This window comes from Neospora caninum, chromosome XI, assembly GCF_000208865.1.
Source record: "Neospora caninum Liverpool complete genome, chromosome XI".
Taxonomy (NCBI): domain Eukaryota; phylum Apicomplexa; class Conoidasida; order Eucoccidiorida; family Sarcocystidae; genus Neospora; species Neospora caninum.
Genome location: NC_018397.1, coordinates 2,864,010 through 2,932,953, shown reverse-complemented (window position 1 = coordinate 2,932,953; position 68,944 = coordinate 2,864,010). Strand labels below are relative to the sequence as shown.

The following is a 68,944-nucleotide window of genomic DNA, read 5'->3' as shown; positions in this document are numbered from 1 at the left end:
ATCTTTGTGCTGGAAAGAACTGGATTCTGATTCCCCAGGTCTTTTCAATTTACACAACTGCAGACGAGACGTCCCTGCAACTTGGTCTGAAGTTAAAAGGGAAAACTGTTCGTGAAAGGCAGCTTGTTGCCTGAGAAAGTTGAGTAACGTCAAACGTTCCAGGAGTCTTTAGCTACAACCGTCTTCCGAATGCCCGACTGCTACCTCATGCAAACTCTCCCTGTTTGTTCACTCGAACAAAGCTTGCTTCATAAACTATATGTGTACCCTCGCGATTTCAGATATGTTTAACATGCTTGAACAGTTCTGTGCCTACGACGACAATGACTCCCCTCCTGTTGCTACTGACGTAGTGTTGTCGAAACATACGTCACACGGAGCCAAATCGTTGCTGCCATCCCGAAAGAGCCAGAAAATCTACGGTACCACCTCGTTTTGCTGGAATGAAACCTTGAGGCATTCGGGATTTGTTGTCCCGTATTTGTGTTTTACACAATGTCAGTTCACTTAGCCAGCAATCTCTCATACAGTGTTCGAACTCTTCTTCTACAAGCAGGCCGCCTAGCCTACCACGAGTTGCAGGAAAACTCACCCGATACTGGATGCATGCGGTTGAGAAACAAACATTAAAAAGGTGCATCTGCAAGATTATTTGGAACACGTTTAGGAGAGTTTCGAATGTTGAATGGGAACTGTGCGGTCACTCGCATGCATTGTAGGGGCAGATTGACAGGGCCGAACTTCAAATTCTGACTACCTGGATGAGAAACTAGCTTTCTTTGATACAATGACGAGTTTTCTATGTTGCCTCGTCGCGCGAGCTTGGCAACAGAGGAAAAGCGTGGACGAGTGGTGTTATCTGAAAGCTGATGGAGTCTTATTGCCGTGGACACAGCCCACCATGCCGCAGTGCCTGCTAGCAATGCCCAATCTGCAGAATCTTTTGTTTATAATCGTCTCTTGTCACTATCTCCTCTGGCACTCGCCACACACCCTCTTTTAGACACACAGCTTGCTCCAGTTTGTACTTACCTGTCTCCACAAAAAAACAGTGTTGCAAAAACCACATGGATACTCAGGGCATGAACTGCACGGTGACAAACCGTGAACAGGGGGACATTATGAGCTGGACAGCGACGGCATCCTTTGTTGACCACATCCCTTCTCGAGATGGTTTTACGGCTGCCCTCGAAAGAAACATCAAAGAGATCCAGACAATAGCGAGACCTTTTGTGATAGCAATGATCCTGCTGCTGTAGAGTGATGTGACTCCGCTTCAGAACTGCACGTTTCACATGATGGAACGCTACGACAGTGGCACCAGACGCTGTTGCTTCGACTCGGCTCCCCTCACGAGTCTACACATTGTAGTAGCAAATCCCATCGCCTCTCGTTTCCGCTGTTGGGAGGATCGAATGTGGGCGGGGTTCTTCGCCACCAACTTGAAGATGTAGCGCAGAATACTCCTCTGACGACTATAGTGACGGCGTATTTGGCTTTCAGATGAGTGAGTTGGAAAGATTGCTTTCGGGATGTGGTACTCATGATTCGAGGCGTGGCACTCACACCTGTAACACCGGTGCTATATCTATAGTTTCGTGGTGTTTGTCACACAAGGCGCTGCTACTCAGCAGCTGCTGCACAACCACCTTCTCAGGCAATCTCTGGTGCGCTGATGGAAAGCCTAGCGCTCGTGTGGTTTTGAAATGCATTTGGCTTCTCCAGTACTGTGGTGGTCCCACTGTCACCACCTTACAAAGCTCGTGGAGACAGGCAGACAGAAGTCTGTGGGCTCAGCCTTCGTCACCGCCGTCGGCCACGGAGTGCTTTGCCATGCGAATGGGGGCACGCTCACCCAATTTATGCAGATGCAAAGAGATCGCTATGAAACATCTTCCTTCCAGTGTTTTGCGGATGTGTGGAAAAGAACTGTCTCTCTATTGCACAACATAGCAACTGTCTGACTTTCACGTGACCTTGCCTGCCGCGCGCTCGCCTCGCAGCAGAAACTATGCGCCTGATGCAGAAAGAGAGCGTGCGCAGAAGTATTCGTCTTCGGGAGGTGGCCGCCTTCTGGGGGGAGGGGGAGAGACAAGCACCGCAGGCCTCTGAACCTATAAACTCCCACCCCGGGGTTCTTTTCTCCCCTCTGTGTCCCTATTTTTCTGCTGCGTTTGTGTAGCTGGGAGCGCGGAAGGGGAAGACGTTTTTGAGCACAAGAGACTTCTCTCTTTTCACCCGGTAAGGGAAGATCTTTGCTCTCGAGTGGCGGTTGTTGCCCGGTAGCAGGAACTGTGTGGATGTGGCCATTTGCTCGACAGCTTTTCCGCTGCCGTCGCCTTTTTTTGCGAGACTGCGTGGTAGCGTCTTTCCTCCCACCTCGTCGGGATGCCCTCTGCTCGCTTCGTTCCCACTGTTTTTCAGACGTCCGTTCTCTCCCTTTCGTCCAGACGCCCCTTGTTCGTTTTTCACCCGTCATTTTCCCGTAGTTCTTCTCCCTCTTAAGGGTCACGAGCCGCCTGCGGCTCTCCCCACACCTCGTTTTCCTTGTCGTTTTCAACCGAACCAGTTTTGTTTCCGTCCATTTCTTGTCGTCTCGCCACCGTATCTTACCCTCTTTTTTCTGTCGTCCCTTTTGCTCCAGGTCTATTTGTCCCATTCTTCCGTCTTTCTCCCTTGTCCGCCACAAGTCTTCCGTTCGCGTCCCTGCGCTGCGCCGCGTTTCTCTGGTGTATTCCTGCACACTGCCCCCATTTTGTCCTGTTTGCCCCCGCCCCGCCGCCGCGTTTGCTCTCTTCCGTAGAGAGACAAGAGCGTTCAAACCCCAATTTTGTTCCCGTCATGGAGGCAAGAGACGGCGTGGCGTCGTCCCAAGCGGGGGCGGCCGGCGCGGCAGTTCCGAAGGCCGACTTGGGAGACTGCAGATTTTATGAGGAGCGTTTTCCCGATGTCGAAGATTTAGTTATGGTAAAGGTCAACCGCATTGCCGACCTCGGCGCCTACGTCAGCCTTCTCGAGTACAACAACATGGAAGGCATGATTCTCATGAGTGAACTGAGCAAGCGTCGATTTCGCAGTGTCAACAAATTGATTCGCGTCGGACGTCATGAGGTCGTCATGGTGCTTCGCGTGGACCCCAAGAAGGGATATATCGATTTGAGCAAGAGGCGGTAAGGAGAAGGAGGAAGGATTCGAAATTATCAAACTGCTTTTCACGCTGGCAAACTAGACAGAAGGACACAGCAGAGTATCCACACAGTGCCTGGAGGGGAAACGAAAATGTGGTGTCGATCTCCCGGTGTTCGACTGATATCCGACGGGAGAGAGACTCCCTTTTCCCCTTTGTGGCGTATATCCGTATTTAAATGGAGAGGTCCATATGAATAGGGGAAGCCTCGCTTTACATGCGCATGTGTATGGGCGCTCCGGGATATGTCGCCAGGCAGTATTTCCTACGTGCCGTTTATCGTTTTAGTTGGCATCCTTTGCAAGAGCTGAACATTCACAATGAGCAGAATCAGTTCACGAATCGTTCCAGCCAGACGGGAGGCAGACACTACAGATTTGTCGCGAACTCCTTCGAGGAATGGTTTGAGTGCACCTCTAGAAATGAAGTCCCAGAGTTTTCAGTTGCGTTATTGATGTTTCTTTTTAATGAACGTGTAGATACCTGTAGATATATATATCTGCGTATATCTATATATTGGTTACTAGGCAGAACATGCTAAGTCGCCCCCGCAGTTTATACAGTATATAGGATAGTATTCTCGCTTGAACTTCGGTCGCGTGGCGCACCCGAATCTGTTCGCAAAACTGGAAGTCTCTCTTTGATGTGGTGCCTATTTGGGTACCGTCCGTGTGTGTCACCAGAACGTACCTTTTCCATGTCAAAGTTTCGTTTCGTGAGTGCGAAAAAAGCTGCCAGTATGCGGCTTCATTCTGTGCGCGCATGTTTGTGCGTGGCGTCTCCGCAGCGTTAGCCCCGAGGATATCGTGAAATGTGAAGAGAAATTTAGCAAGTCAAAGAAGGTCCACCAGACAGTTCGCCACGCTGCGCAGAAACACGGCATGAAGGTCGACGATTTGAATCGCTCCGTTATTTGGCCTCTGTACCGGAAATACGGACATGCTCTCGACGCCTTGAAGGTGAGCAAAGAAAAGGCACTTCGTGTTGTGCACGGGATAAACAGAAGGCGAGGACGGGAACTCTGAAGAAAACGCAATCAGGATGACCTCAAAACACGCTAGCACAATTTCGTCTTGTTATATCGGCTGTTTTGTGTCTTGGCCTATACGTAAACCAAGGACTCTCCCCTCCGTGTTTCCTCACTGCCTTTGATTCGCATGCCTGCGCGCTTGCTCGCGGGGTGTACATACACCTCGCGGCGGCTGTGCTGCTGCGTCCGTAGGTTGAGAGGGTCAATGAGGGGACATATTGATCAGGAGGGGCGTTGCCTCTCCTCACGCTTCTTCGTTTTTCTCAAAATGGAGAGCGCTGCAATGGATCGAATGTCTGGCGACTCGGCAAGCGACCGAAAAGTCGCGTTGTGCTCGGAGCCGCCCTGAACGGTCTGTACACACTCATTCTCGATTTCGTTGGCGGCGGGTCTCGTAACTCTGGTCACTATCTCGGCTTTCCTCAGAGTTTCTCTGTGCCGCTTTCCTGTGAGTTGCTTCGTTGCGTCTCCTTCTCGTTTCCCGGCGGCACAGCGGCTCTTTTTGCCACGCGATGCGCGAGATGTTCCCGTCCTTTCCCCTGTTTATTAGGCGCTCTTGGAACGCGTTTGGACATATCCTCAGCCAAGAGTTTGCGCCCCTCTTTTTCGTGTCTCGACAATCGAGATGTCTGTACACTTCGTGACGAGGCCGTCTTGGTGAGCTGCTTCGCATGCCGCCACGTTTCTGTGGCGCAGGGCGCCGCGATTGCTGACTGGTGTCGTTTTTGTTTCTAAGCGTTGGAGAACTGGACAAAAAAAAACGGCCGAGAGACTTTTCGTGTTTGCGGTTCTTAGGAAGCGGCGATGCGCCCCGATGAAGTCTTCGCGGGTCTGGAAGTCGATGAGGAAGTGCGGAAATCGCTCATTCAAGACATCCAACTTCGCCTGGCTCCTCAGGTTCTGAAGCTGCGGTAAGATGAGGAGAGGCACAGGGGCGTACATATTTGTATGTAAACGCACGCATGTGGGGGAGGCAGCGATTGGAAGAGGTCGGTGATTGTTCGCTTGTGGTGGATCCGCGGTGCGCCTGTGAAACGTGCAGACGTCTACTGGGGCAAACGACATGGACGGGCATTGCTGAGATGTGTCTGGGTCTCGATACGTTTCCAGTCCTGCGTGATGAGAGTGTGACTTGGAGGACGCCCGCGTTTTTGCCTGACGAAATTCCGGGCGTGTTTGCCGTGTCACTTTATCCTCAGAGCACGCGTCGACGTGTGGTGCTTCGGCAAGGAGGGAATCGACGCTGTCAAGGCAGCGCTTCAAGCTGGGCAGGAAGTGGGGGACTCCGAGGTGAGCAAGCGGAAGCTTTGTCGTTCGCAGCCGTCAGTTTGCTGATGAGAGGAGGACGGATCTGCGTTGTTGTTCGTCTTCTCGCTCGTGCTTGCGGGTTGAGGGGTATCGCCCTTGTTTCTCGTACTTGCCTGCGATGCACAGCCCGCCTTCCCGTGTGATTTAGACGGCCTTTTGTTGTGGAAGCACGGTCACGTTGTGGGTGGATGCATGCTACGGCGCTATGCTATTTCTTTGCCCTGACTTCCAGGTTACCATCAACATCAAACTCATTGCTCCGCCCCAGTATGTCGTAGTCACCTCGTGCTATGACAAGGATCTAGGCATGAGAAAGATCGAGGAGGTAGGTTTTCCTTCGCTCGCGTTTCTGCGTCAGACGGAACACAGGCCATGTGCTTCGTTCATGCCCAAGTGTGAGACGCCGTCTCGTATCTTGACGATGTGCGTGATTTTGATGTGTTTATCACATTAAAAAAGGGGCATGTGTACGTGCCAATCTCATAAAAACGTGTGAACATACATTGCGTCCCCGTATATAGCAGACGTGTAACTGTATTTTTCTTCAACATGCATGTGGAGATCTATCTTCTTATGTGATTTGCATTGAATGATGCGAGACCTTTCTGCACACTGAACGACCGCCTGCTTTTCTTTGTATTCAGGCAATGAAAGCAATCAGCGATAAAATCAAGAGCTTCAGTGGAGGAGACTTCAAGCAACAAGGCGAGGTACGACCCCAGATGTGTACTCATACATGGTTTCGCAAACAGTAAAGGCGTGCGCATATGTTTAAATGCAAGTTGACGTAGTTACATACCTATTTTTTTCTTTGCTTGCAAGCTCGTCTTCACCGTCGCAACTCCGCGTAGTTTTTTAGGGCGTTCCTCACTGGCGATGAGCTTGGCGTGGAAGGGGTTTTGTGACGCCTCGAGGCAACGCCTGCGTCGTCGTCTCCATCCAGTCCACTGGGGGCGGTAGGCCTGTCAGGTCGCCTGTGTGACTGAAAAGGAATGGATTTTTGTGTGTGCGTTTTTTTTTGCAGATTGTTGTTATGGGCGGCGACGAGGAGAGACGGTTGGAGGAACTGCTGGAGGAGGTGAGTGAATCAAAATTCAAATCCGTGAACTCCAAAGTGGTTTGGGAAGTCTAATGAACACCTTCGTGTCTGAATTGTTTCTAGGCCGCAAACGTTTCCTTTATATCCTCTCGGGACGGTTTTTCCCCGTGACGTTCCCTCGTTTGACCCTCCACGTGTGTCACCCATTCATCTTTAGAACGCTCCGCTTCACACAGGCCTAAATCGATCAAAATAACACGCGTACGTATGTGTATGTACTGTGTGTGTGTGTGCATCTTTGATTTCCTGTTCTTTTCAATCCAGGCTGGCGAGGACGACAGCAGCGACGACGAAGAGGAGGAAGAAGACGAGGGTATGGGCCGTGTGGAAGGCGACATTCCCGAAGACGAAGTCGAAGATGATGAAGACGAAGCCGAAGACAACGAAGACGCAAAGGCGTGAAACCGGGAAAGGATGAAACCGTCAAGTCTCCTTTTGCGTTCTTTTTTCGAGGAAAGGAGAAGACCGGAAAGGAGCTGCCGAAAGGGGGAACACGACCGGCTGAACTCTGATCCCTCAGCGAGACAGAGAAGCAGAAAAAGTGATACATCACCTGGTAGGAGAACATGGTGTGCCCGGAGGGCCACCACTGTGGAGGCGTCCTCAAAATGTGGGCAGCAGAAGACAGAGGCGCTTGGACAGAAGATTCCAAACCTCTCGCGTCTTGTACAGAGTTTCAGCGACTCTCTCGGCCGAACAAATGTGGAGGGTGAAGAAACGTGTGGAGCCAGAGTGAGAGCGGGAGAGAAATCACTTGGGGCGTTCTGCGTCTCTCGTCTTTTTTACGGGAGTCCTGTTTGCACACTTTCGAAGGAAATGGGAACGGCGACGAAGACCCAGCGAGAACCGGAGAGGCGTACTTGAAGCGGGGGAGATATGGAGTGCAGGCCGTTCCGGACAGCGGTTTACTCTTTTTGTTTCGCATAAAAATCCTCTGTTGTGTGCATGCATTTGAAGACATTGAGATCTGGGGCAGCCATCACATGAGGGTGTCTCTGCTGCGCATGTATCGTTTTTTCCATGCTTTCTTGTCTCTGTAGAGTTTTTTTAAGTCCCGGTTCTCTTTTCTCTGCCGTCCTCTCTCGAGAACGCCCTCTGGCACTGCGCCTTTCCCTCTCGTTTGCGGCTTCTCGTGGCGATCTGCGCGATTTGTCATCCGTCGCCACTCGTGCGGCAGAGAGGGCCTTGAGTCGCGAGAGTGTCTCCCTGCCTGTTCTCGTTCGCGCCGGGCAGTGGTGGCGCTGCCAATCGAAGCTGTCGGCGCCCTCTGGTGACGCGTCCGATGCGAAGCTTCATTGAAACATCCGTACACACACATATATATACTTCAGTGTGTATATATAGGGATGTATATGTACCTCTTTTTTATGCGTCGACCTCTGTTTATACACGTGCTGTTACATGGACATGCCTCTAAAATCTTCATTTCTCGCACGCGTCCCGTTGGAGGGAGACCGATTCTCGGGGCGGCTGTCCCCACCGGCCGCCTCCGCGGCGATGTGCTCAGAGGAAGCTCAGAACTTGACGCTTTACCGTCACACACACACACACACACATGCGGCCGCGCTGCTCCCAACCTCGCAGTCGAGCGTGTTTTCCGAGAAACGAGGTCCAACGCGTTGCATGCGTGTCTTTACGCCGCAGCTAGCTGCACACCTAGCCCCCTTTCCAGCTCGTCGCTTCCCACGAAAGACAGGCACACAGTTGACTGAGAGCGTTGCGGCGATCGGAACTCTGTGGCTATCGGGGGGGGGGGGGGCGACAGTCGAGGTGACCTACGATATGGAATTGTCGTTCTGTAAGTCTTGTATCAAGGTCTGGAAACACATTTATGCGACTCAAGAGCCCGCCTAAACACAGGGTGTGGACCCAGACCTCGCCACACAATGCGGACATTTATGTCTGTATCTTCCCTGTAGAGGATACAGGCAAATCGCTCTCTTCAAAGCTGCGTGAAGAGGCACGTGCAGACACTGACTAGAAGAAACCCGACAAAAAGGGGACGCTTTGTGCCCGTGCCACTCAAACGCAGGACAGACTGTCTCCTTCGGAGCTCAGTTTTGTACACCTTTCCTCTTGCATGTACTCGCGTCTTCAGCACAGAACCGAAGGTTCGAGAGGCACGGGAAAGGACACTGCGGAAATGTGCATTCTGTGAGGAACGCAAGGTGAGAGCCGTGGATCCCCGAGTAGCGTCCCCATTCCCGGAGGAAACAGACAAGGACGGCGTCCGCCCCAGACATCGGAAATGCAAGTATTTGTAGACACTGGTACCAAGTGGAGGTATCTCCGCCTACGCAAAATATATGTAGCTCTCTACAGCGAGCGAGAGGCCGATCTGCGCATGTGCAGCAACGTGAGGAGACCTTTCTCTGTACACGCACATGATATGAGCACACTGTCCGCAGCCCTACAGCTGCGTACACTAGTTACATGTATGGCTGTCGCTGAAGAAGCAGAGATTCGAGAAGCACTTTTGTTGCTCTTCTCTGCCCGGGTTCACGTTCCGAAAAGGGTGTCGCGGGTTTTCGCGCATGTATCTCTCTCAGAGCCCCTCGAATCTCGTCCAGCTCCGGCGCTGGAAGGGCTAACGGAGGCAGCATGGGTTGCACTCTCCTTTTTTCTTTTCCATCACGCGTGTTTCCGTCCCCAGGATTCGCGTTCGACTCTTCGGCTTTTCCTGAATTCCTGGCGAGCATCTGTTCATCTGCTTGCTGGCGTCTCTCTTGTTTCGGCTCACCGAAGCTGCGTGTGTCCCCTTCCTCGACGCTTTCACCGTGCTCACCGGTGCGTTCGGCTTCTGCGTCTTGGACTTTTTTGTCGGTGTCTCTCTCTTCGTTTCTGTCTTCGGATGCACTCCTCTGCACCGCTGTCTCTGTCTCTGTGCCGCCTTCTCCCTCAGATGTTCCCTTCTCACTTCCCTCTTCCTCGTCGAGTTCAAGGAACGGAGGTAAATCTTCGTAGCTGTCGACTCGCTGCAAGCCGAGGCTGAGAGAGCCTGGCAGGCCTGGCCAGTCTTGTTTCTGGTCTTCGAAGGCGGAAAGATCACCCCTGTCAGTAAAGGCCTCTTCAATCTCTCTCCTCTGGTCTTCTGACTGGCGTAAATCGCATTCCAAAGCCCTCATCAGATCGCGCTCCTGATCGTCCTCCGTTCTCTGGTCGCCCGGCTCGTCGGGAGAGGCTCCACTGTCTGCGTCTGCATGCGCGGGCGCCGCGGCTTCTTTTTGTCGAACCTGGAGTGCGTGTACCCCTTCTTCTTTCTGCCGCCTGCTTTCACCCTCTATGTCTGGCTCCTTCGTCTCCGCTTCTTCCTCTCTTTCTTCCGGCGATTCTCCCGTTCCGTGTCGCCCTCCGCGTTCGCCTTTCTCTCCGGCAGTGCCTGCTGAAGGCACAGACATCCCCGTGGACCAGAGTGCACAAGACTCAGGGCCGGAACAAGAGGCGCAGCAGGAAGAACAGCAGCAAGAAGACGACCTGCCCCCAGGTGTCTCCAAAGACGCCTCCGAAGCGCGACAAGGTAGAGGGACAGCATCACTCTCTGTCTGTGGCGTCCCCTGCGCATCGGACGGCTTCTCGTGCATCCCGGTAGAGGTGCGGCACGGGAACGAAGCGGAGGAAGAGGAAGGAAACGCAGAGGGAGCAGGCTGGTCGCACAGCGTTGAGGCAGAAGGCATGCCATCAAGCGCCGGTGGAGTATCGTGAAAGGGCTGCGATGCGAGCGGGAAAGAGAGATCGGCCTCGTGTGGTCCTTCGGCATCGGCGGGAAAGGCAGCATTTCCTAGTGGAGACAAGAGAGAACCGGGACGGGCAGAACAAGGCGACGTTTCTCCGGGGGGCTCTGGCGAGAGACTCTGTGGTGTGGAGGCATCCACAGACGGAGACACGTGACCCCAAGATGCTTTCTCCGACGCCTGTGCCGGTGGAAAAGCGGGAGAAAAGCTCGCCTGGCTGGTCGGATCCAGACGTGTCGACTGTTCACACAAATACAGACCTGAGTCCGCTGCTCTGTAGGTCCCTTTGAGTTCTGTCCCGGGATCTTTGAGGAAGAAGGAACGCGAAACCGGTGGAGAGGCACAGGAAGGTAACGAAGAAGACCGTCTTTCTGGACGACACTCGCCATGGCGTGGGGGCGTCGTAAGGATATGCGTGACAAGGTTTCGCAACGGCTCAGTATCTGCATCTGTGAGGAGTTGGAACTTGTGGGCGAAAAAGAGAAAAAACTTGAAGCAGCGATTCACGTGTGCGAGGACATCATACGTGTAGAGCAAATCCAAGTGGTAGTGGTAAATGTGAGCGTAGCACCGGAAGACGCGGCGACACATGCGGCGAGAAATCTCTTTAAAACGTCTTTCTTCTCCATTGTGGTTTGCTGCTCGTTCGCACTCGCCGGAAAACTGGACGCCTCTCGAAGGCCAGCAACTGCCTCCTTGCCTCGCATTTGTCTCTCGTGCGGTGTCTCGGTCCACAGGTCCCCCGCGGGTCCACCCCGGGAAGAGACGACCGTCGATTTCCCCAACTGTCTCGCTGCGCTTTCCCTTCGCATCTACCCCACTCCCTCCCGCGGTTCGGGACTGCTCTTCGCCTGCCTCCAGAACGCCAGTCGCAGTTCCCGCCGGGGTCTCTGGCGTTGCTCCGGAGCGCGGGTGCGCTGGATGTGAAACGGAGTGCGCAGGAGGTTTTCGATTCTCCGCGGCAAGTGCAGTGGCGAGTTCAGAAGGAAGGATCGAAAACCCACGGGGTCGAGCAGCCGCCTGCGGGGGACGCCTCAGCAACTCCCCGTAGTGCACCTGAGCTACACACCAAGCCAGAACTGTCTCCATGTACTCTCTCGCAGGCTGGATGCGCAGAGGACGAGAAGAACGGGGCCTGACCGGGAATTCGGAAGTGAAAAGGTTCGTGTGCGAGGGGTTTCCCCCTGTTCCGTGCTCCACCGGAAATGGGCGCCGCGGCTGACCTAGAACGTTGCGCTCTTCTGCATTCGGATACACGGCGAGTGTGATGTGACCCTCGGCATCTGTAGCTTTCTGTAGCCGCCTCTCAGGTGACGCGTTCCACCGCGTAGGCAGGCCTCGGTCACTGCTTCTGTGGGAAGGAGTGAGAGCTGAAGAGAGATCCTCCTCGAGGCGCCTCGTGTGCCTTCCCTCCTGTTCTCTCTGTTTCTCCACACGCTTCTTTCTCTCTGCGTCGTTAGTCTTACTGCCTGGTCTACGCCAGCGGCCAGACTCTCCGAGCCGATAGTCGTTGCCACGTGTAAGGAAGAAACCTGCGTCCAAGTGTGTGTCTCGGAAGGTCGGTTTCAACAACTCAAAACGCGACACTTTTCTTGTGACCAATCCGCCCTCTAGCGAGGGCGGGAAGTCGGAGACGAGACACTGCGTGGCGCTCCCGAGGAGACTTTGTGGGCCTGGCCGGCGGGCCAAGCGGCTGGGTCGCTGTTCACGCCAGGGGTCACCGGGAAGAGGGGTCTGCGAAGGCGAGGCAGATTTGAGAACCAAGAAAAAGATAGACCCCGCGGCCATAACTGGGCAAGTACAGGCGTCCCAGACGCAGGACAGCAGCAACTGAAGGTCAGCTACGCACCTGGCTAGCTGACTCGCTATCCACTCGTTCTCATCTACCAGCAGAGGCGCCGCCACTTCTACGCTCAGGTGGCGGTTGCGGAGAGTCGCCTCCAAAACGCGACGGGTGATTTCCAGACAAGAAGGAGGCAAGCGCAGAGACTCCGGAAGAAACGAGGGCGTCGACGGAGGAAGGCGGGAAGAAGGACGAAGAGAGGATGAAGCAGAAAGGACAGCAGCAGGGGGGCATACAGCATCACACATGAGAGAGAGTCGACTTCCTCGTGGACGGCTCGTAGGCGAAGAAGCATGCCTTCCTGGCGCCTGTATCGAACAGGAACTTGCGGGGTCTAGTGAATTCCCCTCCTGGCGAGACTCCGGTATGTTTCCTTTAGAAGGGGAAGGAGACAGAGAAAGCCTGCACGGAGAGCCACGCGCCTCTGCACAGGGGCGAATGCGGGTCTGAGGGGAGTACGACACACATGGATCACGATCGTCCGAACGGATAGGGTTTGCTCCTGCCAGAGGCGGCTTCTCCTGCTCCCCCTTGTCCGTTGGCAGTTGCGCAGCGGAGAAGAGAGGAGGCGAGACAGACGACGAAGAAGACAGAGCGTTTTGCGAAGCAAAGTCAGCGGACCAGGAAGCACTCTCAAGAGGGACCGCGCTTCCATCGGGTTCCGACAATCCTGTGAATGAGGAAGGATTCGAAAGACAAGACGAACGGTGGAGGGTCGAGAGCGGGGTGGATGAGGAGTTTGCAGGGGAGTCTCCGGCCGGGGAAGAAGATGACGCTTGGAAAGGAGAAGAAAACGCAGACGCAAAAGACTTGCTTCTGTCTTCTTCAGGTCCACCAACGAGGCTCGCGCTGGAGATGCGGAAGTGTTCTGTTCGTTCAGCCCCGTTTTCGTCCTGGTGTGACTTGTGCTCTGCTGGCCAAAAACCTACGTCCGGAGACAGTTGACACGGCGCAGGCACAGGAGCGCAGTACAGTGAAGACGCAGGGGAACCAGGAGAATGGGTCGGCACTAAACCCACAGGACCATTTCGACGAAGACGGGGTTGAGACACCGACGAGTAGAGTGGCATCGATTTCCTCCTTGAACCGCGACGTTCTCGAGGAAGGCTCAGTGCCTCGGAAAGACACATGACTGGAGACATTTCATCGTTCTTGTTTTTTCCCGGGGCGTGTCCAACGAGACTCTCCCTTCCTTGGAACATGCTGTTCGTTCTTGAAAATGCCTTTCCGTTTCCTCCTCTCCTTCGGGGAACTGTCTCACTTACCAGCAGCCCCACCGTATCCTTACGTGTGTGGGCGCTCCCAAAGAAAAATCCATTTGTACCTGGATTTCTATTTGAAGGAACTACGGCTCTTGTCCTCGCTGAAAGACCAGACGGCGGGGGCGATTCTGAATCCCGAACTAGCAAACGAGCTGCAGGAAATCTGTAAGCACGTGCTGGCGTTGCAATAAGGGGGGACACGGCATTCGGAGTCGCGGCGGGTCTTCCTAGATGCTGTGAGTGACGTGAGGTGCACTCAGCGAGTTCCGCTGGTGTCGTTTGCGCCCCCGCGCGTACTCGTCGTGGACAGGAGGAATCATCCATTTTTACTACGTCAGAAAAAGCCAAGTGAAGAACGAGAGGGAAGACCGCCCCGTTGACGGACCGATACATCGAGACGCAACGAAACGGCGTGCTGATTAGTGGACACAGAGCGGCGAAGGCAAGCGATGCCCTACATCACTCTACCAAGAAACGAGAAACTTGTTCGTTTCACACCTTCATGCGCTCTTGCCACTGATAGAACACTCTCATGGGAGAAACTGAACAAGAAACGCAGGTGGGTAGTTATTTGACAAAACAACGTAGCTTGCCTCTTTCTTCAATATGGGTATGTTCGCTGTTCTTGCACATCACTTCATTCACGATTCAGCTGCGCAGAAGCTGCTGGGATTTCAGCTTTTCTAATAGAAACAACGGTAAAGACGTACACCAACTGGTCATGGCGTGGGCGTGGGTGACCTTGCAACTCACAAAGGCCACACGGAAAACAAGCGGAAAGCCTGAAGACACGTGAGTTGCCCCTTGTTTTACATGATACGGAAGACGGGGAATCAGCGTCACGGACAAAGGAAACCGCCCCGGAATCCCTGTCGTGGATGGCAACAGAAAATATAAGAACGTTTTCGTTTCTCTGAAACCAGAACGCCAGTGTACGCCTTTGATCATCAGAATCAGGTGTGAGCAACGTTGCCAAAAACAAAACACGCACAGCATTGCTGTTAGCGGGAAGTTCTGGGGAGGGTGCTTTCGAACTCCAGCGTCTGCGCCGGCAAACGTGGTGCCACAAAACTTCGCGTTGTCCTTAACTCAGAGAGGAAGAGATGGATATTTCAGTTTCTTAGGAACCAACAGCTAAAACGACAAGGTTGCTTGCACAGTCGGTACGACAACATAGACCAATAGAGCTGACATACACGATCGGGAATGATGCTCTGTTAGAAGCCCAGTGATCAGCAGTGTTTCGCTTTGAGAAGGGATGTAGTTGTGCAGGACGTGTTTGGCAAACCGTAGTAACGGTAGTTGCGGGTCTACATAATTGCGGATGTATTTAATAGCTGACTTCCCACTCTCATTAGTAGGACAAATACGAGGAAGGGAGCAGGAATTTCGTGTAGCTCTGTTCCTTTGTGGTGAGCCAAATTGCTTGCTGATCTCGTGTTGTCCTTTTGTCACGTATAATCTACCCTTTCGTCTTTCACCCCGTTGATAGAACAATTCGCCAGGCACAAACCAAGCTTTACAAGTGTAGAATCACGCGGGCCCTGTTCTTTACGCGGAAGTTGAGTGGATGGCGGGACTGAACATTTCCTTGCGGGTCCGCTGCCGGATGTCTGGTCTTCTGAGAGGTGGCCGAGACTATGTAACTGCCTTCCAGTTCAGAGCAAACGGGAAACGGTCCGGGACACGGTTAGACGCAGCTGGTAGACGGAGTTCACATCTGACTCTTCGTCTCAAACAGATATACGTATTGTTCGTCACACTCGAGTGCATCATTATTTTCTGGTGACCATGACAGAGGCTTCCATTCGCGATTGGTCCGCTCTGCGGTGATGAATTTCGAAAACGAATGGCCCTAAGGTACCTACGAAATTCAGGGAGAGTTTTCTGCTTGGCTTCTTTATCCCTCACGGCGAAATGACGCTACAACAAAAACTGCACCGGAGTCGCGTTAGCGCAGTTACGTTCTACCGCCTTTCCGGGTCGATGGTTTGAGGGGAAAGGTCTGCGTAAGATCATCAGCTTTAGTGCCTCGGCTTCTAATCTGAGTGTCGACAGTTTTTCAATGTGCGATAGTGCTTTCGGGATCAGACACTCGGCGGCTTCGTTTGCAATTCTGGTGGGCAGATGCCGGTGGAGAGTGCGTCATATGAACCTAACTGTGTTTTCGAGGGATGAATGTGTTAGGAAAAGTTATTAACTACTCGTGCTTGCCTGTTGTCTCCCTGTCTCATCTTTATTTCCGCTCCACACATGGACACTCGGTGACATATACTTGTGGCCGCATGAAGCATGCGCATTGATTTTCGGGAACTGAATCTTTGGTTGCTCTTAAAGTGTTTCTCGAAGAGAATGCGCGCCCTGATAACCTTTCAAACTTTCCTGCGTTATGGATTCGTACGGTGCTTCACTTCATCGGTACACGCTGTCTGAAAGAAATCAATGTGTTTTTGGTCATGTATCGCAGAAAGAATCGACACTTACTACTGCCGAAACGCGCACCAGAGAATTGCAAATTCCCCAGATAACGTGGGCGCTTGTAGGCTCTTGCTTCTTGAGTTGAGATACAGATTGAATCCTTCTTATTGATAGCGTTTCATGATCACAGCCGGACGCTGCTGGACACGAAAAGAACTCACGCGCTCCGAATTACCACCACAAACACCTACCCGCGCTCGGACATGAATATCCGTCATCCCCCCCTAATTCGGGAGTGAAATGCAAGTGTCCGTATAGAAATTCTGTTCAAAGAATAGACAATAGATTGGTGCCTTTCCTCGAGAGGCCTGGTGTTTTTTCGTTTAGGTGTGAGTTCCACACCTTGGCAATGAGGTGTGCAGTGAGTCACTTACTGCGTGAATAGTAGACTAAACCGACAGAATGCGGTAAAAAGCTTTCATATAGAATGAGGCGGAAAAAAATACAATAGAGGACCTGTCCAAATGCCCCTCTCTCGTGAGATCCCAGGAACAGGTCGCTTCATCGCAACCGCTGCTACGAACCACGGGTGCCAATATATAACACGATATGAACGAGGTTCACCTCAAGGAAACTCACTCCTCAATCGTTGACCTGAACAGAACTCAAACGACACACCGAGCCCCCTGAACGGCGTAGTCATTGTGTCTGTTCGTGAAACGGCTTTCTTCCGTGCTTTTCTCCTGTTCACACTGCCCCATAATCTGCGGGGCCGCTCACCCCGGAAGCGTTGAAGTGTTATTCACTACGTCGCCCATCGGAGCCAGCGTCGAAGGGCCTCGTAAGATAATTTTTCGGGTTTGTCTGCCATCGGTTTGCTGTCGAAGGGTTCTATGGACGGTCAACTGACGCGTCTCACTAATCGTTGGACGTTCTGTGGCGCTTTACTCCTTGCCACTTCCGTAGTTTGAAATCGTCAACCTTAAGCATGCGTGTGCCAACACATCAGTGGCGGGCGCCGACAGTTGCCCATGCTTCAAAGAAACGTAATCAAAACCGGAGCAGAGAAACGGAAAACAGGACTCCTTATCATAATGCGATCGCAGATTGTTTGGCTCGAGTCTTCCAGCCCAAGACATATCCTTCACTTTTCGAATAAAGCTTGGGTGCTTGAGATACCAAGGCCTTCGGTGACGCAAACACCCCCGGTTGCCTACGGGAGTGTGTAGCCCATGGAATGTAATCGACAGTGTCGTCATGAGGGAGGCATATTCCCACCCCCCCCCCCCCCCCAAAGCAAGGAGTTCTTGCAGCAGATGTGTATCAGAATCCGATCAGAAGCTGTTTTATTTTCATGGTCGTCCCCTTAAGGCACGGTACATAACGACGCAAGCACATCGACAACCGTTGTGAATACATATATGTGTCTTCAAATATGAGGTACTCAACTATTACATGCTGATACAGGCAAATGCAAAAACACACATGTAAAAAATATGTGCCGCTGGATACAAACGACATCCCCGCTAAAACGGACCACTTTTTTCTTAGATGCCTAGGTTGTCTACAGCAGACAAGAAAGAAGCGGGATGCGAAAAGAGAAAGCTTTCTCTCCAAGCGTTGACGTGACGCAGATACTGGGTCCCCGAGTCTTGTGCAGGGTGCCTAAGGTGTGCACGTTAGCAGCGCTAGGTTCACTTTTGGAGGAAGGTATCAACCACAAACTGCAACGCCAACTAACGGCAACCGTTACCGGCTATCTACAGAGAGATACGAAACATCCATGAAAACGCACGTGGATATACAGACAGACGCATACACTCGTGGATGCGCCTACATGCAAAACAATTGTTTATTGGAACATCGTGCAGAGGTGCCATTCTTGCTGCGTCACAATCTGTGTGTTTGGTCATCAGCATTATGCGGCTGGCCTCCAGTGATTCAAGATGATAATCAGTAGATCTACAAGGTATTTGTTTCTCTACAAGGGAGTTTGTCCCCCGTTACGGGGTCCACAAATCTTCCCCTAGACGTGCGACGGCACCGTGTACAACAGACGCAATTGTCGGTTTCTCTCTTTTCCCTGTATTCCTCCAAAAGATGAATGCAAACCGTCGCTCATATGTCGTCTAACCCTCGGCGTTCCACCGCCCGTTTTTTCAACCAGCTCTGCAACCTTCCCGCGAGCATTCTAAACGCAGTGTATGTACATCGCGCGCGATGGCAGGTTCGATCGGTGTTGAACCGCGAGATCCTGTTTCTCCGCTTACGGCGGCGGCAAACACATTGCCCGCCTGGTGCTTGCCACAGCTAGATCGGGTTCGTTCTCTCCTGCAGAAAGGCAGGCCTCGGCGAGAACGGAGCAGAGAACACATGCTGCTCTATGACCGCACGCCTACAATCTGGAGGAGTCAGCCCATGTCTCGTCGCTATGTGGAACTGCCCCCGTCAGCTGGTAAAGATCCCATAGAGACCTACTCGACAGCTGCTCGTGAGACGCACGACCCAGAAGGGAAGCCCCGCGCCATGCAACAACTCAAGGGAAGCTCGGGTGTACACACCAACGACTGCCGGGGAAACCAAGGGTTCGCCGCGAGGGAGGGAAGTCGCCGGAAGCCAGAAAGAGAGCCCAGCGAGAAATGCGATAGTATTTCACTGCTCCCCCTCCGTTACCACCATCTGCACGAGCATCCCGCCGGATTCACTGGGACAGTGGGGACGGGCTGGGGGCACGAGACCCGGTTCGGGCCAAAAAACCCCCTCCCCGTTGCGTCACAGCCGCTGTGGAGGCGATTCAAAGAGCGACACGAGAAATGGCGAGGTCTGCCAGATTCGGGGATCTTCCGAAAGGGCTCGGGATATGGAAAGGGATCTGAGAAGGGGGCACACCACCGGGAAAAAGCGACAGACGCCTGCTTCTTTCCGCCGCGCTTTTCGTTCGCTGATTTCTTTCCACAAACTGAAGACGCGACGTCCTCCGCACTGAGCAGCAGCAGCCCGAGCATCGCATTGTCAGAGGAGAGTGAACTAGAAAGAAAGACGAGAGGCAGTGTGAAAAGAGAGAGTTCACGAAAGAAGAGCAAGATACGGAACCTTCTTGGCGGCTCAGGAGGCCGCGGAAGACGGCGAAACAGCAGGGAGTCTTCGCCGTTACGGGCAAAAAGGAGTAAAAACGATTCTCGACGAAGAAGGCGGAAAGGAAACGGCAAGTCGCCCCACTACCTACAGCCCCTTCGAACGGGAGAAACGCCTGCACCCAGCCCTCTAACACGCGCAGCCATCCTCCTGGGCAACCCCGCGGCTCTTCTTCGTACGCCGTCTTCTCCCACGTTTTTCACTCTGGCTCCTCGGCAAAAAGAAGGGAAGAAAGAAGCGCAGTGTGCTAAGCGGCCTTCTGCTTCGTCATTTTTTTCCCCAGACCCTGAAGCCAGGCCGGAAAAAATGAAAACACGAGACATCGCACTGAAGAACTCGACATCAGGGGAGGGGCTGCGGAGCATGAGAAGGCACAAGAAGGAGAAGAAAACGCAAGACGAACGACATGCGCAAACTCAAGGGACACTCACCCCGGAGGTTGGGAAGAGTGTGAAGAAGAGGGATGTGGACAAGAAAGACAAAGAGAAGCACTCGAAAACGGGAGGCGCCCGAGGGTCAAAGGCGCTCAAAGAAGCCTCGGAGGGAGGCCGGCCTTCTCCGTCGCCTACGCGCCGTTCACTGAGCAGCTGTCGAGCCACTCAGCGCTTCCCGGCACACGAGCGAGCGCCGACAAAGGCAGAAAGAGCGAAATCCAAAGAGCCGAAAGGCGATAACCAAGCTCCCCAGACGAACGCATGTTCCCCGCCAGGGAGATCCGACAACGGCGACAGAGAACCGCCACGACTCAAACCGTCACCATCTGTTTCTTTCTCTGCTTTCTCATTTTCGTCCCCTTCGAATCCGCGCCCTGCGGGGACACCACGCGAGAAGGGCGAAGACGAAAACACCGCGTCGCAGGCGACGCCTCCCCAGCCTGCAGAAAACGGCGGTGGAGAGCACGCACGGATGAAAACGAAGGAGACAAGAGAGGGAGAAGAGGACGAGTCGACAAAGCGACAGGGAGCCAAGGATGTGGCAGACGAAGAAACACCAAAGCGGCCGGGAAAGAGAAGAACTTCTTCAGAAAAGACAAAGAGAGGGTCGGAGCAGCTGAAGGTGCCTGGCTCCGGCGAGAGGGCATGGATGCGGGAAGAGAAGGAATGCAGCTCTCCGCTCTATCCTGGTGCTTCTTCCCCTCCTCAAACGCGTTGTTATCCTTCTCGCTTGCACCACGCAGGGCGGGCGTCTTCTCGCCTTTTGTCTTCTCCCCGTCTCTCTCCACCTTCGTCCGCTGCTCCCGCTTTCGAGGGCTCCTGCGCTTCGCTTCTTCCGCGGCCGTCTTCGTTCGTCGGAACTTCAACTGGCGCCACGCAGACAGCCGAGGCGCGAGCGGCGGCGTCTCCCGCCGCTCGAGATCGGCGGGTGTCTGTAGGCCGCCGAAGAAGCGGCGAAAAAGAGCGAGACGAAAGACGAGTGGACAAGAGACACGGCGGAAAACAGGAGAGATCGCATGCGCCTCGCGGACGGACTGGAAGGCCGAGTCAACCGCCAGTGGAAACGGCGAGAGAAACTGAGCGACAGAGACGCGCCGAAACGGTCGGCAGGCCCCACCCTGGCGACGCACCACGGAGCGAGGGACCGCGCGCCCACGAAGACGCACAAGAGAGCAAAAGGAGGCTGGAGACAGGAGAACGCGCGAGAGAAGAAAACAGTAAATCGGACGAAAATCAAAAGAGGAAACGCCTCCGAGAGAAGGTGGAAGAAACACGCAGCCTAGACAGAGGCGCCACCTCCGCGTCCCATATTCTTTCTTCGACCGGCAATCACCCTGACACAACAGGGGAGGTGCTGGAGAGAAAAAGAAACACAAACGCACCCGCCGAGGCTCCGCACGCACACGTTCCTCAGGACCGTTTGTCGAGTTTTTCTTGTTCTCCCTCCTCTGCCTGTGCACGCCAAGACAAGAAAGACGCAGCAGACTCCTGTGGCCAACCGAGTGACGAAAGGAACTGCGCCACGGACAGAAACGAGCGCGCTGACCACGCCTCTTCAACGGCCGGGTCTGAGGCCGCACAGTTGGATCCCACACGCACTTTTGTTCCCTCAGAAAAAAACTCCGTTGTCGAGCGTTCCGAACGCCTCTCACACGTGTCTGCCTCTCCCTGTCACTCGCCAAGGCGGCAAGGGGCTCAGTCCGCTTCCGCCAGCGGCAGCCGTTCGGGTGTCCTTCCTTCGGTGCGCAGCGCATGTGGCTATTGCGGAACAGCCTCACATCGACTTCAGCCACGACCTTCCTGCGCTTCCTCTCCTGCTTCGGCTGCGTCTGCCTCTCGGTCGTTTGGCGTGGGCCCTGTGGGGCAGAAGGCATCGCACCACGCATCGGTTTCCTTGCGTCAGAGAGATTCCACATGCAGACCGCGGGTCTCGCGCATGTCGCCTAAGGCCCTGGTTGCGACGGCAGGACCGAAACGTGTCTCCTGCAGCTCCGAGTCTGCTTTAGCGTCTTGTCCACGCTCCAAGTCTTGCTCCTCATCTTGTGCACCCGGTTCGCGCTCGACCGTGCCTCTACCTTCTTCGCTGCCTGCCGGCAGTGCGTCCTGTTTTCCTCCCGTGAAACATCCACTCCCGGAAGGCCTCGAAGAGACAGCCGGTGCGGGCTTTGCCCCTCTCGCGCAACGAAAAGGTTCGTCGCCCTCTCGAAGTTCTTCTTCGTGTTCCACGGCATGTTCCCCCTCTTCCTACGGACCCTCGTGTGCTTCCTCCAAAGTGTTTTCTGGCAGTTCCCGTCTTCCGTCTTTCGGAGGCGAGCGCGCGACGCATACCTCTGGGGCCGAACGCGTTTCCGGCTTACATACACTGGACAGGGCTGTGAGGAAGCGTTGGAAACCACCGGTCGCTGGGGGACCGCCGAGGGCGCGTCCTGTGGGGCCAGCAGGCGCGGAGGAAGAGACATTCAAAGGACACAGAGAGGACGAATTTGAGGGTGCATGCTTTGGCCAGTCCGAAGTTGGGGAGGAGCTGAGACAGACACACACACAGGAAGATGGACGAGGAGCTGAAGAGCGAGAGCGATACGGCAAAGCAGAGAGACGGGTTGGAAGCGAGAGTCAGCGCCACAGGGTTCTTCCGTCCCAACCTTCATCAGATCCAGTAAAGGAACAAGAACAGCTGATTCGGGAATTGCTCGCGGAGGCCCAACAAAGTCTCCTTCTCGTGTGGGAGCTTTGTGGGTTGTGGAAGCAACAACCGCCCTCGCCTCCCCTTTGCCCACAAACACCGGTCGGCCGTAACACGGCATGCCCCGATGGTGTGGATACACCCCAAATTGGCGTCTCGGGCCGTCCGGCTGGGCACTGCGAGGAGGGCTCTCCAGTGTCTAGACGCCTCAGCACACCCTACACTCGAGAGGTCGGCCGACACCTAGACAGGAGAGAAAAGGGAAACAACGATCTCCCCAAGAGGGCCGAGAAAACTGGACACGTAACAGTTCCACGAGGGCGGAATGAAAAGAATGGCGATGGTGAGACACACAGTCATCAAGATGGGAAACGTTCTCCACAGCCGCCTCGCCTACTTGCAAACGCCCTGCAGAGCCCAGAAGAGGCCGCAAACGCGCGTAGGCCCGAAGCTGCACTGACGGGCGAAAAAGAAGAATCTGGACAGCCCTGGGAAGACGGCCCAGAGCGGGAGGACGCGCGCCGCAGCTCCGCCCCCAACAAGGGTGTCGATACACCCCTTTCTTTCTCGCCAGACGCCCGTCCTTCACAGCAGCGTTTTCGCATGGAGAGTCGACAGAGAGGGATCGACCAGACAAATGCAGAGCCACGCCGCAAAGAGGAAAGGCACGGCGAGGCTCACGGGATTCGAGAAGGCAAAAGACCGGAAGGGCGCGAGAACGGGCGACCGCAGTGCAGCTCGCCGTCCTCGCGTTCTTCACCCCTGATCTCACCCGCAAAAACATCGAGAATTCGAGACGCTCTGGAGCCGGTGTTTGCCTCCATGGACGCCGCCGTACGAGCGTGTACATCCTCCGAATCCAAAGAGACGCAGCAACAAAGTCTACCGTTCACAACGGGCTGCACATCCCCTGCCTCGCCGTTGCCTTCTGCTCCGTGGACGTCTGTTGCTTCCTCCGGTGGCTGGGGAGGGAGGACACGAGGTCCGTGCCCATCCCCCACATGGTGTGGACAGAGCATCAGCGGGTTTTCAGAAGAAAGACAGCGTGAGCGTGGCGAGAGAATCCCAGATGCCTCGGCTGTCGAGACACCCGACCGGGAGCCCGAAAGGCGACCGGTCGACTGTGTGTTGCCGTCTGGCGGGCCTGAGGAAACCCCGGGAAGAAGCGACTCTCTCTACGCGCCTCCCGGGTGTCTCGCCTCGAACGCGCGTTCTTCCGCGGTGCTGGATCAATGCTGTCTGGGTGAAGGTTCGTCAAGACAGAGGCCTCGGATTTCGTCCCCGCCTTCTCGTCGTGCAGCAGTCCGGTCTACGTCTCATCCTCTTCCTTCTTCTGTGTGTGCTTCGACTCTCCATCCTGCAGAGTCAACCTCAAGGTTGACTCCTCTTCATTCCTTTCCTGTTTCTTTTCCCTCATCTTCTTTCTCTTCGTTTCGCCCGGCTTCGCCGTGTCTCTCTTCTTTTTGTCCCTTGTCTTCCTCTTCCTGCTTTGCGTCTTCTTCGCCCTTTTCTTTTCCGTCCTTCCCTGCTGCGAGCCGTTGTGGCGCAGGCGTTGCTGCCGACGCGTTTGACGCCGGGACTCTCTCAGATTTTCTCCCTTCTCCGCACGCCTTCGCCCTGCCCGGCGACGCAGAGATGGCGAGAAACGCAAAAGAGATCGCCTCGATCTGCTGGTGTGCAAGACCCGCCTTTTTTTGCCCGTCTCCCCCGTGCGCCGCGGCGGTAAAGACGCCTGGGTGGCCATTGCGAGTGCAGAAGGCGAGAGCGGCAGCCGCCGCAGGTGCGAGTGAAGAAAACGGGAGAAACGAGAGGCTTCGCGAGAAAGAAAAAAACCGCCGGGCGACAAAACACGGCAACGGCGGCCAGCGGCGACAGGTAAACAGCGAAGGCAGAGACGAGATGAAACGAGGAGCGGTGAAAAGCAAACGGAGGCCTCCGTCACTCGAAGGGATTGTCCCTGACCTCCCCACAGCCACCACAGCTGCGGAGACGCCACGTCCCGAGCAAACAACGGAAAGCGAAAACCGACGAGAGGAAAGGGAAGGAAGTGAAGGGAGAGGAAGAACAGAAGAAGGAGAAGCAGAAAGAGAAGGAGAAAGAGAAGAAGGAGGAGAAAGAGAGGGCGGAAGAGGAGGAAGAGAAGGAGAGGAAGAGAGGGAGACAAGAGGGCCCGGCGAGGGACCGAAGGGAGACGAAGGAAGAGAGGAAACGGTAGCGCGCGGGAGAGAGGGCGACAACGTGGGAAACATACGATGGGTCACAGAGAGAGGGGAAGCGCGAACAGGAGAGAATGCAAGATGGCGACGCGAAGATCAGGCGAGGAAAGCAATGTCAGCAGAGACGACGAAACCCCCAGAAAGTGGAGAGACAGGCGAAGAAGAGATGTGGAAGGCGGAAGTTAAGGCAGCGCTAAATCGACAGAAACGAGCACTGGAAGAAGAAATAAGACGGCTCGAAGAGGAACACGAAAGATATCTGCGTCGACACCACACTCCGCATTCTCTGTCGAGAGACCAGAAGTGGACAGAACACCGTCGTGCGCCTCCCCCAAGGGTTCCAGTTTTGAGTCACCACACAGACACTCGTAGCGCCTCTCGTCCGCCTCTCTCTTCTTCTTGCTGTGCCTTTCCTTCTTCCACTGGTCTGGCATTAAGGCAAAACCCTTCCCCCGAACGCATGCAACGACGCGTGACGTCTTCGCCCTCCTCCTCTGCTCATCCTTCTTTCTCTTGTGCTCCACCTGCGGCTGTCTCCTCTTCTGCTCCACCTTCGGCTTCTCACTTTGCTGGCCCAGCAGTCTCCGCCTCTTCCCTGCCTTGCACATCTTCATCACTCCCTTCTTCGTCCTCCCTCCCCTCCGCGGCCTCTCTCCCTTCTTCGTCTTTGCTCCCTTCGTGCGCGTCTCTGACAGTCAAAGCTTTGCCTTCAACCCGCCCTGTTTCGCCTCTTCCTCCGCTCCCACCTCCGGCCTCGCGTGTTCGTCAGAGCCTGCCGGGGAAAGAATTCGTCGAAACCCCCACGTGTCAGTGCTCGCCGGTGACCATGGGCGTGGCCGGGCCGTCTCTCTCCCGGGGGGTATGTACACCTCACACCGGCAGCTCGCGTGACACCGTTTACAGCACGCTTTCCTCAGAACGATCGCCGAGAGTCCGTGGAAAGCTGTGCGACTGTGCAGAGCTTGCAAAGGAAGAAGGAAGTGGACAGGCTACTGGCACCGATAGGAAGAAAGAAGCACTTCACTCGGATCCCCAAATGCCGCCGCTCACGTTTCCCGAGCCCTTCTGCCCAGCTTCTGGTTCGGACGAGGCGCTTTCGAATTGGTCTCGAAGACCACCAGCAGCTTCTTCTCCCGTCCGTGATTTCGCCTGCGCTGCCTCCTCGGTTTCGACCTTTTCACTTGCCCGTCCTGACTTGGGTTCGGCCTGTCTGGAACCAGCTGCAACGTCTTCGTCTCACGATTCAGGATGCCGAAACGCACCGCCGTTTGTGTCTGTCACTTCGTCCTTGACAGCGTGTGCGTCCGTATCTCGTTCCTGGCGCGCTCACGCCTCCTGCGGCTGCTCGCCACCGGCCGCCTCCGCAGGCACCATGACGCCACCCTTCGTTCTTCCTGAGATGCGCGAACGATCTTCGCCTCCTGTTCCTTTGTCGTCTTCTGTTCCTACACCTCCTGTTTCTTTGTCTTCTTCTGTCGCGAGAGCCAGAGGACCCGCGTTTCTCTGTTCGGCCCCGAGCGCTCCGTTTGAGAATTCGCAGCCTCTTCTGACGCAACCGGCGTCTTTTCTCCACGCCCTCATGCCAGCGAGGCCTTCTGGGTGGTCTCTGTCGCCCTGTCACCCTTCCTCGCCTGCTGCCCCGTCATCGTCCGCTCCTGCTTCCTCTGCTTCGCATGCGCCGGCGCTCTCGTCTTGCACTTCTGTCCCTTCGTCCTCAACATCTTGCAATTCTTCCTCTTTCCCCTCTTCGGCCTCCTCCACGTTTCCCTCCTCTTCCTCCTCTTGTCCGTCCTCTTCTTCGTCCGCGTTTCCCTCTTCTTCCTCCTCCCCGTTTCCGTCTTCTTTGTCCTCGTTTCCCTCTTCTTCTTCCTCCCCGTTTCCGTCTTTTTCGTCCTCTTTCTCCTCTTTGTCCCCTTTTCCCTCTTCGTCTTTCTCTGCATCGTCTTTTCACCCTTCTTCTTTGCTCTGTGCCTCCGTTCCATCTCCATGTCCTCCCATGTGGCCGTTACACGAGGCGAAAGATGAAGGACAGAGGAACGCGCCAGGCAAAACGGAAGGCGGGCGCATTGCGAGGGACCTGCCGATACACATCAGCCCGGCTCAGCTAGCTGACGAGATACCGGACAAAGAATCAGCCTCTTTCCCGCCTTCTTCGCCCCCCTGTGTGCAGCCCCACTGCCCGCCGAGGGCGACAGAAAGAGAAGAGAGAAAAGAGAGACAAACGAGAGACTTCGCAGAGGAGTGCGAAGGAGAGAGAAAACGAACTGGCCGTGCCTGCTCTGGCCACCCACAGAGCCAGATGACTCCCGGACTCTCTGAGCAACAAGGCAAGAGAGAAAATCGGAAGGATGTCAAGCGCATGAGCAGCCGCAGTTGGAAACCCGCTGGCTGTAACAGCGAACAAAAGAAAGGAAACAGAGAAGAGACAGGCACGCCGCGTTCCTCGGCTACGTCAGAGATGAAGGAAACGCCTGTGTCGAGCTCTCATCTGTCGCTTCTCTCTCCGGTTTTCGCCTCCGCCGCATGGGCACCGCCGTTTGTGAAACAGGCAGCAGCTTCGCAGGCGTCTGCGATTCTCAGGGACTACGTCCGCAGATGATTTCTCGTTCAGCAAACGCAGGCACCGCCGCTTGCCTGCGGCCTTTTCTCAGCTTTGGATGCCTCAAAAAGACCGACAGGGAATTCAACCTCCATGCTCAAACATTAAACACTTTCCCCGTTTTCTACCTGTCGTTCACTTTCTCCCCTCGTCCGCTGGAACATCATCTGGGAGAGTCTATCCATAAATATATATATATATATATATTAGGAAGATATATATATATATATATATATTAGGAAGAGACCTATGCATCGGCGTGTTTGCAGCCACGTATCCGGCCATCTCGTATGTATATATATGTAAATGTATAATTCTAAACATCAGTGTCCATCTCGCGTTGCATCGGTGCACGGCCTCGTACGCCTGGCAAGCGGAGGGGGCGAGGCGCACGAGCGACATGCGCTCGTCCGCCTCTAATGCGAGGCAGATAAAAAGACGAAGATACCATCTTGACTTCGGGACGGGTGGCGAAGACCGAGAGTTTCGCCTCCGCCCTCGTATCGAGATAAAGCCGACTGGCAAGTGCATCTAGCGAAGTGAGAGCCTTTCTGCGAAGCGACGCCGATTGTTTCCAGAACCAGCATCCCAGTCTTCGTGGACAAGACGCACACAGTTTTCGTCTCTTCGCGCATGCACGCGTGCTCTCGCGTCCACCGCAAAAACAGAGCGTGAAGGTTCCATGGCATTTCCCACATACATATCCACGTTTCACCCGCATCTATACACTCAGATGGAAATACTTGCAGACAGCTGAAACAGCACGCCTACACACCTCCCCCATATTATTGAGACGCGTGGCTCAGTCCTACATCTCCACACAAACACATATGCATATGTATATACATATGTATATACATATGTATATATATATATATATGTAGATATATGTAACTATGTATATGGGAACACGCCATGATGTGGATGTCCAGATGCATATGCAGCTGGCTATACATATTTGCACGTGTGTCGGCAGACAGAGATCCACCTGCATCAGTGAGGGGGTGGGGTTTGTGTCTCCCCTTGTCAGTAGCTCGGCCGCGTGTTGCTTCGCCGCTCCTCGAGAAGCCAGGGTGCCTAAAGGCCTTCAATGAACGATCGGCAACGGAGATCGAGGTTCGGGAGATTGGTGTAGACGCAGGGAAGGTCGAACATCGGCAGCTCCTGAGAGCGGCAACACATGCATGCGGAAAGCCATAAAAAGGATTCAAAGCGCGTCAAAAACCCATAGCCACGACTCATCATTCCTCTTGAAGACGCCCCATAACCGTTGCCCTTTTTCCTTTGAAGAGGGAGCCCGAGAGACAAAAATAGCTCCGACGTCTCGCTCTCCTTTCCGTTCTCTCGTCCACTCTTTTCTTGCTCTCTTTTCCGCCTGACACGACACGCCCTGGGCCTCGATCTTCTCTTGACACCGCAGACGGCCTCTTTTCTCCATGTCTGAGTTTTCCCCGCGTTTGCATGCTTTGACCCACGAGCTTCTGCGACTGCGATCTCTGTCTCCCTTTCTTTTCGCGCATGTCGTTTCCTCCCGCTTGCGCGCTCTCCTCAGCACCCCTCACTCCGTCCGTCCTCTCCCTGTTTTCTCTTCCCCTACCGCGTCACACCCTTTGTCACAACTTTCTCGCGTTGCCGTCTGTTCCGTTTGTATCGGCTTTTAGCTTGAACTCTGTTGCTGCCTCGCTTCTTCGCTCCACTGCTTTTGCCTCCCACTGTGTCCCTTTTTGCCGTACGTGGTGAAGACACAGCTGCACTCTCGAAGCGCCTGCGTCTCGCAGCGCATCTTGCACTTTCTGACGCTCCACATTGCACCCAAAGAGGCCCAGACGCCGAAGCGCCATGCCTACGGAAAGAAGAAACACCAGTCGGGAGAGGGACGGTCGAATCCTAATGAGGGAAAGGAAAAGTGAGAGGAAGCGAAACAGAGAACAAGCACAGAGAGAGCGAGCGAGGTACACAAGAGAAGGGAGACAACGGAATTGCGACTGCGAGTCCCGTGTGAGGACTGAGGAAAGAGCAAGCGGGAGAACAGCGCAGCGGGTAGGTCTGCATGGAGGCAACTCCAGAGAGAGCTGAGGACAAGAGAGAATAAGAGAGAACAGAAACAAGAGAGAAGACGCTCAAGACGGTGACGGGGAAGAAAGCCCCAGCAGCGTCTCCGGAAACCGAACAGTGAACCGGAGTGAGAACGGGTAAAGGTAAGACGTGAGGGAACAGATTCACACAAAACCAAACACATCTACACAGCGCGAGGAGCGCGGCGCTGCGAGTGTGTTTCTGAAAACGCATGTGCGTTTATGCAGAAACGCGAGACTTCTGCCCGACGCGACGAAGTTGACGAACCGTCCGGAATTTGCGGAAGCGGCGGCATGCAAAAGCCGGACGTGACGCGCCAGCAGTGGGAGACGTCGAGTAGGGCGAGACTCTTCAGGCGCGTCAAGCAGTCGCGGACGCATTCGTCGTCGACTGCGCTGAAATCGGGAAAGGACCGAGAGCAAAAAAAAGGAAACTTCGAATCGACATACGCAAAGAGAGAGGGACAACACCACGGAAACGCGCAGACACCCAGGCAACACGAACTCGACTATGCATGCACCCTTCTAGGATAGGAGCGGGCGAAGCCTGGAGAGCTCCGCAGAGGCCCCGTTTGTTGAGGAGACACCAGGACACGCTTTGTCTGTGTGTTCTGCGGAGCTTGCGTTGTTTTGAAATTTGAGAGAGGGACACGCCTGTCGGTTCGTTTGACCTGTTTTTGGAAAGTTTCAGTCGCGTGAGATGGAGAAGGTAAAGGGGGATGAGGAGCGCCGCAGGTTTCGACAGACGCGCGATCCTGCTGATGTCGAGCATCTCCAACTTTCGACAGTTCTCAGCGACGGCCGAGACGGTCGTCGACGTCACGCCTGTATCTGCACGAAAAAGGAAATTGCACAGCGCGTGGAGAGTGGCATCGCCTATCCAGAACGTGACAAAGCCTTCATTTTGCAGGTGAAGAGGCCTTGATCTGCGTTGCGCATCTCCACCACTGCTGCGCTTCTGAAGGGGGACGAGTCGCGCACAAAGGGGACCCCACGGATGCCAAGACAGACAAGCGACCATCATGCACATACACATGTACGTATACACGCATATATACATGCACATATACATGCATATATACATGTACATATTAATATATATATATATACATATATAGGAATCTTATATGGAGGCATATAGACATCTACATATAGGTATGAAGCAAGATCTGAAATCTGTAAATCTTCTCGAGGACGCCGGTGCACGAGTGAGACGGGCCAACCATAAAAAGCGTGAAAGGGTTTGCGATCTGCGTGCACGGGTGGATGCGAGTTCCAGAACTTTGTCCTCTTCGCTCTTATACCTAAGCGAAGGAGGCGGCGAGATCGAGGGATTCTGACCTGAGAGAACGAGAACTTGAAGATTCACCAACGAGGCCAAGACAGCAGCGTTCGAATCGTCCAGCGCCGTGCACCCGCGGAGATCCAGAAATTCCTGAAAAAACAACCCAGACGTGACACGCCAATGGCACGTATACATATTCACATGCACATATACCTAAATATGTATATATATATATATATATATATATATATATGGGGTACATGTGTATATAATCGTGTTTATATATATATATATATATATATAGCTACGCAGGCCTAGAGGTCGCATAGACAGGTATGCATACACGTGCACTCCTTTTTATGCATAACGTATGGACGTCTTGACACAGGTATAAATAGGCAATACGAATATATGCATATATATGTATATGTATACTAATTAGCTACGCGTTGAGGAGAGCCGATTGGAGCCTGATGTGGGGAGAGACGGACGAGGGTGGCGGCGATGTTTATCAAGGGGGCGAGAGACGAAACAGCTGTGCATCTTGCCAGTGATAGCAGCTTGAGAGGCGGCGAGGACCGAGCGGTTTGGCCTCGTTTTTGCGTGCTCTCCAGAAGGTCGGTGTCTCTGGGGGCGTCTTTGCGTTCCGGTCGAGCTTCCCCGTCTCCGCCAGTCTCCCGGCCGGTGCCCGAAACGCGCGAAGAGAGGTGCGTCCGTTCCTGCTGCTCCGTCGCTGCCTCCCTGGCGTCGGCGTGAGACACCACAGGACCCGACGCACGCGAGGACAAAAAGGCCGGAACAGCAAAGAGTGAGGCGTCGGGAGTCGAGCGCGAAGGCGAGGAGGGGGACGAGGAGGGACAAGAAGGCGGAGGACAAGAAGGCGGAGGACAAGAAGACGGAGGACAAGAAGGTGAGGAAGGGGAGGTTGAGGGGAGAGGGCTACCGGCAGACGGAGAGGAGGAGAGACCCGACTTTGATCCAGAAGGCTCAGGCAACGATGGCAAAGATGATGGAGGTCCGAGAAGAGCACTGAGGGTGAGACTGCAGTGTGCAGACGCCCCCCGGGAGTTGCTGGACGTCACGCCTAGGGCAACTCGCTGAGCGGCCAGCAGACCACACAGGACACAAACTCCGAAAGGGCCAGTGAACATGTGCACATTTACAAAAGAAAGCGAGTGAAAGAAAGAATCCACGGCGGTACGTCAATCCATATACACAACCGGATGTACCAATCTACATTTACTCGGTCGAGGCGCGGACGAAATGCAGCTACGTAAAAAAGCATTTGTTGAACAGGAGGCACAAAAACAGTCTTTGCATCTGCATGGATCTATATTTTCTAAGGTCATAAATCACATCGGTTATTGTGGAGAGAGAGATAAACAAAGACACACATTCACCCTATGTGAATACCTGTACGGTCCCTCTGCAAAGAGCACACAATCATTATAGCCGGCTATATGCATGCACATATATATATATATATATATAGTTTCTAGGTCCGCGACGGCTCTTGCGGGTGGCATGGCTCTCGACTTCGGGGCTACCTCCAAATGCGGCAGCGTTCGCAAGTAAACGACAGACGTATAGTCAAGAGAGGAGTTGTCTTGCAGATCCACAGCCCGTAGACGCCGCAGCCTGAGCGCGGAAGAGGCGGCGAAGGAACGCGCAGCAAGTGGAGAGAGAGGAACAGCAAAGAAAGGCAAGGACAGGAAAGGCAGAGAAGGTAGTGAGGAAAGAGACGATGCGAAGACGAGGCAGAGAAGGAAAGGAAGAGCGGTAGCCTGTCCACTTCGAAGACGGGTTTCTCGCAGCGTCGTCTGCTGACGCAAATGTGACATTGGTGTCTCATCGGATTCCCGCGTCTCGCGGGGCGAAAGAACCGCTGTTGCCTCACAACGCATGCCGAAATAAAGAATCGGTTTCGGACTTCTCTTCTGTTTTACATGATCGCAGAGCCACTCGAGAGACACCCCCCTAATGACAACGGCGCTCGCCCCTCAAACGGCGCTTCTGGCCTCCCACGAGATACCGGGAAACCCTGCCGAGATGCAGAAAACGCAGAAAATATCTCTGTAATGGCTTATGTGTATGTAGATGTATATGGAAGCATAGAGAGGTCTATCGTCGATGCCGCGCCAAACGTCTCTGTACTTACGAAACGATTCTTTCATACGTCTCCCTAGTTTCATCAATGTCTACCTCCATACCTTTCGCCATACATCTCCATATCTATATCAAAATAAGAAACGTACATATATATTCGTGTGTATTCATCTATTTGCATGTTTATCCTTGATCCAGATGTTTAACGGAGGCGTAGACAAATTACCTTGTGGTGATTGCACGAACAAGGCGGCTTGTCAGCCGCAGGCACTTTCGAAGAACGAGAACCTCGAGGCGTTGCGGAAAACAGGAAGTTCGACTGTTGGCCAGGCTCTCAAAGAAGCGCGCAGGCAGCGAAGGCGCGTTTACGACTTCCAGCAGCCGCAATTGAGGATACCTGAGCGAAACGAAAACGAAACAGAGAAGAGCCGGGAGATCAGACGTAAAAGCACGAGCAGGAAGATAAGAAGATGAGCCAGAGAAGAGGCCGAAATAAGAACGTGAAGAAAGATAAGAAAGAACTGCGACACACGGTGCGGCATGGGGACCGATTGAAGACCCGGACGTTTCAGAGAGATGAGGGGGAAGGGGACGAAAGCAATCCGCAGAGGAGAAGCAAAATCAGGAAGGACAGACGAGGCGTGAGACAGGAGAGAGAAACATGTTTTCGCGGGACTCCCGCTGAGCGAGAAGAACCTTCAGACGGGGCGAAAGGTGGGCCGCAGAGAGAACAAGAGGGCGACAGCCAGGAAGCGACGAAAAACGCGTTTCCACACAACGCGACGCGAAAAGGAACCAAAACGCGCAGCAGTGGAAACATGCCTAGACAAATACACAAGCAAGAGAACAGCGAGAAAAGGGGGAAGAGAGAGAGAAAGGGAGAGGAGAACAAGGAAGGGAGGACGGAAAGAGGGGAGAGAGCACTGTACCCTCGAATGGCGGCGAGGAAATGTTCAGCCTTTGGCTCTGAGGAATGGAGAGGCGTGAGGCGCAGGACGCGCCGACGCCGTCGAACCGCCGCCGCAAGCGCATGCGAAACTGAGAGCAGAAAAAGAGAAAAAGTCGAGAAACCCACGACTGAATAGCGCGGGAAGGAAGGCGAGACGCCACGAGAGCGCACAAGCCGCCCCAATCATTGCGGCCTTGGCCACGACCACGCCGAGGGAACGGGGTGGTTTAAACCGAGGGAAACAATCGTAGGAAAACGACACATCCGCAGGCAAAAGCGCGAGAAAGAAGGGAATCAGCGAAACTGGGGACACTGCGGAAAAGAAAGCTCACCAAACGCCCAGGAAACAGCCCAGGAGACAAAGACAGAAGGCAGCGGCATGTTTTGTGCTGCGAGGCACAGGTGTTGAGAACGAGAAAGAAAGACACGCAAGCGGCGAGGAGCACAGAGAGGGGAGAGAAAAAACGAATCACGAACGGGAGGCAGTGAGCGCAGAAAGACGAGACTTTACCGCGAATCACACAGAAGGAAACAGGTGGGAGGACGGGATAAAAATGACGCGAGGCAGAGTCAAGGCGATGCGGCAACAACCAAGTGGAAGAAAGGAAAAGCCGGACGACGAGCACGGGGATCGGGGCGGGGAACGCAAAGAGGACCAACGAAGGAGCGCGCGACAGCAGCAGAGAGCGGCGAAGCAGAGGGAAAGCGCAGTAGACAGGGGACGAGGAAGAATCGTCATTGTCGAATCTCTCACCGAGGAGACACTCGTTTGGGCAGCAGTCGAGAATTTGCTGAAGAAGTTCCTCTGGCAAATCGGGCAATCCAACTGGGGCCACGTCGGGCTCCGACTCAGGCGCGAACGAGAGAGAAGACAACGCGGAACACGAGGAAGACGAGGAAGAAGAATGGGGAGAGGAAGCGGAGGAAGGCGCAGAAGAGGAAGGGGAGGCGCGCTTTCGATGTTCCGTGATGTGTCGAGTCCGATGGCGTCTACGGTCGGTTTCTGCAAGGCCCGGACTCTCGTTGGCAGCTTGGGGGTTTTTCCTGAAAATTTTTCCTTTAGAGTCATCGACGAAACTCTGTTCCGACCGCGTCCTCTCTTTCGTTTGCTTCACCGGAGAGGCCGGAATGCATCCCTGCAACGCTGCGCTCGCGTCTTCGTCTTTGCACAGCCGGCGCTTCTTCGGAGGCTTGTCTCGCTCGTTCGTCGTCTCTCCTGAAACCGCGGTCTCTCTCTTCTGAGCAGCTGCGCGTGCGGGCGCAACTCGCGAGAGAGCAGAAGGAACAAGAAAGAGAGGCAGAGAAGAGGGCGGGGAGGAGGAACAGCGGACCGAGAGAGAAGAGGAAGAAGACGAAGCAGCGGAGGGCGAGGACGGACACGGAAAAGATAAGAAAGAAGATGCGGCCGAGAGAGAAGAAGGAGAAGAAGAAGAAAGCCGTGAAAAGAAAGACAGGATCGTCATCTGCTTCTTCTCCATTTTGTTGTTTGTGGAGTGTTTCGACGTTTCCAGGAACGCGATACGATCGGCGTCATTTCCATCGACCAGATAATTTGAGCCTGCTGGCTTCGTTCCTTCACTCTCGTCTCGTCGCCCTTTCTTCTCTTCTTTTACTGCTTTGTTCCTCTGCATCGTCTGTCCTTGTTTTCCTGTCATATTCACCTGTTCCGGTTCCTCCACAATAACCGTGTTGACATTACTACGATTTTCCTTTTCTCTGTCCTCGCTTGCCGCCTGCTGTTCGCTTTCGTCTCTCCGCCTCGCGTGCACTGGCGCATGAGTTCCGCCTTTTCTCACACAACTTGTCACTTCGAGCATTTTCACTTCTTGGTTCGAGATTGTCAAAGAAAAATGAATTTGTCTCTGTTTACGAGCGTCTGCGCATTCGCCGCCTCCTGCCTTCGGTGACTGTGCACAGTTCTTGTGGTTTTGTCTCCCTCAAAGGGCAACAACGATTGCTCCCATCCAGCGACGGAGCAGCAGAAGACAAAAGGGACAGCAAGAGAGACAGCAGAAGACAAAAGGGACAGCAAGAGAGACAGCAGAAGACAAAAGGGACAGCAAGAGAGACAGCAGAAGACAAAAGGGACAGCAAGAGAGACAGCAGAAGACAAAAGGGACAGCAAGAGAGACAGCAGACGGTACAGGGACGGGAAGAAGAAGGACAAGATGCAGTACAGGAGGGACAAAAAACACGAGAGAAAACGAAACGGCAAGAAGAAGAGAAGAGAAATAGAAGGGGAAAGAAGACGAAAAGAGTCGAATGTGTGGACCGAGTGGATTGGTAGGGGTTTTTCTCCGTTGCGTTGTCTCTGTTCGTTCGATGCGCTAAAGACTGTGAGCAACACGCAACACATGCTCCTAGCGAGAGGAGAGCCAGGAACAGCGGAGCCCCTGCTGGGTCAAGAACAGAAGAAGACTCCCGCTTCTCTACAATGCAGAGAAAAGGGAAACGCTCCGGTCGCTGAGTGTACATACATCCGGGTTTCCTCCGGTTTCGCGCCGTTTTAATAAAAAGCAACCGGCGGGGCCTAGGACACGTGTATCACGGCGCGTCTGCATGCACACACCACAGACCGATGTGCAAACCTTTCGGCCGTTTCATCTCCAGTTGCGCGTCGAGAAAGGAGAGAAGCCTTTTTTTAAAGAACAAGATAGCTGCACACGGGCACCCTTGCCTTTTACAAAACTCGGTTCGTCAAATGAGAGCAATCGTCCTCTCTCGTTTGGAAGACTCAATTCTCTTTTTCTCCCAGGGCAACGCTGGGTGTGTAAACAGCGACAGCAGAACAGCTGGCGAACACTGGGCAGAGAAAGGAAATCGACCTGGGAGAAAAGAGCGGACGAAAAGTTTCCCGTTTCGCATTGCTATTTTCTCTCTCGATGATGAAAGTTTCCCGTTTCGCATTGCTATTTTCTCTCTCGATGATTGGATTGGATTTTATTCGTTGGCTTTCAAACGGGGAGAGAACGGAGCGAACAGAAAAAGCGGCCTTGCGTTTTCTCTCTCACTTCTCTCAGATGTGTGTTGTCTCTAGGTGTCTCGTGCTTCAGTTTTTTTGCGTCTTTTCTCTTCTACTTCCTCTTTGGATCACAACCGCTTCCGTTTGGCTACTCTACCTTTTTGCTGGTGTACACCTCATTTTCGCGGGGAATTTTAGATGCACACAGGAGTCACAGGAACAGAGCACACCCAGCGGTTTCCTCTCGTTCCTTCCCGAAAGGCGACCGATTCTCTCGTTTGTGACGACGGCGCTGCCCATCCGCACAGCCGTTCGACGTGGTGAAGCCGGTTTAGGATCATATGCGTTTGGGGGGAAACGTTGAGAAAGCGTCCCTCGCCTCGGTTCCAGCCGCTTGCGATCTCCTCGCGCAGGCGAGCTCTTAGCTTTCTTTCTTGGTTTGTTAGCATTTGTGCCTGTGATTGGTCTAGGATTATTTGAGGGATTCGAGCTCCCAGACTCGAGGCAAAGTAAGGAGGCTCTGACAATCTCCCGTTTCCTCTTCTTTGCGGCCGCCGCAGAGAGGAAGAGAGGAAAAGAGAAACACGGAGCCAGGGGAGAGGAAGAGGCGAAAAGAGAAACAGAAAGACAGAGACGGTAGGAGCGAACGACTTTGGGGCTTTCGTGAAGAGGGAGGTAGGTAGAGGGAGATCGTGTTCGTACGTTCTAGGGGGGAGGTAGGTAGAGGGAGATCGTGTTCGTACGTTCTAGGGGGGAGGTAGGTAGAGGGAGATCGTGTTCGTACGTTCTAGGGAAGGAAGAGAAAAGGTAACGGATAAGGCAACGGAGAAAAGGGAACGGATAAGGCAACGGAGAAAAGGAAGACACCGAGAGGAGGAGAGGAAGGACACGAAGGGAGGTGATGACAAGCGGAGAAAGACTCCCGGACAGCCAGGAACCGACCCGCGCGTTTCGATTGGGGTGTACTCCGCGAGGTTTTGCGCATGCGTGACACCTCGCCGGTCCTCTTTTTTGCGTTTTCCAGAACAACAGTTGCAGCTGAGGGTGTGAGCACAAAACACAAGTTTTGCTTTGCTCCGACGTAAGAAAAAGGAGCACACTGTGTGGCTTCTCGCATTATTACAAGCGGTCCCGCTTCACGGCTGTGAGGTGACGACGCCAGTTGCTGCATTGGTACGGCAGAACGAGGACAGAAAAAGCCAACAATTCACACGCACTTTACCCCTTTTTTTCGGGGTGTACGTACACCAGGCGGAGCGAGCTCCGAAGCCTCACCGTGTCGCCGGCGAGTGTGCATGCGCAAACGTGCGCAGCGACGCCTGGGAAAGGAAACACCAAGGGAAAATCGAGAGGGGAACGAGGCCCTCGAGGGAGAGAAAAGCGCATCAGTTTCCGGCACTCTGCACTCGCCTGAGAGACGGTACGGGGGAGACGCAAAAAACAGCACAGTGCAACTGGAGAGGAGGAAAAAACATCACAGAAAAGCGGCCACGCGTGAGTGTGCAGGAAACTAGAAAAATCCCAATGCACCTCTTAGGCAAACAGGAGATGAAACGAGCATGGCGCGGACGCACATTTGCCAAGCGAAGAGCGGAACCAAACATACAGCCAAATGCAGTGTACATACGCCCGGCAAACGCCCTGCGATACCGCCACAACGTGTGGCGTTCGATCCAAAAAGCAGCAAACCACAGAGTAGAAACCCCCGCCGCGTTCTTGGGTCTTTAGAACCCTCTGTGTCGCCCTTTGTTGCTCTGATCATCAAACACAAGGCGGCTTCTCCTTTCTGTCTTCCTGCCTCCGTTCCAACTCGTCCGCTGTTTTAACACGAACACCCCGACGGCGCATTCACCGCATCCCCGTCGCGAGAGTAAGACAGCTGGCGAGGCGCAGCGCCCACAGGGGAGGTGTTCTCGAGGAGCGACGGAGTGTCGAGAATCTGGTACACATCGCTCAGGCACAGTCGGCACCGACCTTGCATTTGGATATTCAAGGCCGCTTCAGATCGGTTGGTAAATTTCACACCGAACACTACTGGAGTTAGACAACACAGAGGAGTGAACTGTAGGTTCGTCTCAGTGCCCAAGGCAGAGCGCTAGATACACAAGGAGCTTCTCGCCTTTCTGCCATTTGTCTGTCCACCCCCCTTTTTTTCGCTCGTTCACGCCGCTCTCCCCGCGAGTGTTTTCTCTTCCTCTTTGCTCGCTCTCACCTCTCGAGCTTCCTTCTTCCCTCTCTTCGGGTGTCTCTGCGTTGCGGATTCCACAAACCTTGCTGCTCTGGTTAGGCCTGTTTGTTGCCCCGGCAAGTCGAAGATTTCCGCGGCTGTTGCTCTTCCGTGCGATACCACTCACCTTCTGCACGAGCTCCTCAAAGGCGTGATCGACTCCCTGGCGCGTCTTTGCCGAGGTCTCCACGAATAGCATTCCTTTCTGATACGCAAAAGCTTCTCCCTCGCGCCGCTCGACTTCGACCGTCCGCTGAAGAAAGCCAGAACCCAGAAGAGAAAAGACAAATGGAAAAAGGGGGAGGAAAGAAGAGACACCCCCAAGAGCGGGAGGGTCGACACAAGACGCACAAGGGAACAAAGGACAGACACGTCGAGAGCGAGAAAGAAAGCGAAGCAGGAAAAGAGAAAAAGAGAAAGGTAGAGAGAAAACGAACTCGAGAGAGAAGTGGAGAGGCACCGAGAGAGGAAAACGAAGAGGGGGCGGAGGGGCGCAAACAGCGAAAGAACCTGAGAGATAGATACAAAGAGACAGAGAGAGACAGAGAGAGGCAGAAAGAGACAGAGAGAGACAGAGAGAGACAGAGATAGATACAAAGAGACAGAGACAGAGAGAGGCAGAGAGAGACAGAGATAGATACAAAGAGACAGAGAGAGACAGAGAGAGACAGAGATAGATACAAAGAGACAGAGAGAGACAGAGATAGATACAAAGAGACAGAGATAGATACAAAGAGACAGAGAGAGACAGAGATAGATACAAAGAGACAGAGAGAGACAGCGATAGATACAAAGAGACAGAGAGAGGCAGAGAAAGACAGATATAGATACAAAGAGACAGAGAGAGACAGAGATAGATACAAAGAGACAGAGAGAGGCAGAGAAAGACAGATAGATACAAAGAGACAGAGAGAGACAGAGAGAGACAGAGATAGATACAAAGAGACAGAGAGAGGCAGAGAAAGACACAGATAGATACAAAGAGACAGAGAGAGTCAGAGAGAGACAGAGATAGATACAAAGACCACGGGAAGGAAGACTGGGACAAGCAAGTGAGGTGCGAGCAAAAAAGCCCGAAAAAGCCGACAGGCAAAACGGACGCCACCACGTGAGACAGATGGCGGTCGAAGACTCGGATTGAAAGAAGAAACTTACTTTATCGATTTTGTTCGCCACGAGCATGATGACGGCATCTGCATTCGTGGAGTAGCGGTAGATCTCGTCTAGCCAAGACTGCAGATCCAAGAACGACTGGCGGTTGCTCACGTCACTGAAGCAAAACAAACAAATGCATTCAAGGGAGAGGAAAGCAAGAAACCAAACAGCATGTGCATGCGTATATATATATATATATATATGTAGTGCGGCATATTCCTGGATGTGGAGACATCTTCGGTATCCAGTGATCCGTAACATGGTCTCCAAATGCATACGCTTATGCATGCACTTCCACCGCTCTTTTTTCCGCCTTTGTCGCGAAAGGAGAAAAACGTGGCCTCGCTCTGGCTCGGCAGCTCCGCCGCGGGAATCTCTCGCGCCTCCGCCTTCATTTCCCTCCCTCTCTGTGAACGCAGGGGAATGGGGAAAGCGCCGAAATTCGACGGGCGGCGCCGCACCAGAGCAGCCGAGAAGGGAGAGGGACAAGACTTACTAGACCATGATGATCCCCTGGGCACCTCGGTAGTAAGACGAAGTGAGCGTGCGAAATCGCTCCTGTCCTGCTGTGTCCCAGATGGCGAGTTTCAGCCTCGCATCTCCAACCGTTATTGCCTTCACCTTGAAATCGACGCCTGTGGGACAGAAAGGAGGAGAGCAAAATAACGCGAAAAAAACACGGAGAGAGGTAACCTACACCTCAAGCAGAAGAGCTAGCGTATGAAGTAGAGAAGCAAGAAGAGAGACACGCTGCGACGCAGAAACACACTTTCCCCCTCCACGAAGAAAGGCGGTTTCGCAGGTTGTGCTCCCGAGCGCAAATCTCAGAGAAAAGCCGTAGATTCAAAGGCGCAAACGACGCAGATCGACGCACACATACGGGCGAAATCGAAAGCGGGCGAAAGTGGGAGAGCGAGGGCAACCGCCTGGGCAGAGAAGCGTGGCGGGAAGCGTTGCAGCGTCTGGTGAGAAGCGAAGAGCGCGAAACGCCACGCGCGGAAGCAAACGCGGAAAGGGGCGAGCGAAAAAGACGCAAGAGAGCGCTCACCGATGGTTGAGAGTTGTTTCTCGTTGAAAACGTCCTCTGAAAATCGCAGCAGGATCGAGCTTTTCCCCACGCCGCTGTCGCCGATAAGGAGAAGCTTGAGCAAGTGGTCATAGCTAGCGGTCGCACCCGCGGGAACTTGCATCGTGGAAAGACCGGAGAAATAGGAAGACGGAGACGAGACTGAGAGAAAACGGGTCAGCAAGAGACCAAGGTCCGAAAAGATCCAGGAAAGAAAACGGAAAGAAAAGACGGAAAAGAAGAAGATCGGATGAAGGGGACAGTGAGCCTGGTAGACGAGCGGGGAGAGGTTTGGTGTTCAACTTGAAACGGAGCTCAGAGGTGGGGTAGAGGAGTAGCTGCGTGAAGAGAGAAGGAAAGCATAAGGAGAAAAAGGGAGGCGCGAGGGGAAGGAGAGACAGCACCGTCGACCTTGAGAGGCAAAAAGGGACACAGTGAGACGGCCGACGCAGAGAGGAGACAGTCCGCTAGTCGCGCAGGACGAAGAGCTACTGTCTCCTTTTTTCAAGTCAAAGGCGAGGGACAAAACATTCGGAAGTGGAGAAGAGTGAAACAAAATTACGCGGCATCGCGCAGACCGAAGTCGTGATTCGCCGCAAGGACCATGAGATATCCAAGCACTCCCAAACGGCTCTGAGTAGGGCGTTCACCCTGCTTGGCCAGTTACACACGAACGAGACACTCACAAATACACATTCTCTTCCTGCATACATCGACCTGTCAAAACGACTCTGACACACTCTGCGGAAACAAAGAAGATGGAAATGTGTGTGTACATGAATGAATATATACATATACCGGGGAAAATGAAGACAGTGAGCACTGCACGCATATGAAAGAAAGTATAAAGGGGGAAACTGAGATCAGTGTCCCCTTGGATTCTGTCGACCGAGTGAAGCTTGTTGACTCGAACTCTCTGTCGCTTTGCATGCAAGTGTGTAGTAGGGTCTCAAGGGTGTGTCGGAGCAGTTTCTGTGTGTCGTCCATGCGACGGAAAACGCAACGGCAGATGTACATACACGTGCCAAAGAAGAGGATACATAGAGAGATCCTTCTTCGGAGACTCAGAATATCCTCTCTCTTTTGCAGATTAAACGAGATAGCCGGTTCTCTAGCTGAGGTCCTGCACAAAAGAGAGGCTCAGCGCCGTTCCTTCTTTGGGTAAACGAGGAAAAACACACGGGGACAGATCGCATGCGTTGTGAAGCCAAGGTACAAGCATCTTTACACTTTCGACAGGCGTAGGAGAAAGCAGAAAACGAAGCCGAAAGCGTCTTTCTCGCGGAGCGCGCTTTGTCTCGGTTCGGACGAGCTCGCATGCACGCGGAAGGCGCGTCGGCGGGAACCACTGGAAAAAAGAAACAGATACACAATCCAAGAAAAGGAACAAAACAGCGTGTGGAGAGGACCAAGCGGAAGACACTTTGCATGACATAAAAATACCACGGAGCAGAAAGAAGCAGCGATGAAGAGAAGAGAAAAAAAGCTGTCGACAAGCTGGTGATCTGCCGCCGCACGGAGTTTTGAGTGCCCCTTTTGGGCAGAAGCGGCTGACTGGTCAAGGCCCAAAAGCCAGGGCAACACAGGCCGGGGAAAAAGTGAGCGAGTGACGATGATTTCTCGATAGCAAGAGACGATACTGGGAAAAGAAGCGGAGGTAGGGTAGTCGCCAAGAACACACGTTATTCTTCGGTGAAGTACGCGTGTCCGCTCAAAATGGCGACGCAGAGGGGTTTCTCAATGATGCGCTTGGCTACGTCGGGTGTCAGATGCACACCAAGAACACATACATACAACAGGTTGAAGTGTACGTACACCCAACAGGTTGAGGTGTACGTACACCCAACAGGTTGAGGTGTACGTACACCCGCTGGTGTAACTGTCTCTTTTGTATCGTCCCTTCGGCTTCTTCAATTGTAGAAGGCCCCACTGCTGCCTTAAAAAACACCTCTGTCTGCACAGCCCCAATCCTTCTCCGGAGGAAGCAAGTATCTCTAGAACGCGGATATGCAGGCGAGACTCCACTTGAAATCTACTAGCGAGAAGGTGGCAGCAGAGAGCTACCGGGTGCTTAGAGTGTGCATACAAATTTTGTTTGGGAATCATTCGCTCACAGCTTGAACCCTTACACTCTGGGGCCTCCGGAGAGAACGAACCGGAGACATCCGAGCGTCTTCTTGGGCGAATCAGTGAGAGCCTGCGAAATGAAAAGAAGCGGGGAAGTCGCTGGCACCGTAGATGAGGAGGTATGTTGCCACGGAGAGCACACCCGCTCACAACACCAGCTCGCAGAACCCAGAGTTATCCTGACGTCCGTGAGTATCACGGTATGAGGAATAATAGGAACCCAGCATATGTTTTCTATCACAGCAACTGGAATGTTTGGAGTATCGTTCGGGTATCTGCATCAGAGCCACTGGCACACCGACACAAACTACGAGCACGTCACGTTATTCAGATTTCTGAATTGCAACCTGTTTTCTCTGATCTCTAACAACCTCAATTATACGACGTTTTGGCTCGTCAGACGCGCTCCGAGCCTGCACACGTCATTCCTCAAAAAGACGCAAAAAACCCCCGAAGTCTGTGTTAAAACACTCATCCAATCTCCTTTGACGTCTACGTGCCACACTCTCTACAGATGCCGTGTTCCGCGATGTTTCAGTTCGTCAGCAACAGATGGACAACCTCGTTGAAGGAGTTGCCTCACATCGGCTCTATTGCGGGTTGGAAAACGCGTCGACCCGTCAACACAGTGTCACTTCCAGTGGGCTCCACGAATCCGTCCAGTTTCCTTTTCTTGGCTTCAGGATGAGCCGCCTTGCCTCCTCGCTTTGGACGCAGTCTGCCCTAAATTCGTTCATCGCAAACTTTGTGTAGATCCGAAGTTTCGCCTCCTAGCTCCGCTCCCCGTTTCCCCCTGCGGCCACGTTTCTCTTCTTCGCCGCTTCACGCTATCACACACGAAGCTGTCCGAGAGAATTGTGTCGCCTCACATCTCTCGCTTTTTGGGGCCCTTTTCTCGTAATGGAACTGCAGTGTGTGTCTCTTCCCTCGTCGGGGGGGGATATGCGCATCCGCCTCGTGAGATCTTCCGCGACCTGTGCTGTCTAGACTACGTGCGAGATCCTCGGTGGTAAGCAAACTAGGCATAAGCAGACAGCGCCTGTGTTCTTTATAGCGAGGACAAAGGTCTTTTTCCTTAACATGGTTTCTCGCGCGTCACAGAGTGTCCTACTGAAAACGTGAACTCGGGTTGCGACCGTCTTCTGTTCCAGACGGCCTTCACCGTTTCCGATTGCACGAGGAACAGGCACTCTCCCGAAAGAAGCTGGAGAATACGAAGACGTCTGGCGAGGTATCCTGTGAACAAACTTCTCGTGTGAATTTTTCCCTTCCGGGCGTTTGCTTCTTCCGGAAGTTCCCCTGAGCCACCAAAAAAACCGAGCAACTCGGGCTTTTCTCCGGAAAGCTCTGCTGAACAAGATTCAACACATGTTGGTTCTTGGCGTTAGGGTGTGCGGAAATGTGCTGGTTACCAATTTTTACTACTCGTGTTCTCAGGGGAAGTACCGAGAGGCTTGGGGGTTGAAGAAAACGGGGGTGTGCAGAGTCAGCGGAGATGCTTCTCCCTCTATAAGCCGAAGCCCCTGCGGGCATATTCAGCGTCACTCGAAAAAGGTTCCATTTTCTGCGCGCAGTCGCGGGAGGCAGTTTGGGAGCAGGAGCCTCGTACCTGTCGCATTTTTCCAATTCATTCATCCCGTTTCGCTGTTTCAATGTCAAAACTGTTTCTTTTCCCCTCGTCTGATAAGTTTGTTTCCCGTTCGATTACTCTCTTTTCCCGGGTGTCTGTCGGGGTGTTTCTTGTCTTCCTCTCCAAAAAGGCCGAATCTCGTGTCCTCTCTCTGTTTCCCTGCCTCTTCATTTTACACGCCCGCCAGTGTTTCCATTTCTTTTCTTTCCTCTCTGCCTCACTGTCCTTTCGAACCACTTTTTCTCGACACAGTGCCGCTGCAAGTCTGGTGTCGCGCCGATTTCACCACGCGAACGCCCTTTCCCCAAATCCTCCTTTTGTTTTCTAGGGGCTCTGACCAGTGTCAGGAAACGTCTTTTCTTCCTCGTTCAGCCGTCGTTTGCATGTCGAAAATTCTCTCTTTCCCTGAAGGCCTGTACACCCCGACGTGGTATGCCTGAGAGCAACGGCGCGTTTGGGCTGACCGCGTGACGGTCGGCTGTTCGAGTATGATGCCCGTGCCCAGCTCTGCGTTTTCTTCGCCAGAGGACAAAAACATTAGGGAAACTGCAACAGGAGACGTGCATATTCCCTTACTCGGAGTTCCTGTTTCTCTTCGCTCCATTTCCTTCCACAGCCTTTCCAAGGCCGCGCCTGCCTACGGATTGCCGCGCCTGCTTCCCCCTCGCCAGCGTTTTTTTTAAAGTTTGTCTGTATTCGAGGTGGAGTTTCCGTCCTTGTTGGCGTGTTTTGTCGCCTCGCAGAACGCGAAACGCAGCTTTTCTTGGGGGGCGTGCAAGGGAAGAGGAAAGCTAGACACAACAGAGCGTGGCGGCCTGCGCAGCAGCGGCGCGTGTGAAACGCGTCTCTCTCTCGCTTGCGTTTTCTCTCGCTCTCGCGTGTTCTTTCTCTCCGTTTCCTCTTCAGATTGCTGTCTCTGACCCTTTCCGGGCGCTAGCAGCAGGGACGTGCCCAGTGGTTTCTCGGGGGCTCGCCTTTCGGGAAAGGCCAGGCGGTCGGAAGAAAAGAGGAGGAAGAGAGCGGTGTCTCTCGAGAGGAAACGCAGAACGCAACCTGTTTCAAGCTCACTCTTTCGGTTAAGATTGGCTGCTCCTAGCGGTACGGCAACATCTCTTGCTTCGTCTCCCTCTTGTTCCCACGCTGCTTTCGACGGACACGGGTCGTGTGCCTCACGCGCTGTCTTCTGTCTTGTTCCCTCCACTCCTCTCGCCTGGTGTCTCGCCCTCAGACTCTCTCTGTTGAGTCTGCGACTCCGGTTGCGTCTCTCAGTGGTGGGGACGCATCCGCACGGGCCGTGTCTCTGTAGATGCTTGTCTTCGTCTTCGTAGCGGTCGCCCTAAACACGAAAGAAGCGCGAGTTCCCACCTAGCGCAGCCCGGAAGAAGAGAGAGAGACGCACAGAGCTGCGTAGCCCTCTCCCTCCCCTTTCCCCGCTTTTCCTGGTGTCTCCTTTCCTCCCGTCTGCTCTTCCTTCTGTTTCTCCTCTCCTCGCTCCTATCTGCTGTCCCCTGAGCTTTTCTCTCTTCCCTGTCTCTCCACACGGTCGCCCCCCGCTGCCTGGGTGGGGTGTACATACGTTTGAACCCGCGCGAGAGCCCCGGGGCTGTGCGTGTTTTGCTTTTCATCTCCCTTTATCCGTTTTCTTCACGCCTGGTCGACAGGATGGACTCTTCCTCATCCAGCAGGAAAAGACGACGCGAGGAAGAACGCACTTCATCGTCTCATCGCTCTCGACACCTCGGAAGAGACTCCGACGGTACGTGCCAAAAGACCCGTGGGACAGCTCCTCAGTCTTTCCTGTCCAACAACACACATAATAAAAACACAAATATTTATCTAGTTATATGCATACATTTTACGTGTATATGTATACATTGCTGTGTTTCTGTGGAGGTGGATATGTTTGCGTTTTGACTGCATTGTCGGTTTGTGCGTGCAGGTGAGCTGTGTTTCATCGGTTCGTGGAGGTCTGAATTTAAAAGTATCTCAAGTTGGAGCATTTTTCCCCATTGCGTCTTTCCAAGAGAAGACACACACATCGATAGCTCGACTTTTGCGAGATCTGGTTCTTCGCACACAGGGACGCATTTCCTTGGCGCTTTGTCGAACATCGGGGACATTGTTTTCTGTCTTTCTCCGTGTCTTGCAAAAACGGCGGTCCTGCTTCTCACTATGCAATGTGCTGATTGGTCGACGGAAGGGTTGCCTTTCTGTTCAGCCTTGTCTCTGTTCTTTCCCCCGTGTTGCCAGTGCGGCTGGGAGAGAGGGTGTGCTTGGAGAGAGGCAAGCTCGCACCTTGTCTCTTTGCAATTTCTCTGGAGCTGATAGCTCTCCGCGAGCGTGTGTCTGGCGTATATATGCGGGGCTGCGACAATCGTGGATTCTCCGCTCTTCGCTGGAGGGAAAAGAGAGCGAGGGCGACTGCGAGGTGGCCCAAGTCGTGCTTCGAACGGAAGGCGCGGATTCCCACGCCACTCTCGACTCGTACATCGACGGGCGAGGCTGCTTCTCCCATTTCCTCTGTAGATCTCATCGGTCGTCGAACCCGTCATGTCGAGGTGTCTGTGTGTGTACTCACGCGCTCGTTGAGGTCCGTGAGTCCAGATCGCAGGGCTTTGCCTCTGTACATATATATATATATATATATATATGTATATATGTGTGTATGTATAAATGTATATGTGTATGTATATGTATATGTATGTGTACGTCTGTCGAGGAGAAACGTGAGGCGTTTCGTGTTTCGTGGAGGCGTGTTTGATGAGAGAGAGCATTTGCGGGGAGGTGAAAAGTGGTTGCGTGGTTCCTGCGTCTTGCCACATTTTTCTTGCAGGACACGGTTCTCGAGATTCGGGCCGTTCCTCTCGGCACCACGGTCGTGACTCTCCCTCTCCTGAGCGTTCTCGCTATCGCTCTGTAGATCGCCACCCTCACTCTTCTCACATTTCTGGGTCCTCTCACAAATCTTCGGGGGCTTCTCACCGCCATGGCGATCGCGACAGAAGAAGTCGCGAACGGTCTCCTGAGAGACACCGCGGCTACTCAAAGCGAGACAAGGGACACTCTTCCTCTTCTTCCTCGTCGACTTGTGGGCGATCCAGGAAGGAGGATGGACGGAGAGAGAGAGAGGAAGACGAGAGGCGAGGAAGAGAACGCGAGAGAAGAGAACGCGAGGGAAGAGAGTACGAGCGAAGAGAGCACGAGCGAAGAGAGCGAGAGGTGAGAGGTCGAGAAGAGTCGGATGACGATTTGACCAACCTGGAAATTCTCGACGAGGAAGATGAAGATCGTTTTCTGGAGGAAAGACGGAGACAGCGTGAGTTGTTGCTCGCCAAGTACGCGCCGCAGCCTGTAGCCGCAGGAGGTGCTGAGCAAGACGAAGAGAAATCCGAAGCGAAGGACGCATCCCCGAGCGACAGAGACCAGGAGGGTGGACAGTTCGAGAGGAAAAGCGAGTCGCGCATGCGGTCGCAGTCTCCGAACGGAGAGCGCGAGAGAGAACGCGAGTCGCGAGGAAAAGGAAGGGAAGAAAGACGGAATGGCGAGCATCGCGAGAGCCCAAAAGAGAGCGATCGGGCGTCCAAAAAGGCAAAAGCCGAGAAGAATGGCGAGAAAGACATAGAGAGGCGAACGGAGAAAGGAGACCGCACAGAGGGCGACAAGAAACCTCGCAGTGATGGAGACGTGAACCACGGAAAGAGTGGAAGAACTGCGGACCGGAACGGAAACAACTCCGATGATGAGGTACGTGTACACTCCAGATGCGAGTGGATGTGGGGAACATTGGGCAACACAGTTCGACAAGATCTGGGTTTGAGCAGACAACGTTTGTGTGAAGGGTCGTTCAGAACTTCTTTCCTTTTTGTCGCTGCATGGGATTTCAGTCCCTCCGGGTCTTCTTTCTCGCTGGGTTTTTGCCCGGTGGAGGCACAGCGCGTGGCGTTCCGGCGTTTTGTCTCGCGGTGCGTTTTAAGGTTTCCATTTCTCGCGCAGTGTGTGCGCGAGTGTCCACTGATCTCCTCTTCGTCCTTTGCATGCAGAGAACAACAAACTGGGGTGTCTCGGTTCGGTGTGCCTGCAGTCGGCAAACATCCAGGAGGCGTTGTTTGACCACGATGGCGACAGTTTGAAGTCTGTGGAGATGTCTTCTCCCTCGCTGTCGGACCTGGAAGACGCGGACCCCTCGGAAGTGTCCTCTGTGCGTCGATCCCCGACGGCGGAAGGAGCAGCCAGTGGGAAGGGAGACGCGGCCAGGGCCCCGAACGGTCGCCTTTCTTCTCCAGAGGGAGCCTCGAAGAAAGAGCCCGCGTCTGACGATCCGGGTGCATCCGCAAATTCCGGAGACGCCAACGGAGAGGTTGACGCGGCCGGAGCCGGGAAGTCTGCTGCGCCGAGCTCTGAGGCGCGAGGCTCTTCGATCTCCGCGTCGGCGTTGACTGCGTTGGGTGGTCTGGACATGGAAGCTCTGCAGCGGCGGCTTCAGGACGAGAAGCGCAAGCTTCGGCGGTTCGTGATCCAGATGAAGGAAAGCGCCGAGCACGAAGAAGAGAGTGGATCGTCTTCGGACGAAGACAAGAACGACGATGTGGACATGTTTTCGGCAGCGACAAAGAGCACCCGGGGCGGACGGGAGAGCAGGCGGTCGCGCAAGAAGTCGCTCCTGAACGTCTCGGCGACGACGGGGCCGGCCGAGAACTGGAACGACTCGGAGGGGTACTACCAGGCGACCGTCGGGGAGTTGCTGGACGACGGTCGGTACCGCGTGGAGTGCGAGGCGATTGGGAAGGGTGTCTTTTCGAACGTGCTCAAGTGCTACGACCTGCAGGAGAAGCGGTTCGTGGCGATCAAGTGCATTCGCCACAACGACATGATGAAGAAGGCGGCGGAGAAGGAAACGAGCATTCTGCGGCTGCTGAACTCGACAGACAAAGACGACAAGCGCCACATCGTCCGCCTCCTCAGGCACTTTGAGTATCGAGGTCACTTCTGCCTGGTCTTCGAGTGGCTGTGGGGGAATCTGCGGACGGCGCTGAAAAAGTACGGCGGCGGCAAGGGTCTGAACGCGAGCGCGATCCACGCGTACAGCAAGCAGCTCTTCGTCGCGCTGCGCCATTTGAGTCGGTGCCGAATCATCCACGCGGACTTGAAGCCCGACAACATCCTGCTGAACGAGAAATTCACCAGTTTGAAGGTCTGCGACTTGGGCAGTGCGAGCGACGTGTCGGACAACGAGATCACGGCGTACCTCGTCAGCCGGTTCTACCGCGCACCGGAGATCATCCTCGGATGCAAATACGACGTCCAAATCGACGTGTGGAGCGCAGCAGCGACGATCTACGAACTCGCAACTGGACAGGTTCTCTTCCCGGTGAGAGAAAAGAAGAGAACGAGGAGCTGGAGAAAAAGGGAGAGGGAAAGGAGGGAAGGAGAGAACGAGACGAGAGGCGTGCGGGGGTGGAAGAGGCAGCGGGGACGAGAGAAATATATTTCTCGGGGAGGGACGAAACAGGAAGCGCAGGGGCGCAGTGTCTCTACGATTTCCGTGGCGGCGTCGGGGGCCGAGAGCGCGAGGGAGAGAGACGCGTTCTGGGTTGTGCATGCTCTCTCGTTTTCGCGTGTGTCTCTGGTTGACCTTTCCTTCGTGCCTTCCTCTCTTTAAAATTGCCGAGGTTTTCGCGGACCGGAGGGGGAGCGGAGGCGCCCGAGAGGCGCGTTTTTTCTCAGTTCAAGTCGCCCGGCATTCGTAGGAAAGAGAGACGCGCAGATCGATGTTTAGAGGGCGGATGGAACGGTGAAACTGCACAACGAGCTCCGGCTGGTGGTCACGAGGTGCGTGCAAGACTGTCTGTTTTCAGGGAAGAACGAACAACGATATGCTCAAGTGCATCATGGAGGTGAAGGGGAAGATTCCGACGAAAATGATAAAGGCCGGACAGCTGTCGAACCACCACTTTGACGAGAACCTCGATTTCACTTACCGAGACAGAGACGCCTTCTTCAAGAAAGAAGTGATTCGCGTCCTCCACGACCTTCGCCCCACGCGCAACTTGACCGAAATCCTCATCGAAAAACAACACTGGCTCAAAGGTACACTCACGGGAGAACACTCAACCGTTACACATCTATACCTATGCACCTCTACATTTATGTATATATGTATATTTGTATGTATATAATATACATATATATTGATGTAGCCATTTCCTTTATATATGTGTGTGCGGAGGCATGCGTTGATATATGCGTGGGCGAGAGTGAATAGACTGTGACAAATGCGCAGGTCGGCGGAACCTTCTGGAGGTGTGCATGGAGTGGAAAAAAAGGTGTCGTGTATAGATCTATCTTCACCATTATTGAATTGTATTTGCCGTTGTTTTCTGCTTGCCGCGGAACCAAAGCGTGTCGTATCGGCGATCGATCCGTATTCCCTTTCAGGAAACACGCCAAAGATCAATTTTCTCCGGCGGAAGATGCGACAGCTCGGCGACTTGCTGGAGAAATGCTTGGCACTTGACCCACAGAAGCGGCTGACTCCCGACGAGGCTCTTCAACACCCGTTTTTGAAAGAGAGCATTCACTTTGGCGCGGAGCACACGCCGAGTCGATCGCATGCAGCTTCGATGAGTTCGCCGGTGCCGGTTTTGAAGGGGACTGGCGGCAGTGGCGGCTCGGGGACTGCGCCGTGAGAGCGGCAATGCGGAAAAGAAACTCGCAAAAACAGCCCCACAGAAGAAGAGAAACGGGGGACGCACGAGTAAGCCAAGGGAAAGAGAAGGCGAGAAATACGAAAACGGGGAAGAAACGTGGACGACAGACGGCGAAACGGGCGGTACAGCGCCGTCGTTTGTTTCTGGGCTCTGTTTTGGAACAGACCGACTGGCGTCGATGTCCCGCGGAGCCTTTCTCTTTGTTTCTGTGCTTGCTCAAAAGGCGTACTTCTCCCTCGTGTCAAGAGAGGGACGACGCGCGGCATCGCGGCGGCGTGGTCGTGAAATCGACTGCAGAAGACTCGTGTTGTCTGCGTCGATTTTGGGGCATCGGCGGGGAAATGTGTCGTAGGGATTCGAGGGAGAGAAGTTAAGTGTACATGCAGCTTTTTGCTTGTGGGTGTAGCAACACAGAACACTTTTCCGAGCCAATAGGGATGTTTGGCTGTTCTATGCTGTGTCGGTGATTTTGGTATCGCGTTGCAAGTCGTAGATGCTTGACACGCCACACACATTCAAATGAAAATCCTTTTTTCTCGTCTGGTCTACCTCGTCCCTTCCTCACGAGACAGAGACTAACCGCGGCGCGTATCTGCTTGCTCAGTCCCAACCAAGTCGCGAGAAACTTCGTGGTGATACCCGGCGCTCTCTTTTTGCCCTTACCCACACTGACAAGACCGGAGACTACCTCCACAGAGGTATTTCTGTAGAGGGGGCATGTAACTCTCTTCATATGTACATGACGGGTATACGCGCGACTCACAAATTCATACACGTGGATATGCTTGATTGTTGACTGCATACTCGTGTTTTCTTCTCTGTCCTCACACCTCTATAAATGCATGCGGTATATATTTAAAAAGTTTTCTAAATACATGCGCGTGTATCCACATATGTGCGTGTATATACGTGGGTGTGTGCAGATGCGTGTGAATTCACATACACAGCATCTTCCGTCCATTGTTCCGGTAATTTTGGAGGGTGTTTTGAACTTTCTGTTCTTGCAAAGAGGAGGGAACCCAAGCGACAGGTGCGTGTCTATATGTTATTTGGTTGTGTTTCTGCACGCAGTTTGTCTTTTTTGTTTTCAGTTTTCCCTGTGAACCTTCCTTGCGTCGTTTGTATCTCGGTTTTTTCTCCTCTCACGATGGAGACGAACCATGATCGAAAAACACTCCGCTGCAAAGTTCACAAACTTCCCACTTCTGTCGGCTGCTGGACTCTGCAGTTTCTTGCACCCTTGCTGTTCTGGTCTGTTCATTTCTCGCCTTCCTAACGCGGTAATGTCTCTCGTTTTACCTGTTCCTACGCTTTTCTTCTCTATGTTTCTTCGCCTCGGAATCTCGCCCTTTCCTGAGGCCTCTGTGTCATTCTATACTTCCGCGCGCGAGACCCATAAGGCGACAGACTAGTTGCGTGTACAAAAGTATATATTCACGTGTAGGGTTTCCTACACAAAATACTTCGGAGACATAAAATTATGCATCGTGTTACTCTGCTTCCGAGTCCGCATGTCAGCTACAGAGCAGCCTTTTACACACAGAAACGCAAGGTGTACCAACCGTGAGTAGCCTCGTACCTTGTCGAGCGGTCGTTTCCAGCAGCGTTCGCACACGTCTCGAGCGCCGCTCTAACCGATATCGCGCTTTCATTCCTTTTTTTCACGTTTTTCTGTCACTAGGTGTATCGATGCGGCCATTCGGGGTCTGGGTACGACCGCGCGACTAGTCTAGCCAGGAGTATAGCTGGAGGGACGTTTCCAGCGAAAGGACACTCTAAAGGGCGTTATGAAAAAGTAGAACTTGGTTAGAGGAGATCGAATGCGTATTCAAAACAGCAAGAAAAGAAATCGACACGAGTCGAGGTAAGTGACAGGAGTGGGGTTCGAACCCACGCCCTTTCGGACTGCGGCCTTAACGCAGCGCCTTAGACCACTCGGCCATCCTGCCGAAGATCCATGTGGGGTAACTCGCGTGAGAGACATCACATTTGTTCCGTTGTCAGCGTTGGAAAACAGAGGTTACGGACGTGCTTTGAAATGTCGAAACATCGGTGGACTTGACAAGACTGCCTCTGACTGTCCCTTTCTTCCACCTGTGAAACGGTCGGGATGCTGCGGGGGCTGTTCCACGTGCGGGACTCAAGTAATTGGCGTTGCGAGGAATGAGACACAAAGCTGCTTGAAGCCAATCTTCTGTCTGAATCCCAGAAACGGTAAAGATATGATTTCCACCCTAGGATATCCCAGGGCTTCACATGTCAGCCCCGATAACAAGAAGCTTGGAGGAGGCGAGAACCTGGAGTGGTGACGGTGTGTTGTGGCACTATCCAGAGAGGCCCAGCTTCTGGAATTCTAACGCACAGAAAACCGGAGTTCTTCGGAGGAACTGACTGTGAAGAGGCTAACCCTGAAACGGTGGATCTGTTTATCGAGAAGTCCCCTCCCACACACAGATTCTTGTCACAACGTGTGTTTCATGTCAGTCCCTCAGTTGAAAAAAATTCTGTCAGTGTCGTCCAAATGCTTTCCAATTCACGGCATGGCTTTGACCCCGCTGAGAAATGCGTGTTTTTGGTGGCGCACAAAACCAGTCAGCTTTGCCGTACAGCTCAAAAACTTTTGGTTCGACAAGGGAATACGTTCAGAAGACCCAACTCTACCAGCGGGCATTCCGAAAGCAAACAACATGGATTCGGCAGATCGAGAAAGCAGCAAAACCTACAGATACTGTCTGACGGTCTGTACGTCTGCCGCCGCTCACAAAAAGAAACAATGCACGCATCCCAAGGACCCAACAGTCTCTTTCGTCCAAATTGCAGTTGGGTGGACAATCAACGGAACTGAAATGTGAGGAGAGGGGTGTACGAGTTAGAAACATCAATCTGGGCAACCACGTGCATGCTGTATATAGAAATCTGGCTTGGAGCAGCTGTTCTGATGGTCAATAAAGGTTGGCGTCCAAGCGGTTCTCCGCGCTTCGCAGTGACTCTGGAGGCTAGGCAACAGTGGATTAGAAACCAGAGCGTCTGCCCCGGGGATGAAGTCCGGGGATTTCACCGAAGCGAACACTGCCTCGTCGCGTGCCCAGTTTACTGACTGTTCACGAAAGTTGAAGGTTTGAAGCGCAGAAATTGGGAACGGCAATTCGAAGGGAGGAGGCGCCGTTCAAGAGACGAGCACTTCGCCCAGACTAAACACAAGAAGGCACATTCTCCACTCAAGGAGACCAGTCTAGTTCTCGAGCGCACCCTCACGTGGGGTCAAGGCAAACCCGCAGGAGGCCTGGATACCTTCCAGATCATATCTATTGCACACCCTTATACTGAGATGGATATAGAGCGATAGTTGCACAGGCAGTCACACATTAAGGAAAAATAGCGACTTGTGCTTTCGCTCAAATTTCCAGTGTGAGTCATGAAGCCTTGAAAAACGTTTGCAGCCACGTTTCTGCTGACACAGGCAGGCCCCGTCAGCTGAAATGGCATGCTCGTTCAACAGCCAGACGAGGAAAGTGAGTGAAAACAAATTATGACGGCTCCACAAGCCGACCGACTGAGACGCCGAGACAGGCGCCTACTTCTTTGGTGGATTGGAGAATGGGAAAGCGCACCCTGTAAAGCGACACAAAAATGCACCGCCTGCACGTCTTGAACAACTCCGATACGCATACCCATACGTAGAAACAATTAAATTCAGGATCGCTCAACTATGGCGGCATATCCCCTGCGCCACCAGCAATCGACTCAAGTGCAACATCTCAAAAAAACTGTGTTTAAGACATCTGCATACAGTTATCCCTTCCGTAATTATGCAGAGCGGCGAGAGTGCTACGTTAAAGAAGCACGCGAAGTGCTACGCGTATGTAATCCTCGCTATACGCATTCGTACGCTTCGCAGGAATGCGTATGGACGGGAATATTGGGAGTTGTGTTAAATGCAACATGTGTGAAGACGTAGCGCGGCGACTTACCTCGGACCAGAGAGTGCACAGGGCGAGGGGGATATTTGAATCTGGCTGTTTCATTGAAAACTTTGAACCTGTAAGCGAAAGAGACAACAAAGGCACGACGGGGTAGAGGAGAGCGTCTGGCACGAAGAACAGAAAAAGAAGGCAAAACGTTGGCGCTAACTAAAAGACTCGCATTTCGGAGACCGCAAACACACACACACACACACACACACGTGTCTGGACACTCTTCCTCGAACCGCGAGAGAAATGTCCACTGTTCCTGCAGTTGATTGCAGGACGCTCAATATGTGTATGCATATATATATATATATATGCGCGCATAAATGTGTACATACAGTGAGAGACCGATTTTCTGCCATTGTCTTCGAAACACTTGTTACCCTGCGATAGTGTGGAGACACCGATTACACCCACTCGGTGTATTGTCCACTCATGACTTCCAACTTACATTTCAAGGAGCTTCAGAGCCTCTAGACTGTCTGACGGTTTCCATCGGCCATTCAGGTGAAGACAACGTGTGTGTCTGTCACTCTCGACACGGCACCTCGCCGCGGAGGTTGCAGGGTAGCGCCTGAGGCACTGCATGTACTCCCCCCTGCGTCCAGAAAAGAGGAAAATGCAAGAGAAAATTCTGTCTTTTCGTCGTCTCGACACTCTCTGCAGCCTGCCTTGTCGCTCATGGCCGCGGGATGTCCGTACAGCTAACTGGTGTCCGCTGCGCTTCATGTGTGACTTGCCCCCGGCACCTATGCCGGCATCCGCTTCGTTCACCTTCCCCATTGTATTCCCCATGTCTGTCAGCAGACGAAGAAACCACTTTGTCCTTTTCCCCGACCTCTCTTTCCTCTTCCTACCAGGTGTCGATGCAGGGGTGAATGACTGCAGCATCCTTCTCCTTTTGCTTGAGACGATGAAGAATCTCTGCTCCTTGCCAGTGCTGTATTTTCGGGAAAGTTTGTTGCAACTCAAACACCGGCTGTAGAAGGCGATGGGACTTTCTCTTGCTGCAGCCATTCATTTTGTCTACAGCTGCATTTTTCAGCAGAGAGAACGAGTTGAAATTGTGAAAGGCGGCCTCGTCCAGAACCGAAGAAAGGAAAACGAGGGGCAGAGAGGTAACGGCACCGATATTTGCGCTTCGTTGACGTATAACCGTTCAGCAAAACATACAGAAAGATGGAATTCAGACGACTTATCCACCTAGATTCCAAAAATGTGTACGGGGCCGGAAAACGGAAAGTGGGAACCGTAGAAACTGATAGGCAAGGAGCGACGTGGAAGACGAAATGTCTGGCTATAATATCGGCGCTCCACCGACTGTTTCGTTGAACAGGCTCAAGAAATTAGGAGAGAGCAAAGACGAGGACAAGCAAATTCAGACAAAGAGCAGAATCAAAAAACAAGTTTACCTTCTTTCACAGCTGAAACAGGGGAGGGCGAAGTCTTGCTCATGACCCATGAACATCGTCAATAGTAACGCCAGCGAGTAGCAACCCACAGACAACGAAGGTGGGGGAGCAGCAAATTCAGTAGCCGTTGAGAGAAAAAGATGAAAGTTGAAGGTTTACAAATCGATGAGCAAATGCACAGTCTTTTGAGAGCTGCCGGGATCCGGTGCCGCGAGGACAACAGTATGAAGAGGCGGCAATGGTTGGAAGAAGGAGTACAGAGGAAGACGCAGACGAAAGGAGATTTACGTGCGAAAAGAAGGGAAACTCGACGCACAAACAGACGGCGTACAGATAAGGGAAAAGGAGGGCGTACATGGAAGGGACTGCAGATTGCCACGACAAACTGAAAGCGCTGTCCGACCTGATTTGGCGTGTCAGCCGCATGCGCGCCACGCATGCGGCGTCGTATAGCAAAATACCGAAAACGTTTGAAAAAACTAGTCATCGCCTTGGACTAAAATGTGCAAGCGAGGTGAAGAGTGGGTGCAACACTGTAGGAAAGGAGAGGTAAGAAGGAAAACAAAACGGAGACAACTACGCACGCAGTGCTTTCAAACGGTGGAGGCGTGGAGTTCGATGTCGACACAGCCTTAGCTCCAACAAGGTCTTTAAATGTAGGCAAACGGTTCACAGAGCTTCTGTGGAGTGCTTGTCAAGACAGGTACAAGAGGATAAGATCATGTGGAAAACAGACTCTGCAGTGTGACGCTGCACGGAGGCCGCGTTCAGTTACATATTCACCATCGCAGTGATCTGTTACTGTCGGGGATGAAGCTGATCTAGGATGTGACTTGACTCCCAAGGTATCCCACATAGGTCACATTCTGGCGACGATGTATCTTATGCGTCTTGAGGAGCAACCGGAATGCCAAGTGAACCAACAACGGGCGCCTGCAAGAGAAAGGGTGGTAACTTGTTTTCACAGAAGATCCTGAGCACAAGGAATATCCCCGATCCGTTGGATCTGACTCGCTTCACCTTGCACCCTCCACTTCCTGGAGAGCAGAGTAAGGGCCAAGGAGCGGGGTTCCTCAAACCACTGAGCGTCGCATCGGCGATCAGCGTTCAGGTGTCAGCAAAGACATTTAGCAACGATGGGATAGCATAGAGGTCCATCTTATTGGATAGACAAATCGCATTGCGGCGAAGCGAAGCGCTCGCTCAGGTGTACCCCTGTTCAATGCTTCAACTCAAATTCGAAAATGTCGGTGTCGTTGCTTCACCACGACAGTTTGGGAGAAAGCACGAACTCCGGGAGTCCGATTAATAGCAGGCGGGTTGCGTTGGCCCCACGGCATAAGTCACAGTACGATGAACTGGAATTTCCTGCCATGAGTAGCCGACCGCAGGAACATTTCCACACCAGACAAGTATCCCTCCTCTGGTATTGACCTTTTTTTCGCCTGGTATTGAACAGCAGACCAGTGTTTGCCTGCGTATTACGCATACGGGGAAATATGCAGTACCGTGGCATTAATGTTCATGCGTCGTCTGCCCCTGCGAGTTGAGCAAGACTTTGCTAATCCGGTCGTTCCCCCAGATGAGAAAGAGGCTGCTCCGTTCAGGGTCAAGTGCTGAAGGAAACCACGTTTGTGCGTGATCAGGAACACATTGTCGCGTGCAAACCTCCTTTGTGTCCTGAAAAGAGAGCCCCGCCTTCCCCATTGACTTGCTCCATTTCAAAACCGTGGACAGGCGAAGTAGTCGGAACCCAACAGATGCACCAACCACTGTGGAGAAGGGAAATACCGCTAGCAGAATGGCCCACAAACCGTTGTAAGGACCCGAATCAAACCATCCCGAGGGATATTACATACAAGTGAACTCAGGAAACAGAATGCTCTATGTAATCCCCCCCCCCCCCCAAGGCCAAGCAGTCCATCACTGTTCACGTAGGTCTGTACTTCCGTGGTGACCCACTGTTCAGACAAGGCGAGAGTGAGATACAGCGAACAAGACAGGTCCACACAGTAAACTCGCACGTCTGCTACAGTCGGGATCTGGAAAAACACACAAGCAATTACCTAAGAATTACAAAACGGCCAGGCGTTTTCAATGAGTTGGCCACCATCGAGGCAAATTTGTGTACGTGACTGTGGCGGAGCCTCCCTTGCGACGACACACGTGCAACGATGAGATGAACAGGTCAAATGTGGCCACAGAAATTACTTTTGCTTTTCTCCTGTAATTCGTCTGTGGTTCGATGGCACACGCCACCTTACTTTGCGCTAGGCCACTTACTTCCCATGCGACACACTCTCTGGGGCGGGCTCCAGCGCAGGGCGTGATGCAGGCGCCGTCGTTGAAGCTCCGGCAGCACAGGTTGCGACCACAGGAAGTCTACCGGTGAAACCCTGTATACTCCAAATCGAAAATGGGAAATTTAGGTTTGCGTGTATTCCTTTTCAGGTAGCAACACAATGTCAGGAAACACAGAGACCGGTGGCCGAGATAATGCGGCGGCGCGCAACACACCCGCGAAGTGACTGCGTGTTCTTTCTTGGACTTTTTGTCTTTCCGTGCCGTAGAAGCATTTATGTGTTTCCGTTTCGCACATTCCGCATCAATACGCTACACAAACACAACCTACGTTAGTTTAGCGGGTTGCCACCCAGCCAGGCAAAGGCGCTTGTAGAAGCACGCTGAAGCCATCGGCAGGCCACGACCCAACCAGATCTGACATCAAAATCACGTCTCACACGAGGTTCCAAGATTCGACTCGTGTCATCATAGGGCGATAATAATGCACAAGCGATATAACTAGAGCAGTCTAGCACGAACTGTCGCACCACGCCGGTGTATATATAATGCCTGCGGCAGTGGCAAACTGTACGGGATTCCTCTCGTGTGGAAGACACGCTAGACCTTTCCAAACAGGAGAGGTGTTTGAGCCTAGTGTGTTTGTTCTGAGAGGATCTCAGGTTCCTCGAGAGGAGGGGGTGAGAGAAAAAAGAGCAGTGAAAAAAGGGACACGAGAGGGAGGCAGCTGAGGAGACACAGCTGCTTGCAGCCACAAGCCTGTATGTCCGTCCTGTGTGCCTGGTCCGCCGTCCGGTCGGTTTCCCGTCACGATGCCCTGAAGATAGTCATGTGCGTCCCTGCCACACCTAGATTTTAAAAAATATTTTTGGTGTCCTCTTATGTGGAGCGTCATCAGGGTTTTCGCTCTCCAAGGCACGAGTTATCATTATCATCACAGACCGGCTGTGCTGCCAGGGGGGGTGTGTTGCGGCGCTTCTTTGCCACAGTGAGACAGTTCAATCAACGCCGAGGCTTCCACCGTCGCCGCCCACCTCGAGAGACTAGTTTTCAGAAAACCGCAGCTTTCAAGCCTTTTCTCTAATTTCTCCTGGCGTGAGGCGGCGAAAGTCCCCTTTGCAAGCACTAGACGAGGCGACAAACAGCCCAATATCGCGGGATTTGTCTCTCTTTGTGTTGCTGACTCGCGGCGGCTTTGCGCATCGATGAGCAACAGTTCAGGCAAAACGAGGATCCCTCCGAGTGGTTCGGTCCTCCTTCGTTTTTATCGTTCCCTTTTAAGAACAAACGGAGAATCAACTGGCCCACGGTGAGTCATTTGACACTGGAAATGCCACCTTCTAGGTTATATTATGACAGCAATCGGCCCGTTGTGCTCGACGGGCCAGCGCGTTGACGCCTAAGGCTTGCTGTTCCACTGTTTTGTGGCTCTTCATTTTCCGCTGCGCATCCATGGCAAATCAGATTCAGAGCTAACTAACTTCATCTGCCAAGCACTTTCCCCCTGACCTCGCGGAACAAAATTAACAGCAGACACGCGCGTGTGTGACCAGAGAGAACCGGTGGTCAGAACGTGCCGCTCCACGTTACCTAGTGTTGAGGGCTCTCCAAACACCATATCTGCAGTGTATCACCCCAGTTCAGACTCAAAATACTCAACTGCGCCCTCGAGCGGATGTCTTGCGGATGAACCGAAAATGCTCGTACTGGCCCAGGCGCTAACAAGTCTGCTGGCTGATAACCGCGCGTCTCGTCAGTGACCGAATTTTCGTGTCTTGTTACTAAGGATTGAATGCCACAATTGTGTTTTCCTCGGCGCAGAAAAGCCTTCAATGGATTACTTAAATGCTCTGCGGTGGCTGTGGACCCTGTCTCCTTACTTGGTCTCGGCAGTGGTGGTTCTGTGGTTCATCCAACCGTATCTTTCCACCGTTTTTGTCGTTGGTGCAGCCCTGGCTGTAGCTGCTCTGACCTGTGCCATTAAATGGTGCCGTCCGCTTCTCATCTATCTTATTCAACCTAGAGTCGACGAGGCTTTCGAGGAGGAGCATCAAGAGGACAGACGATCCGCTACAGAAGTCTAAAAGCCCGTCCCGAGAAAAGTTTCGTCGTGAGTTTTTGTTTGTCAAACCCCCTTCAAAATGACGTGGACGCTTCACAACGCCGCGTCCGCGCAAGCATCCGCGGCGGACGAAAACGCAAACCTTCTTGACCAATACAACGACATGCAAGATCTCCATCAGTGCCGCCCGTCGAGTGCCGGTCTTCCGCCAGTCACTCTCTCCGACGAACCGGGGACTTGGGTAAGATGTCCTTTGAAGTGAACTGTGCTTGGCAGGAAATGAACCGCTAATGCTTTTTTCTGCAGTTTTACTCAACACACTGTAGAATCAGCACGGGCGCGGAAAGATAAACCGCGTCAAGTAAGGTTTTGGAAAAAACGGGGATGGGGCGTGTGCTGCGCCGTTATTGAACACCAAACCTTGTCACTGCAACGTCTGCATATAGGTGGATGGTGTGTTCGGCGTGAGTGCCTATTAATATAGTGAACGCGTCGCTGCTTGGGAGTGTGAACACCTGCACTTTGCCGTTCTGCGTGTTAATTTGCAGTCATACAACACCATGAACTCGCGTCTGCGAGACGACATTTTGAAGCGCATATTTGACGAGAACAAAGCGTTTCTAGAAGACCACCCGCAATGTTTACATCGCCTGCGGGCGCTCGACGCCGAAATGGCCGAATCGCTCACGTCGCCCCTCCAGTATCTGTCTGCGGTTGAAGAATCGGAGAAGGAAGCAGGAGAAAGTAATGCATACTCAGTGGACGTGGAGAAGGCAGACGTACAGTTGTGGAATGACATCCTGGCAAAGTGGGTTGAGAAGGGCGCGACGTGGGCCACTGCTCCTTGGCTAGTAGCGGAGTTGTATTTCTATCGACGCGTTGCCCATGCCTTTCGCCACTTCACAACGCGTTATGACCCTTTCGAGAAACAAAAACATGCTGGTCTTCGCGGATGTGTTCCGATGCTGCTTCGGTTTGGGGAGTCCCTACAACGCATGCATGGTACAACAGGCTGCACGTCGAACGATCCGCTAGTGTTTAAAGCTGGTCTACGGAGTGCCATTGTTGGCGCGCTTCAGGGAAATGCTGCAGATCTCAGTCTCTGGCCATGCAACCATCACGATGCGGAGGTCGAGATGGGCCAGGATACCACAGCCTCTTCCACTCTAGGAGAGGATGACGATACGTCTCGCTTGCTCTGCGACGACTTTGAGGCCTTCTTCGAAGACGTGCAAACTCTGGTAGCTTTGGGGGGCTCGGCCCAGACTCAAGCAGGAGAGAAAAGGCAACGCTCTGCGTTCATCTTCGTAGACAATGCGGGGTCGGAAGTCGTTACTGACATGTGGCTGGCATGCGTTCTCCTGGAATATAAAGTCGTCGACAAAATCGTTTTCTACGTCAAGCAGTACCCGATTTTTGTGAGCGATGCGTTACCGAAGGACTTCCAGCTGACCTACGACTGGATTCAACAACAGGCTACTGCAGCGGTACGTTCAGATAAAAGAGCGGACTGTAGACGAGAGCACTTGCCATTGTTAAGGGGTATGATATGTTGTATACAGGGTGAAATTTGCCAGTCTGTGCGTGGCCCGGATGCGTGCGCCAGTACACAGTCTGTATCTCTCGAAAAACGGATGGACTAGAGACGGCACCGCCTCCTGAGTGAAATGTGCCTACAGCAGCTCTATTCCTGGTTTGACAGCGACTCTTCGTGCATTTATCTGTAGACGATGACCGTGCGGTTTCCGTCAATATGTTGCACCCCTTCTGGACTCGAGGGCACGGCTTACTTTGTGAACGATACATGGTATTGATGTATCGACCTGATTATGGACTATCCACGATGGTCTCTGGAACGTATCTACCCGTGTTTGGTTCATATCCAGAGGGCAAGACATTAGTGCCGGCAGGGATCGTCATCTTCGAGTCGTCAGGAACCGTTTGCAAGCTTGTGCTGTATGCTGCCGTTCTTGTTTTTGGGTATCTCAGAGAACTTCCGTCGCTGCGCTGGCGGATTTGTGGCGCTCGTACGTGGAAAGCGGCAAATGGGAGGTGAAGGCACACGCTTACTTTTGCATGCCTTTCGAGTACTCGGAAATGCCGAGCAAGCTCTACAAGGAGCTGCGAGATAATGCTGCCGTTGTTATCAGCAAGGGCGATGCAAACTACAGGCACATTCTTGGTGAGACCGAGTTTTTGGGGAGCCTCGAGCCCGTTTTTGTATTTGAAAGGAAACGTGACCATTACTGTGTGTGGCGCTGCTTGAGCAATAGCGTATACATTTACAGTCCGCGTGATTCGTGTCTCTCGGGAGGAGCTGGGCCAGCATTTGTGCAAAACGGGCAAAAGACAGCGCATAAAACAAGTTTTTGAAAGCCCTTTGCGGCTTGGGAGCATCCCAACATGGATGCACATTTTTCTTTCGTTTCGACGTTGATTCGATTCTCTCTCCACAGGCGACCGCGCTTGGTCAATGCAGACTCCCTTCTCCGAGGTGGCGCAGTACATGCCATGCCCGCTGTTGGCGCTCCGCAAGCTCAAGGGCAATATCGCGTAAGTGTTTCGAGATGGCGTCGAGTGCACTTTTGGGTTGGCTTTTTTTTTTCTGGTGGTATCGGATCCTGAAACAGACACGTATGAGCCCCCCCGTATGTGTCGCTTCATGTCCTCTAACTGCGCATTACCATCGTGTGTTCGATATCCATTGACTGCCCGGTTTTCAGGTGCGGTATTCCAGCAGAGCAGGAAAGACATGCCCAACAGGCAGACAAGTGCTGGATGGTTAATGGAAAGTAAGTTCAGAAACCGTGCGACAGCGACACACTACGTACTAACGTAGCTCATAGAGGGAGTTCGAGTGTCACCACCACTTGGATACTCGTGATGGTTTTTGTGGGCATCTGGATGTATGTCCGGCTAATCAGCTTCCACGCTTTCGAAATATTTCGTATGAAGTGCGTGCGTCGGCAGAAGTGCAAGACCCAGATGCACCGTTTTGCCACGTGCTTTGTTCGTTCACAGGTGGGGCGTGATCCACTACTACAGCCCTCGGCAGCAAAACACAACGGCGGTGTGACAACAAATAAATGAATCGTAATGCTGCGCTAAAAAACGCAGCTACCTTTTTTGAACGAAGGCGGGATCGGAACATGGTGTGGGATGGACATAATAGTTCGACTCTCAGATACTACGGACGGCTGATGCTAGGGAGTTATCCTGTTGTTTCTCATTACTTGGGCTGTTTCTCTTTCCACGGTTAATGCACCGTGCTTCCGGCCTCAGCGTGGTGAGTACGGCTTCGGAACTGTCTCCATATAAATATTTGAAATCGCCGTGACGACCATCGTCGCGCCTGGACTTGCGAGAGCATTCCGCCTTTTCTCGCTCTTGAGCCGTTTCCAGGAGATCATGCAAAAACAGTCGACACACTGGGAGGATGACACGGCTGCTGTGCGCCGGTAGCAATTTCCGCTCGTACGAGCGATGGCCAGTGCCCTCAAAAGTTTACTTTAAATAAAGATAAGCAAGATACACCATCCTTGTATACTGAAGAATGTAGAACCTTTTTTGTAAGCTTAAACACTCTGAGTAACCGATAGTGTAACCGTACCGCGCGGGAACTTTGAAATGAAACACGGGAGGGGAGTGCAAACAGGCTCGAAAAACTGTGTGGAGCAAGCGATCCCATTCCAACAATGATTGTCGATCGGGGAACTGGCGGGTGCTAACACTGTAATTCGTTCGATGCCTGCTAGTGACTGCGTAGATTTTCACGTCTCCGTTGCAAAATGTTCACACATTTACCCCGTCATGTACGTAAAACAACTGAGCAGTAACGGGATTCCGATAGAGCGCCAAACAAGCGATAACGCAAAACGAGAAAAACCGTTGACGGCGCGCTTTCGAGCCAACTCCGGTAATCCTCAGTGTGACACTTTGCAGATGCAGAAACGGATACCTCCTGAGGGACCACCATGGCCCAGCACATTGCTCTCTTTTTTATCAGCAGGGGAAACTGATCGCTTCTTGCCGAACGGCGACGAACACATAGAACACAGCATCGGCAGCAAACGTAAGGTTTTGAGGTTTTGTCCCTGCTTGCCACGACCCAGACCGCCGACCTGCTGGCTCGAAGTCAGCAAACGTGTCTTTACTCCACAGAACATGCGTTTGTTTGATTCAAAAAATCTCGCAGAACCACAATGGCCCCTCGGGATTCAGACACAGCAAACAACGCTGCTGTAAATGTCGCACTAGGAGCGTTCAGAGAGATTGAACACACGAGGAAGACTCGCTGTTTTGACGGTGTTGCTAGAAACCGTTTCGACACACACGAGCAAGGACGCGCTTGCCGCAATTCTCTTTTCCCACCTCAGACAACACGCCTCATTGTCTTTCTGTCGACATGTCCTGCAAGGACGTCCTTTGGGGTTTGAAAGTTCTGTTTCACTTGCGCGGCCTTGCAAAAATTGAGTGCGGCCCTCGTGCGTAGGCGTGTGGTGTGCGCGTGAGTCGCTTTGCATGTGCGCTGGCGCCCGTGCGGGAAGTGTGAAGGAGCAGAGAAGGTTGTTTTTTTTTTGAACACCAGAGCACCGTTGGGTGAATCCAGCTTGTCCCAGCCCCGTAAGGCCTGCGGTCTGTCTCTTCGCGTGCATCGATTGTCTGCTTATGTAGTTCCGTTACTAGCAGCTGAGTACTCTCTCGCGCCGTTTCTCCGAAATCTGGTGGCTCTGTTTCGGCCGCCCCCCTTCTCCGTTCATTTTGTTTATGCGTAGAGTGTTTCGCCGATTTTAACGCGCGCGACTCCCTCCGTTTTTCTCAGAAAGATGGCGTTCGCTCTTCGCCGAATGTCCGCTAGGGCGACAAGCCCCGCTCTGCCCCCCCCTTCTCTCAATTCCGCCTCTCGCTCTGCACTCTCGACGAAAGGCACCTGCGGCGGCCGACCGGGACTGTCTTCTTCCCCGCTTTGCAGCGCGGTTTCCTCACTTCCTTCTTCCCTTTCTTCCGGACTGGGACTTTCTCCAGTCCAACCTGGAAAGAATGGTTCCCGCCCTGCGCAGCCGCAGCCCCCGTCTCGGTTCTTCGCCTCCAGCGTGGCGACGGGCGGGGCGTTTAACTTGGAGGGGAAAATCCAGGTTGCGAACCCAGTTGTGGAGATGGACGGCGACGAAATGACCCGGATTCTTTGGGCGTGGATCAAAGAAAAGCTCTTGTTCCCGTACCTTGAACTCCCGCTCGAGTACTACGACTTGAGCGTCACGAACCGCGACCAGACGGAAGACAAGGTGACTCTGGAGGCTGCAGAGGCCATTAAAAAGTGCCACGTCGGGATCAAGTGTGCAACAATCACGCCCGACGAAGGACGCGTCAAGGAATTCAATTTGAAGAAGATGTGGAAAAGCCCAAACGGCACGATCAGGTACAGAGAAAGACCTGCGCACCTGATCGGCTGAGAAAACCCCGGAAAAACAAAGCGCTCAACAGACACGGCTTTGCTAGGAGACGAGCTGCATGAACATTCTCCCCGGATATACATATATATAGGATCTAGGCTTTTATGTACACACGCGGGACAGGCATGCATATCTGTGTATCTTTTAGTGAAAAAAGCAGAAACGGGCGCGTACACACACACATTTCCAGATGTACAGGGAATGCCCGCGGCGAGTCGCGTTTCCTCTCTGAAAAAACGGACGGGTTGCAACAAGCCGAGGAATAACGAGAACAGTCACCGCTCAGTTGCTCGACTTCCTTGCGTTGCTCTGGGACCCGCATGCGCAGTTCGCCTTGCGTCCCGTTTTCTGACAGGCGCTGTCTTCTCTAACGTTTTGATTCGGAGTCCTCCTTCTGCTCTCCGTACAACGCGTTCACGCGCATTCTAGCCGACGTTCTGCTTCCTTTCCGTGTCGCCTTTTTCGTCTCCTTCGTGAATTCGTTTCTCTTCCCGCGTCAGCCTACGCCTCTCCTTCCTGCTGCGTCGGCGCCAAGCTCCTCCTTCCCTCTTTCAACTTCGCCTCTCTTTGGTCTCTTTCTTTCTCGCCGCGCCACTCGAGAGCCAAAGGGCGGTTGGAACCCCATCCAAAGTCCATATATATACACATGTGGTTGTGTGCAGCAATACATATATATATATATATATATATAAATCTGTATATGGTTGTGTGTTTAGTTGCCTGCGTGGGAAGGGGTAGCATTTGTTTCAGTCTCGCTTCCAGCTTTTGCTGGAGACTTGCTCTGCGCTGCCCGCACGCTCTGTGACTTGCAGGAATATTTTGGACGGCACGGTCTTTCGCGCCCCCATCTTGATCAGCAACGTACCGCGCTTGGTGCCTGGATGGAAAAAGCCGATTGTGATTGGTCGTCACGCCTACGGTGACCAGTACAAGGCAGAGTCGCTCGTCTGCGAAGGCCCAGGAGACTTCACCATTTCCTTCACCCCTGCTGGAGGTGCACGCGTGGAGAAGAAAGTTTTCTCTTTCAGCGGCCCCGGCGTCATGCTCGGCATGTACAACACAGAAGCCAGCATCCGCGGATTCGCTCTCAGCTCCTTCAAATTCGCGCTGCAACAGGTGCTACAAAACGGGCGGCCCTCGACGTGGCTGTCTCAGACGCGTTGATGTATAGGGCACCGACCCGCCACAAACTTGAACATAAATGCATGCACGCGTATATCTACGCCTACGCGTCTCCGTCTCTATCTCTATCTAGTTGTATGCACGTTTGCATGCATGTATTTCTATCTTGTATATGCGTCTGCGTAGGGCCGGAATTGCATTGGCCAGCTCGACTGCGGAGCTGTGCTTTGACAGGGAGAGAAGAGCGCACAGCACGCGGTGGCTGATGCGGCCTATTTACACCTCGTCGTCGGGAGGTAGCACGTGCGGCTTGTCCTGTATTCTTCCTCGCAGTCTCGGTGCCTGCTTTCGGCCGACCTGCAATTAAATAAAGAAAGGCTCCTACAGTGCCTCCTCGTTGCTCCACAGGAACGGCCTGGAAAACCCAGTTTAAAGCAACGTGGCTTTCGGCTTGTAGTGGAGCAACAAAAACGTGCTCGTGTGAACGCGATTGCGATTTTGTCTGTTATGCAGAACATGCCGCTGTACTTGAGCACGAAGAACACGATTCTGAAGCAGTACGACGGCATGTTTAAAGACATTTTCCAGGCGTATTACGATGAGCAATTTAAGCCCTTGTTCGAGAAGCAAGGCATTTGGTACGAACACCGATTGATCGATGATATGGTGGCTCAGGCTCTCAAGTCGGAGGGTGGATTTGTCTGGGCGTGCAAGAACTACGATGGCGATGTCCAGTCCGATATTGTCGCCCAGGTGAGACGCCAGATGCTTCGGTTCCAGTTTCTAAACCGACGCTCTTCTGAAGCGTGGACGCGTCCCTGAACATCGCTCGCTTGAAGCCTCGAGTCAGCCGAAACTGTTCCACGCGTCTCCAATCTCGGGGGGCCTTTCCCCCCTTGCTGTCTCCATTCCTGCGTCCCACAAGCCTTTCGCCTGTGCCTATTTTGGGTCTTGTCCTCCACCTTCACACGTTTCCCCACGTGCGATCCACGCGCTACGGTTGTTTGCGTCGCCCTCGCTGCTCCCTCGCCATCTCTTCGTCTTCTGTTTGGGCGAGCGCCATGTCTCTCGGATCGTTCGCTCATGGTTCGGTCTCTCGTGGCTCTGTCGCTCTTTGCTTTTTCTCCCGCGATCTTGTGTTTGTCTCGCGGCGTGGACTCTCGCCTGGCCTCTCGATCGCTTGCTCTGCTTGGCGCGTTTCCAGGGCTACGGGTCGCTGGGTTTGATGACCTCCATTCTGGTCTGCCCAGACGGGAAGACGGTCGTGAGTGAGGCTGCGCACGGCACCGTCACGCGCCACTACCGTCAACACCAGAAAGGGCAGAAAACATCGACGAATCCCATCGCCTCGATCTTCGCCTGGACTCGTGGCCTGGCTCACAGGTACGCGAA

General features: G+C 53.3%; 8 protein-coding genes and 1 non-coding gene across 9 annotated transcripts in view; 4 read left to right on the top strand and 5 right to left on the bottom strand.

Annotated features, from left to right (window-relative positions):
• Positions 1–2,841: 2,841 nt before the first annotated feature.
• Positions 2,842–7,026, top strand: NCLIV_056550 (Translation initiation factor 2 subunit alpha (AeIF-2a), related; the record flags this gene model as incomplete). Its single annotated transcript, XM_003885210.1, has 8 exons — positions 2,842–3,170; positions 3,975–4,146; positions 5,013–5,128; positions 5,417–5,507; positions 5,758–5,850; positions 6,170–6,235; positions 6,550–6,603; positions 6,889–7,026. The coding sequence occupies 8 exons, from the start codon at positions 2,842–2,844 to the stop codon at positions 7,024–7,026; spliced, it is 1,059 nt and encodes a 352-aa protein (XP_003885259.1).
• Positions 7,027–9,053: 2,027 nt separating this feature from the next.
• NCLIV_056540 (conserved hypothetical protein) lies at positions 9,054–13,784 on the bottom strand (the record flags this gene model as incomplete). Its single annotated transcript, XM_003885209.1, has 1 exon — positions 9,054–13,784. The coding sequence occupies one exon, from the start codon at positions 13,782–13,784 to the stop codon at positions 9,054–9,056; it is 4,731 nt and encodes a 1,576-aa protein (XP_003885258.1).
• A 12,179-nt stretch (positions 13,785–25,963) lies between these two features.
• NCLIV_056530 (conserved hypothetical protein) lies at positions 25,964–35,177 on the bottom strand (the record flags this gene model as incomplete). Its single annotated transcript, XM_003885208.1, has 8 exons — positions 25,964–26,280; positions 29,289–29,416; positions 29,692–29,851; positions 30,362–30,455; positions 31,853–31,943; positions 32,638–32,808; positions 33,341–33,449; positions 34,115–35,177. 8 exons carry the CDS (start codon positions 35,175–35,177, stop codon positions 25,964–25,966), a joined length of 2,133 nt encoding a protein of 710 aa, XP_003885257.1.
• Positions 35,178–38,144: 2,967 nt separating this feature from the next.
• On the bottom strand, positions 38,145–40,894 carry NCLIV_056520 (Rab1-prov protein, related; the record flags this gene model as incomplete). Its single annotated transcript, XM_003885207.1, has 5 exons — positions 38,145–38,261; positions 38,677–38,802; positions 39,705–39,819; positions 40,201–40,339; positions 40,753–40,894. The coding sequence occupies 5 exons, from the start codon at positions 40,892–40,894 to the stop codon at positions 38,145–38,147; spliced, it is 639 nt and encodes a 212-aa protein (XP_003885256.1).
• A 5,295-nt stretch (positions 40,895–46,189) lies between these two features.
• Positions 46,190–51,213, top strand: NCLIV_056510 (Homeodomain interacting protein kinase 3,related; the record flags this gene model as incomplete). The annotated part of the gene is made up of 5 exons (XM_003885206.1): positions 46,190–46,283; positions 47,361–48,271; positions 48,609–49,895; positions 50,383–50,614; positions 50,963–51,213. The coding sequence occupies 5 exons, from the start codon at positions 46,190–46,192 to the stop codon at positions 51,211–51,213; spliced, it is 2,775 nt and encodes a 924-aa protein (XP_003885255.1).
• Positions 51,214–53,103: 1,890 nt separating this feature from the next.
• NCLIV_t130007 lies at positions 53,104–53,183 on the bottom strand. The gene has a single exon. It is a non-coding gene; the product is annotated as a tRNA-Leu (tRNA).
• Positions 53,184–54,808: 1,625 nt separating this feature from the next.
• Positions 54,809–56,223, bottom strand: NCLIV_056500 (conserved hypothetical protein; the record flags this gene model as incomplete). The annotated part of the gene is made up of 4 exons (XM_003885205.1): positions 54,809–54,846; positions 55,206–55,273; positions 55,654–55,800; positions 56,060–56,223. The coding sequence occupies 4 exons, from the start codon at positions 56,221–56,223 to the stop codon at positions 54,809–54,811; spliced, it is 417 nt and encodes a 138-aa protein (XP_003885254.1).
• Positions 56,224–61,056: 4,833 nt separating this feature from the next.
• Positions 61,057–64,053, top strand: NCLIV_056490 (conserved hypothetical protein; the record flags this gene model as incomplete). Its single annotated transcript, XM_003885204.1, has 6 exons — positions 61,057–61,218; positions 61,526–62,464; positions 62,967–63,159; positions 63,434–63,530; positions 63,701–63,769; positions 63,999–64,053. 6 exons carry the CDS (start codon positions 61,057–61,059, stop codon positions 64,051–64,053), a joined length of 1,515 nt encoding a protein of 504 aa, XP_003885253.1.
• A 1,771-nt stretch (positions 64,054–65,824) lies between these two features.
• The window catches only part of NCLIV_056480 (hypothetical protein), a gene marked incomplete at both ends in the record, with an annotated part of 5,094 nt that continues 1,974 nt past the window's right edge, over positions 65,825–68,944 (top strand). The window contains 4 exons of the mRNA XM_003885203.1: positions 65,825–66,396; positions 67,243–67,546; positions 68,066–68,305; positions 68,757–68,935. Coding sequence (XP_003885252.1) covers positions 65,825–66,396; positions 67,243–67,546; positions 68,066–68,305; positions 68,757–68,935 — 1,295 coding nt within the window. The remainder of the gene's footprint in view (positions 66,397–67,242; positions 67,547–68,065; positions 68,306–68,756; positions 68,936–68,944) is intronic.